Here is a 72,089-nt window from a genome sequence, read left to right as displayed (position 1 = left end):
ACTGTTTGTACAGACTAGCTAAACTAGTCCAAAAGGTGCAATGCAATGACAAAATGATAGAAAGCAATTACTTGTTTGTAAGTACCCCCTGGCTTGGGGACTCAAATCGATATTCAGAATCCGAAGAAGCAATTGGAATTGAAAAGAGGAATTTAGAATAAGGACTGCACAATAAACTTACTGCCATGGCGTTATGGCGAAATACACTAGAAAAGCGCACTCACAGAGGGCTAAAAAGCAAATAATTATATGCCATGCTGATCTAATATGTCCCCTGTATTGAGAACTCAAGCAGATAAAATGAAAATTAATAAATGTCAGAGGATGGCTAGTTACTCACTCGGGTGCCATGGTTCCAAGGTATTCAAGCCTTGTGTTAGCGTCTTTAGATTAAAAATCCATAGTTGTTCTTTATAGGCCAAGTTTTTTAGCATTTGGGTCTGATTTTGAGCATACACTTTTTCTATGCAGAACCATTCTATTTGTTCCGCATTGTGTCCCATCTCTACAAAATGGATGACCATGGGAGCATTAAGATTACGAGTTTTAATTTTGGAACAATGTTCGTTAATGTGGGCACTCACCTCTCTTGTTGTTTTTCCAATATACAGCATCTGACAGGGGCAGCGAATGGCATAAATGACATTTTTGCTCCTGCATGTTGTGAAGGTACGGAGGTCCCAACTTTTATTTAGCATACTGAAAGAGGTGGTTTTCTTTGAAAATTTGCATGCAATACAAGAGATACAAGGATAGTGCCCAACCACTGAATTTAAATTAGTATCTCAAATGGAAGGAGTTTTTAGTAGAGTTCTGCTGGCGCGAGTCATTTTTTGTTTCAAATTTTTACTTTTTTTTAATGCAAACAGGGGTTTAGGAATACTAGTTCCTGATGCATTAAGAATGCACCAATTTTTTAGAATAATGCCTCTGATGGCATTACTATGTTGGCAGAACGTTGAGACACAAACCAGTTCCTCTTTTTTTACAGTGTCCCATTTGGGTAACAATAACAGGTCCCGATTAGCATATCGTGCTCTCTTCCTTGAATGCTTTATACGTTTGTTTGGAACCCGCGGTCCAATAATCTTTTTTCTAGGATTGCTGCACGTTTTATAAAGTTGGAGATGTCCGTACAATTACAGCATAGCCGTAAAAACATGCCATAGGGTAAATTACGAAGTAAGCTGGCAGGATGTTGACTTTCATATTTTAGTGTGCTATTCCTTTCTGTGGTTTTTCTGTGTAGTTCAGAACGAAGGCAGCCTTCTTCGACAAAAATAGACAAATCCAAAAAAGCAATCCTGGAGACTGAATGTTTAAAAGTAAAATGGATATCCAAGTCTACACTATTGAGCCATTCCACAAATAGTAGTCAGGATGCTAAAGTTCCTTCCCAAATCATAAGTATATCATTGATGTATCTACGGTATACCTTGATTTGGTCTCTGAAGGGATTGAAATCACCCAAGATCTTTTCTTCTTCGAGCAGGGCCATAAAAATGATGGCCAAGTTCGGAGCGAAAGTGCATCCCATGGCCGTACCTTTGCATTGTAGGAAGAATTCTTCCTTGGATTTGAAAAAACTGTTGTTTAGAACCAACTCGGCCGCTTTACAAAGAAAATCTGTAGGGACAACGTGTGGTAAAGGTCGTCTATTTGGCATTGTTTGTAGGCTAAGGACCACTCTATCCTGAGGTATATAAGTGTACAGGGCCTCAATGTCAAGAGTTACCAATATTTGTGTGTTGGGGTCAAATGTTCAAAATTCTATAAGATTGATGACATCTCTTGAGTCAAGAAGAAAGGTAGCAGTTGCCATCGCCAATGGTTTAATAAAAAAAATCGAAATACTTCGATAAAGGTTCAAGTAATGAACCACAGCCCAAGACTATGGGACGTCCAGGATGGTTTTCCGTATCTTTATACACTTTGGGCATAATGTAAAAGAGAGGCGGTGCGATCTTCTGAATAATTGATAAATTCCACTTATTTTGGAGAAAGAAAACCTGCATGACTCACTTCCTCCGTGAGTTGAGATATCTTAAGTTTTATTATCTTCTAGGGATCCTTCGCACTTTTAGTATAGTTGCCAGGGATGTGTAGGAGTCTCAATACTTCTTGATCATATTTAGCAGCATCCCAGACCACTATACCCCCACCCTTATCTGCGGTCTTAATCACTATGGAAGGGTCTAAAGCTAGTGTCTGAATGGCCTGAAATTCCAATAGTTTCAAATTCGGTCCTAGCTGGTTTCTAGGATGACGAATCAGTTGTTCAATTTCTTTAAGTACTAGTTTTTCAAAAATAGCCACCTCAATAAAATCATCAACACACCTCAGCTAGTGTAACCCAGAGGGACAGAAGCTACTGCCTCTCAATGCCGCAAACAGTATTAATGATGAGAAGAATATAAAGTAAGTAATGTAGCTGATGCTCAGCATGTGAAGTGACGTCAGCGATCCATTTATTGATTGTATAGGTAATGTAACATAAGATCTTCACTCATGTGTGCTAGCGCAGGTAAACATATGATGTGGCTGTAATTCAATCCTATTTTGTCCATGAACATTGAAATAAATACATCTATTTGTTTATATAAAACGAGGTTTGTTTTAATAATTTCTTTTTAGCTCTCCTAACCTTGTGACAACACTCGTGTGATTCGTAGTTTGTGAAACGTGCCTGCCCCATTGCTGTGAGAACACTCCTTTACTTTTTTAGGAAGGTTTGAAAGTTTTTTTTTTGCGTGAGCTGTGGAAGGAACTCATGTAGGCAACAGTAAAGACAGACACAAGTGATTGCAGTTCATGGGTGTTAATAAAACTGTATAGGTAGGTTGGAAATACGCCTAATCTAAACTTAAATCTAAGATGGGAGCAATCTTCGACCATCAAATAATAATAAGTCAGTCCTAGTGGAGTCTTGTCAAATAAAAAGGCCTATACAAAGAAAAACCTATTGCCAATCCTTACAACTAATTCAAAACGAGTGTGGGATAGTGCTCACAAAATGATAAGTCAGGATGTGGTAGCTGGGTGTCTCCCTTCACAACCCTTCCCTTCCATTGCTCAGATGTCGTAAATTTTCTTTCACTTACAGCAATGTTTACTGTTCCACAATCATTGGTTAACCTGTATGACGTTACCTGTGGTGAATGAAAGCTCATTCAAGGATGGTACTTATTTTAAATTTGTGGAATTTGGCCAGTTGAAACAACCCCCCATTATGCGCATCATAGGCCGTCCACTTGTTTCGCCTGTAGTATATTCCTCCTCTCTTCCTGATTCACCTGATAGGCCATCATCATCTATACAGCCTATGGGCTACATGGAGAGTGTGCCATTAAATCTGCTCGTAGAGCAGTGGATTTCAGGCCTAATCAACATATGGTGTTTTTGGCCTAACACAAAATGGAGTCCTAATGATTGGGTTTGGATGGTGTAAATAAATAGTCTTGCTTATGTTACAGGGCTCTTACACTTATAGTATATGTGGGGGCCTCTTCCTGCAGGGCTGTGGTGACTGATTTGGCAATGTTTAGGGGGGTGGAGTAGGACCATGTCCTTCCCAACATTCCCCCCTTTTGTTACTTCTTCAGTAACAAATACCCTCTCCCAGTATTTCTACGTTCAATTGCCCTTCTCTCTGCTTCTTCCCAGGTGGGGCTACCCTTTATAGGCATCCAAGCTCGACACACATTTCTTAGGCTCTTCCCACGCTGGGCATATTTTCAGGAGTACAGGGCATATATTTACATCTCCTATTCCCATCCAAATCTACCCATACTTCTCTATAGTTTTCAAGGTCCTCGGGCTTCTTGATAGTTGTATGATGATAATTGTCTACCTCATCCCCAGTGTGGTATATTGCTACCATACGATATTTGGGTTCATCACTCTCTTCTGTTTGAATCTGTGCTTCCTGAGTATTTGTAGGTATCTTATTATTATTACTACTGCCAATAGTCACCATCATCATTGCACTACTTGGTACTGTCTTTGCACAACTTCGGAGTCCTAACTGGCACACACAGAAGATCAGCAAAAGGAATGCGATGATAGGGCCATGAAGGTACACAACCAAATGCCATGTTCAACCAGTCTTTCGTGCACTCTGCGTTTCTTCCTCATTCTAGCGGCAAGTCCTTGCACTGCTGCTATCAAGTGTGATAACGTCCCATTGTCAGTATTGGCAGAAGGTACGGATGTGCAACATGAACTTCCGATCTTTTTGCCAACCCTGCCCTCCATTACTGTGAGGAGTTTGAGCACGCAACAATTCTGCGTTCTCATCAGCCGGAGTGCTCTTAATTCTACCTTGATAACGTTGAATCCTTCTTCCGTATCGTTTGCCATTTGGATCACCTCCTGCTGCACAATTTGCAACCATTTGGCATTTGCTCTTGCTTAGATACTGGGCACCAGTGATGAAAAGAATGTCTCTGCTGAGTTGAAAAGCTTATATTCCATCTGGGATCTCTGCGAGCAAATCAGACTAATCCTGGTACAGGTAGCTGGAGGAGCGTTTCTTTCAAAACAGATGATCGTGCCGTTCTTCCTCTGACAGTATTCAAAAGATGGGGGGTGATTCTGTGGTCAATGTCTCTGTATGCCTTAGTGCTGTCTGCCCATCTGCTGTCACTGCTCCCCCCTTTAGATGCTCCTAAGGTATGACCAGCAGTGCAGAATGTAGCTTTGTTAAGGTAAAGTAGCCACTCCATGTTGGTGGGAGGTGCAAGTATGCTTTTCTGACGCACACCCAGTAATAGTCCATTAGTGCTGCAGTACCCTTTCGAAGATCTGCAATGATGATTGTTCTTTTGCAGCATTTGTTAGGCCCCATGAATACCTTTCCTTCACCATAGAAACAAAGTTCATATTTTCTTCTTGTTGTACCTTGATGGGTTTTTCGAGAGCTGTGACCCATGTCAATTTTGTGATATGTTCAGTCCATTTATGAGTATATGTCTTTTCCACAAAGTCCAATTTTTCATCGGAGAGGCCACGGAGCCCCTCAGCCTTGCACATAAATGTTAATTCTTGCCATTTATTTTCTGCGAAGCTTGTGCCATCTATAGCCAGGAATGATTCTTTGAAGCACTTTTGATCCCTTTTTGCAGATTCTCTCATCTGGCGGGAGAAGTTTCATTTGTACTGTGTGTGCCTGAAATGTTCCTTTTATCCTACATAGTGCCTGCAAGGTGGATGAGACATTGTGATTCTATCAGAGGTCGTTCTTGAGGTATTAAAACATTTGGTGCCCCGGATGCATGTAGTAATAAGGAACACACGTAGCAGCTCCCATTGGCCGTTCGCCTTCCTGTTGCACTCATATGGGAGTACCAGCTGTTAGACTGACCAGGATGGCGAAGGTCCTCCACTTTATCTAGCCCTAGGCCATGATAGGCATCATATTTACTGACGGGTTTGCCTCTTTGTTCTACTGTTAGGTAAAAGTGATTGTTGTCTCCCTGCTGAGTTCCTACATAATCTGTCATTGTCACATAATGACCGTTGTACATTAGCTGGTAATAACTGGACCATTAGACTGCTACACAGTGTGGATTGGGAGCCGCCACATGCAACATTTGTAGTTGTAGGCGTTACAGAATGTCTACTATACAATGGGGCAACATCAATATTTACTTGTCGGTACATCATGGTGGGATAAATGGCACCTGGTTCTACAATGGGCACCGAGGCAAGCCAACTATCAAGCATTTCAGCAGAAATTGAGGTAGAAATTACAGTAGGTTGTGAGGTAGTTTGCTGAGCTGTAAACATGGTGGAGTATATCAGCGTGTCATTTAGTGCATTTAATATGCTGTCAGTTGCGTTATGTTCAAGCAAAAACACATTTGGTGTTACTTTTGTTACATTGTTTGTAGGGTTGTTAAGTTTAAGGGGAAGTTGCTATTTCCCTTCCATTTCTCCCCTTCCCCCCTTCTTTTATATGGGAGCCCCAGATAAAAGATGCCCCCCAATAAATTCCTAAAGAAAACATCAAAACAGTAAACAATATGGCTGTAAAGTGCAACCCGCAATCGTAACTGTATTCGCGGGTTGCACTCACTTTATCCCTATTGCTATCTATCTCATTAAATTCATTAATCAGTGATAGTTCCAGTATTGTTGCCCCAATAGAGAAAGGATAAAATGGAGTGGGTGTTAAAAGAGAGAGAGAGGGGGCGTGGCCAAGAGTGCCATCGATGTGGCCGCTCTTTTAACAGCCTCTGTGGGGAGCCCGCTGCTGTGAAGAAGTCAGGCGGTCCCTGCAACCTATAAAGGTCGGAAACTATGGCTACCACACCCGGAACACCCCAGGCACAGTTGGTGCCAAAATGTGCAGCTGTCTCCCCTCCTAAGTCCCCGAAATTGGTGCGGGAAGTATCGGCCCACTGGCATCGGTGATCCCAAGATGGCAGACGGGCACCTCGGCGGAGAGGGGAGGAGCGGAGAAGACACGGAGGACGAATGAGGGCTAACGTCCCCAAGACCCAACAGCATCACAGAGCACTGTGCCAAGCATGACCGGAGTGGAGCTGGTGCTTACAGACAGCAGGCGCGGAGATCGTAGATGCGCTGCCCCCATCCACTGCGCGGTGAGCAGGGCGCCTGCCGATTGCATCGGCTCATCGCGGCGCACTCTGGGGCACGCTGCCCTGCTCCCCGTCTGCCCACCCGCCCCACTTGACATCCTTTGATCCCTGTACCTGGGGCTTGGCGGCTCCCGATCTGTGCACATGGCAAGCCAGATCCATACTGCGGGGCCAGTCCGCCTCCTCCCATAGGTCCGCTCCGATCGGGGGCGGCGGCGGCGGCTCGCAGGCTTCGGGCCTGAACCCAGCATGGCTCATCACCGCGCGCCTCACAGGGCCTGCAGCAGTGAGGGGCATGTAGCCCCAAGTGGAATTCCCCCGCCTGGAACCTGAGGCCGCCTGCATCCTGGGACAGTTGTGGGGTGAACATCCAGAGGAGCCCCGATCCAGAGCCCAGTGGGGGCCAGCTGTCCCCCTACCAATTCCTGGGACGCCCCGGCCCACCTAACAACCCACCACCCCCCCACCAGGGTCCCACTGTAAGACCACGCAACGCTGGACAGGGGAGGCCCTCTCCCCTCATCCTCACCGCCCTTGGGAGAAGAACAAAACCATCAGGAGCCCCGGTGCGGGTGGACGGGTATCTTCTGGGACCCTGCAACACAATACACAGGCAACCCCACAAGAACACTCTGCCCCGGCTGTAAGGCGCCACAGTGCTGACCTGCACCAGACTCTGCAGCCTCATCAAGCCCCAAGGGGTACCCAACACCACTCCTGGGACGCCCCGGCCCACTCGGCGACTCCCCGCCCCCCCGCTGAGGACACTGCCGGACGCCTTGCAATGTCAGGGGAGGAGGCCTTCCCCTCCCACCTTCTTCACCTCCGGGACCCAAACATAATCCTCTGGAATCCCAGCACCTATGAGCGGGGAACCCCGGGATCTCCTGTCTACCCACTACCGCCCACAGCATATGGTGCGCCTCTTCCTTACCTCAAAAGACCGGTGGGGCCCTCGCCTGCTCACACTCCACTACGGCCCATAAACTATTTGGCTTCCAAGGATACCCAGCACTATATCTGGGGCCCCCCGGCCTATTCAGCGACTCCCTGTCCTCCGTTGCCCTGCCCAGGAGAGGGGGCAGCATGTCTAAGCAACCTAAACCCACGAAGAATACAGACATTGCCACAATGCTGCTGGCGGCAGACAAGGGGAAGAAACAAGACCCTCCCAACTCCACGCCACAGACAGACCAGGAGGGCAAAGAGTCCCTCGTAACCAGAATTGATCTACTGGCCTTTATGGCTGACATTAAAGCTGAATTTAGGTCCTGCATGAACAAGCTCTCGACGAAATTAGAGCACACAGACCAGAGAGTAACAGAGGCAGACAAAGATTGGGGGAGGTTGAAGACCAGGCCCAAGATCATACCACGGCTATAGACGGAATCCAATACTCTATCAGAGCCCTATAAAACAGGTGTGAAATCCTGGAATTTAAACAGGAGGACCTTGAAAATCGAGCCCAGCGCAATAACCTATGAATTCGAGGTGTTCCTCAGTTCCGGATCAAAATCTAACTGAATATGTCAGGGATCTCTTCCAGGACCTTCTCCCACATTTGGACAAGACCCAACTCCTATTAGATCTCACCCACAGGTTACGCCCATGCCGCGGAGTGGAGTCAGCCTCTCCTCCCGAAGTCATCACCAGAGTGCACTTTTTCACCACCAAATAGGCCATCTCATCAATCTGTCGCACTCGGGACGAACTAACCTTTCAAGGTTCCCCACTCCAAATCTATCAGGACCTTTCCCTTCTCACTCCACTCACTCTGCAAAAAAGAAGATCTCTCCGACCGTTGGCTCTCTTCCTTCAGGCCCAACAGGTCCGCTACAGGTGGCTCTTCCCAACAGCGTTACAATTTACCTATAAAGGCACTCTACGAAGAATTAGCCACCTAGAGGACGCCGCACAAATAATGTATCCACTCTCACCCGGGACAACCTCCCCAGGGGCCTCCGAAAATGCTACAGGTGGGGACCCTGTGCCCTCGCCAAAAGAAAAGTGAAATACATGGACAAGGGTCCCGAGGGACAGAAGGAAAAAATGACCGAACATTACGAGATGCCGTGTAAACAGGAGGCCGGGATGCTAACACATTGGATATCGATATCCCACAACCCTCACACAACCGGGGTCCGAATTGACGTGACCCCACTTCTCCTTCAGACCCAGTTCTCCTTGACCCTGACGGGACGCCATACATCGAAACACCGCAGAAGTACCATCACACATCCATAGCAGGGCCCCCCCGCCCCCAAGGCTCCTGCCCACTTCCGAGGTATGTTACACCTACAAATCCTTGGAATGCCAGTTATAGTCTGGCCACACGTTCCAGCCATGTTGGCTGACCTCAGTTATCTGGCCCAGTTGGCCTGGGGTGGTGCCGGCCCCACAAAGCCGCCCCCCCCGCTAGTTAACAACCGGCCTCCCTGTTGGAGGCAGGGACTAAAAACCCAAGAGCAGGATAACAACCAATCCTATCCATCCGATCAATGGCTGACTTCAACCCGACCCATACCTCTCACATGAACCCACCAGAGGCTCCTCCCACCCGGGATCATAGCACTTTGAGAGTCATCTCCCTCAATATCAGGGGGCTGAATTCTCCCCCAAACATAAATCTATCCTACAGAAGCTCCAGGACGAGGAAGCAGCTGTGGCCCTGCTCCAGGAAACCCACCTATTGCCAGCAGACTTCGGGCACCTACGCTCACAACAATTCCCTAAACCATTCATTGCCTCAGGTGGCAGCAAGAAAGGGGGCACAGCAGTTCTCTTTAAGAAGGAGCTGAACCCCCACATCCTGGAAACTAAACTCTGCCCGGAGGGAAGATTTGTGGCGGTGAAGTGTCTCCTGCTGGACCAGCTATACACCTTCAACACCGCCCTGGTTCCCTTTACAGAGGGCCAAATCGTGATGGGAGGGGATTTCAATGGAGTGCCAGACCCCTCGAAGGACAAGTCACACCCGGCCTCCTCTGGAGATATCGCCCTGGCCCTCGGTCTGCTACGATTATTCAGGACCCTGGAGGTGGTCGACTCATGGCGGGTGTTGCATTCATCGGAAACGGACTTCACCTTCTACTCCTACATCCACAGAACCTTTTCAAGGATTGACCTCCTCCTGACATCACCACAGGTACACGCCTTCACCAATGAGGTGTCCATTGGATCAAGAATACTGTCTGATCAGGACCCGGTAACCCTGGAAATTCGCATTCATGACCCAACACCCACAGCCCACCACAAATGGTCACTGTATGAACCAATGCTGAACGAAATGTCAATAAGGGACGCCATAGCAACGTCAATCTCGAATTTCTTCCAGGAGAACCCCAACGAGGACACCTCCCAGGCCAATACCTATGACGCCATGAAGGCGGTCATGCGGGGGGAACTGATAGCCAGCGGAGTAGCATACTACAGGAGCAGGAGGCAGAAGCGCATGGCTCTTGAGGAAGACCTTCAGGAAATGGAAGCTATGCATAAGGAAAAAGGATGGTCCCCCAAAATACAACGAGCGCTCCGGAGGGCACAAAGAAAATTGAGGCGCACTATGCCGAACACACGGCACAGCTACTAGCGAAGGCCAAACAATTTTATTATGTCAGGAACAACAAAGCAAACAAGCTAATGGTAGCAAAACTCGCCAAAATCAAGAAGAACACCACCATTATCGGACTGCGAGACCCCCAGGGCACAACCCAATACTCAGAGCCGGAGAAATTGTGGCTAGCGTCCAACCACCTTGTACAAGTAATGTCCGCACAGCCACGAAACCGGCAGGAGCAGACAGAATACCTGCAGAAGGCCACCCTCCCTCAGCTGAAGCCCTCAGCTCGAGACACTCTGGACGTGCCAATCTCAGCAGAAGAGGTAGAAGAGGCTATAAAAACCCTTAAACCCGGACCAGACGGATACACCACTAAATTCTACAAAATCTTCAGGCTATTACCACCATTGGTGAATCACTTTAATTCCTTTCGGAGCACAGGACTATAACCCCCTCCATGCAAGAATCTATCACGGTCCTCTTGCCTAAATCTGGGGGGCACCCAGCGAACCCAGCCTCCTACAGACCTATTGCATTGCTGAAAATGGATGCCAACATCTATTTGAAGGTCCTGGCAACACACCACTCCCGCATTCTGCCTGACATAATCCACCCAGACCAGACCGAATTCATTAGAAACAGAGCAACAAGTGATAACATACGTAGAACGCTGGATCTGGTGGACCTGGCTACCCGAAACTCTCAAGACCTAGCACTCCTAGCCCTTGACGCCACCAAAGTGTTCGATAAAGTGAACTGGACCTTCATGAACCTCACCCTAGAGGCCTTTGGCTTCGAACCAGAGTTCTGAACCATGGTCCTGGCGAATTACAGATCACCAAAGACCCTCCTGATAATTAACGGCACCCTCTCCTCCCCAATCCCTCTAACCAGCGGGACCAGGCAGGGATGCCCGCTATCTCCACTCTTATTCGCCTTAGTTAAGGAACCCTTCCCAAAGAATTAGACTAAATGACTCCATCAGGGGACTCCAGGTCGGATCCTCCCAACACACAGTGGCCTTATACACGGACGACGTCCTATTCACCATCTCACAGTCCTGCCTCTCACTGAAACACGGCATGGCTGAGAAAAAGAACTATGGAAGGGTCACTGGCTTCTCTATCAACTTCAACAAATCTACAGCTCTTGGGATAGGCCTGACCCCGTCGGAAAAGGCAACCCTGACCCCGCTTTGTCCCCTTCAGTGGAAAACCACGGCAATCCCTTACCTGGGGGTCCAAATCCCGGCGAACCCAAAGGAGGTCTATCGCGTAAACTTCCCCCCTCTCTTCAAGGAACTGGCAGATGACTTGAAGTGATGGAAATTACAGGAAATCTCATTAATGGGCCACATCAGTGCCTGTAAAATGAACCTTCTCCCTAGATTTCTATATGCCTGCTCCTCACTCCCGGTGCCTATCCCACCCCCGGCTCTTCGGGATCTCCAAAGGAATATGTTGCGGTTTATTTGGAGGGGGAAAAAACCCTGAATCCCCCTGAGAACAATGCTGGGGAATGCCAGGCTAGGCGGCCTGGGAGTACCCGACCTACAAGGATACCAGTTGGCAGCACAATTGGCGAACACCCAAGCCTGGCGGATACCCTCTGACCGCCCAAGATGGGTGGAACTCGAACAATCTCGCCTTTTTCTCCCCTTACGCTTTCTCCTGAACATTCCACTCCCTATGCGGCAGACAGAGAGACCACTGCTTGCCACCAGGCACACTGTAGACACATGGGATAAAGCACTAAAAAAAAGAGGTCCTTAGAGGACTGAGCCCCTCATTGCCGGTATTTCATAACCCAATTTTTTCTCTGGGTATGAACCCCCGGAACTTTAAGAACTGGATTGCGGGGGGCCTGGAATCGCTGGGGCAACTGTTCGAGGGGGGGGGACCGCGCACATTCTTACAATGCAAGGAGACCTTTCGACTTCACGAGATCGACAGGTTTTCCCACATCCAGCTTCGCCATTGGTGCTCCCACCCGCAATCTTGCCTTTTGCAGTCTGCCCTCCTACAGCTCTGGAACTAACTCTGATGGATCTCCCGGCCCAGGTAAGCTCTCTGCCCTATATAAACGTTTCCAGGGGGACTTCCTCACCTTTAAAACCCGCGCCATGGCACAATGGGGGGCAGACCATCCCATAGAGGACCAGGCCTGGACGGATATATGGTCCCGGGCACACTCATCCTCAGCCTGCATCACCAACAGGGAATGTGCTTATAAAATATTGTTACGCTGGTACTATTCCCCCTGAGGCTCCACCACATGAGCAGTTCCCTGTACCCGGCATGCTGGAGATAATGCAGACACATGGGTCCTTCCTCCACATGTGGTGGACATGCCAACAAGCCCAACAATTTTGGAGACAATGCTTGAATATCATTGAAGATATTACTCAAACGACGCTTCTCCCTAGAGCCTGAACCCATTTTGCTGGGTGCCCCAATCCCGGGAATATATTCGAGGTCGGGGGCCAAAGCCAAGCTCCTGTCCCAATGCCTTCTAGCAGGAATAATAAAAATTGCCCGCTCCTTGAAAGCCAGAGAGGGACCACTCCTGCCCTTCTGGTGGACCAAAATGTGGGATACCCTCATCACAGAAAAGGTGATGGCTGCTAAGGCAGGGGCTCTTCACCGCTTTCAAAACATTTGGGGCCCATTTCTTGACTATGACCAAAAATTCCCGGCTCTCACATACAAACCCCAGCAAGCTAAGCGGATCCTGTATAGTGGGACACACTCAATAAGGGGAGCGGTATAGTGTTTTGGGTGTGGTAGCATAGGAATTACTTTACCTGGACTACTTTCGTGAAGCTATTTAAACCACACCCGACTTGGATAACACACTTTGAGTTACTTTGCAATCCTGCAACGTGACGCTCATCGTGTTCAGCTGCACCTGCGAACCTCGGAAGAACATCATCTGTAAAGAGACAAAAGGACATCGTTAACAGCAACAGCTTATCTGTAATTTCATTGTTAGCTGCCCACAGCTCCTGCGAACAGCATCCTAGGATCAGCGCGTCTTCTGGACCGGCGGATCTGCAAAAAAGGAAGAAACAAGACATTAGACACTTTTACAACATTACAAATTGTGCCAAAAAGCTTACCTCGCAAGTCGCCCCTCGGCCAGCATCTCCTCGGGATTTCACACACCGGGTGAGCACCGCAATCTATGGGAAAGAAAAGACAACAGGCTAGCAAAGGCAAGGGATCATAGCGCTGCGCATAGCGCCTACTTACCTCCTCAAAGCGCTCTTAATACACCATCATTTACCGGCGAGACCCAATTCAACCAATGCATCACATTGGACTTCCGCGCACCTAAGGAAGAGAAAAAGACATTATTTAAACCAAGAAAGGCATGCAAGAATAACAACAATATACAACAGCAATAAGACCTACCTGAAAGACTCAAAACGGGCCGGCATCAGTGAAGTAACTAGATCGCATTCGCCCACTAAGGACAACGCGGCGCTGCCAAGAAGGCAGGACGGAGAGCACACCTGAATTAACAACAAGGTGAGGAGAGGTCCAGAGAGGCTGCGGGCATACTCGGTGGTGTGGGGTTGCTTACCCCAGTTGCCCAGTCTTGAACATTGCCCACCTGTATTCCAGGCAGAACTTCCCCGCTGGTCACACCTGGAAACCGCATAGAAGGATACCAGAGTCTCTATGGCTGGGTGGCGTCCCCGTGGATACCAGGTGAGCGTAACGGAACGCAAAGCCTGCCAAACCAATCCACCTGGGCGCCATGGAGACATCAGAATTAGACCAATTGGCCCAATTGTTAGGAGAACTTCGTGCCGAGGTTCATTCTGCCCGGCAAGAGACTAACGCTCTCTGGAGACACTTACTAGTCACTAAAGAGCGCACTAAAGAAATTAGCAGGCAATACTTGCAATCACAAGCAGGACAGACGCCTCTACCTGGAAACAACCCAACAATGCAAAATCCTACCATGCCATCCACTACCTCTACTCCGGTACAAATCATGTTACCGGGAACAGTTCCTTTGGCTCCACCAGAGACATTTGCAGGTGATCCACGGAAATACGCAGCTTTTATGAATCAGCGTCGCCTTCACTTTCTTTGCAGACCTGGAGCATTCCCAAATGACCAAGCTCAGGTAGCCTTTGTTTTATCATGCCTGAGTGGTAGCGCAGCAGATTGGTCGGTACCATTGGTGACCCATGACAATCCTTTATTACATGACTTTGGGGGATTTCAGAGGGAAATGGAAAAGCTTTTTGCTCGCCATACCCGAGAGCAAGCAGTGGACAATGAACTCCTTTCCCTTCGACAGGGGAATCAAGACTTGTTAACGTACATTGCTACTTTCAACAGATTGGTTGCTGAAGCTAGGTGGCCTGAAAACAAAAGAACCACGTTGTTTCATCAGGGCTTACGAGGCAAATTAAAAGACGTTCTAGCTCAAATGGTTGATCCTCCTAGAGACTGTTCTGAATTAATAGATTTGGTCGTACAACTAGACCACTGGTTGCAAGACCGAAAAGCAGACTGTTCCAAAATGGACCCTCGGGCTGTGTACGTTCGATCTAGAGACAACGTAACTCGAGTACAAGAAAATACTGTGGAACCCATGCAAATCAGAGGGGTACGACCTCCACTAACAAAACAAGAGCAAGATAAAAGGGGACAACAGCAACTATATCTGTATTGTGGAAAACAAGGGTATTTCCTGAAGGACTGCCCAGTGTAACCTCCAAGGAAAATCGTCGGGCCACGGAAAAAGATGAAGAGAAGGAATCTAAGTCGGAAAACTACCCAGCTCGGCAAACATAGAGGAACAGTTTGTCGAGTGAGAGAAAAGAGCCATCGACCTCACACTTTGCAATACCGGTGATCTTAATTAATAACCAACGGTCGTCAAGAATGCATGCCGTTGAAGCATACATCGACAGCAGAGCTGTTGGGAATTATATAGATCAAGACCTGGCTGCAGAGATGGGGCTTCCCCTATGTTCCAAGCTGACTACAGACAAGGTGACTACGGTTGATGGGACAGAAATCGCTTCCGGATCCGTAACCCACTGCACAGCCGAGATAACCCTGCTGTGCCAGGACAGACATCGGGAAATTATTTCGTTCGATCTCATCAAGGCACCTCAATTCTGGCTCATACTAGGGATGCCATGCTTAGTCACTCACAACCCTTTGATTGACTGGCGGGCAAAGAAATTAACCTTCCCCAGCGACTGCTCCCCAGCCTTTTATTATCAAGAACAGAAACCTGCTTTCAGTATCTCTACGACTCCCGGAGCGACAGCATGAACCCTGGCAGTAACTAATACCTTGCCTGAGGAATACCATGATTTCCAGGATGTATTCCAGAAGGACCAAGCAAACACGCTGCAGCCGCACAGGCCCTATGACTGTCAGATCGACCTTGTTCCAGGTGTTCAAGTCCCTTGCGGTAGAATCTATGCTCTTACGGAACATGAAAACCTTCATCTGAAGTATTATTTAGACCAGTTCCTTGCAACGGAAAAAGAAGGGGACTTAAGAACCTGTATTGACTACCGCGCATTAAACCAGATCACCGTGAAGAACTATTACCCCTTGCCACTTATCCCTGAAATGCTGGACCAGGTCAAAGATGCCCAGATTTATATCAAATTGGACCTTCGAGGAGCATACCACCTGGTCCGGGTCAGAAGCAGAGACGAATGGAAAACTGCTTTCCGTACCAAATACGGTTTGTATGAATATCAAGTCATGCCCTCTGGGTTATGCAACGCTCCCGCAGCATTTCAATATTTCATGAATGACGTCTTGAGAGAGTTAATTGATGCCTGCGCCCTAGTGTACATAGATGATATCCTAGTGTGCTCAACCTCAAACAGGATCATATCAAGCACGTCCGTTCAGTCCTCACCAAGCTCCGTGAACATCGTTTATATGCAAAACTTAAAGTGTTTTTTTCACGTCACCAAGCTTTTCAGGAACTGAAGAAAAGGTTCACCTCTGCGCCAATCCTGCGACATCCTCGCCCAGATATGCCTTACATCGTGGAAACGGACGCTTCCAGTATAGCAATGGGAGCTGTCCTCTCACAAAGAGATCCAGAAACCGGCCAGCTACATCCAGTGACCTTCGGTCAAATAAATTCTCACCCCCAGAGATTAATTACGCCATCACGGACAAAGAACTCTTGGTGATGAAATCCGCCTTTAAAGCCTGGCAGCATTACCTTCTGGGGGCCAGACACACCATTACAGTTATCACGGACCACGGAAACCTGCAATATCTTAAAACAGCTAAAGCCCAGTCTTCATGCCAATTGCACTCTCTCATACAGGCACTGATGACATAGTATATGTGACCCCAGACCCAGTCCCCATCATACCAGTAGACAAACTCTTAGGCCTCACTATGGCCTTAACCCAAGTAGAACTGAGAAACGAGATTCAACGAACCATGAATCCAGATACTTTCCTTGCATGGCAAGCTCAGGGGGAACAATATTCCATCAAAGACCACTTACCCTTTTTTAAGGATCGCCTGTACGTACCCACCAAGGACTTACAACAATAAATCATTTTTTTTAAAAATGTTTATTTATTGTTACAGTTGATAAATCAACTTTTCAATATAAAATAAAAAATATACAAAATTGAAACATTACAGATCAAATACATTCCGCCTTCACAGCATGACAACATAGAATACAATTTATAAAATGAAGAACAACCCTAACCAATGCCAAGGCCGACTACTAAAATCGTCCCCTAAATCATGAACAATCAAAAACAATAATCCTTAATAACAATAACTTCTAAAAATGTGACTCTCTAAGTGCAATAAAATAACCAACAAAAAGAAATGGAGAAAAGAGAAAAAAGGAAAAAAGAAAAGAAAATCTGAATTATTAATTCCGTCCTCCTTTCCCCTCCCCTATATTCAATTTATTCTTCATTGCTTCAGCAGCCGACGCCCTTATCTGGCAGCAAGGTTAAAAACCCTCAACAAGACCGAGGCATTGGTTTATCACAATGTTGCTTGTGGATCATACTCCGATATCAACATCATACATTGAATCAATTGTTGTCATTAGTTCATTTCAAGGCCAATAGATAATTGATTATAGCAATTCTGACTTTGGTCAATCTGGTATTATATAAATACCACCACAGTGATTCCTTCGACAGTAAAGTGTAATCTTCAAAGGGAGGTCTAAAGAACACAGTTCTTTTCTCAATTAGAGAGGGGCAAATAACTAATAGATGGTATAATGATTCCCTCACTCCAGTGATTTTGCTAAATCTACAATAGCTCAGCTTTCCAGGGATTACCTTCCATTTGGCTAATACCTCCCTTGTGTGCCAGATATTAAGTCTAAATCTCAAGAACATATGTCTGTTTTGCACCAGAGAATTTGATTACATATGATTCAGGTGTTCTTAACTTTTTTATCTCCACCTTATACACACTTCCATGTTTACTATTTATGCATTGATCATAGGTGTTACACCAATCCCATAACACATTTTTTTCTTTGCCTTCACTGGAGTATTAATCAACATATTATCAGACACAGTTTTTATCAAAAGTTCTCGCACCATTCGCCTCCACAACTCCATTGCATGATGCTCTGTAGTTAGAATATATGTTGACAAGATGTACATAATTGAGTTCTCTGCAATTGAGATAAGACATTTGCGATAAATGCAGCACAGTTTCCACATATACATTGTGAAAAGAGATGTCAGCCCAAACTCATATCGAATTAAATATATTGACACCGATTTAGGATGTTTCAACAGCGCTTTCCAATAGATACCCTCTAACACTGACCAGAACCTATCATCTCTCCAAGATCTAGTTTCAGCACCATAGATCACTGTAGGTACAGCTTTCTGGCAGTAAAATATGATTACAGGTTTCCATGAAAACATTCCATATTTATAATTCAGCAAAGAAGCCTGGGCAGTAGCGGTTTTCATTTTCAGTCTGATTTCCTTGTAATAGGGTGTGTCAGCCTCAGTTGTATTCACATTGAGGCCCAGATATTTATATTCCTCGACATCTTCTAACCGCTGAGCATGCAAAAGCCAGGACAAATGAGTGGTCTTTCTTTTGTGGTTATTTTCAATCCTCATAGTCTTTGACTTTGCTAAATTTATACTAAATTCATTCTGCTTGATAAATGTTCCTACTACATCCAACAGCCTCTGTAATCCCCTGGCTGTTTTTGCCAGCAGAACCAAATCATCTGCATAAAACAGCCAGGGGATTACCCCTACAGCCAGCCTTGGAGAGCCTGACACCACATTCTTAAATTACTCCGCCATGTCTGCTATGTAGAAATTGAACAAGGAGGAAGTTATACGGCACCCCTGCTTTAAACTTCTAAAGGTAAGGATGCAACGTGTTAGAGTGCCATCAAGTGAAATTCTCACTTGAATCGAGGTATTCGTGTGAAACTCCTGAATCCAATGTTTCATATGTTCTGAACACCTCCTAAGTTCTAACTTCCTAAATAGGAGAGGCCTAGACACAGAGTCAAAGGCAGTTTCAAAATCTATGAACGCCATGTATAAGTTTTGATTCATCTGCAATTCGTGTTTTTTGATGGCATGAATGACCTGTAGATTAACTGCTGTTCCTAGCCCTGGACGAAAGCCCGTCTGAAATGGGTCGTTAATTCCAGCTTTGATGGTCCATTGGTTAAATTCTTCCAACACAAAACGAGCAAATAACTTCCCAGGAGCATCCAATAATGCCACCGGCCTATAATCTCTGGGGTTAGTTCTATCCCCTTTTTTATAAATAGGGATTAGTATCGATTTCTGACATGAGGCTGGTAATTTGTTTGTGTATATTACTTGGTCAAATATTACAAGCAGAATAGAAGCCCATGCTTCAGGATGGTCTTTTAGCATGGAATTTGAGAGCCCATCCGGGCCAATAGCTCTTGAAGAGCTCAATTTCTTTATGTAATATATCTTCCTCCAAGATTTTTAGTTGTACTATTCCCTTAGGTGACTGGCCTTGTGGATGTTTTGCCCAAACACTACTCGCATATAGTGATGAATAATACTCAGTCCAAACTTCCTCTGGCACCGCATTGACTTGGCTAATAGATTGGACAGGAACATATACACTTTTTATCAATCCCCAAATCATAGCAGAGCTTTTAGATGTCAGTGAACAACAACAAATCATTTCAGGTTATCATGATTCTCTGATCGAAGGGCACCCTGGAATCACCAAGACTCTAGCCAAGGTAAAACAGAACTGGTGGCCTGCCTGGCGTAAAGATGTCATCCAATATATTCAATCCTGCGGAGTCTGTGCACAAAATAAGTCACAAAAACAAAAACCATCTGGTCTTCTGCAACCTTTGGACATTCCTCCCACTCCATGGCACACTCTTTCCCTCGACTTTATCACTGACCTACCTCCCATTCAAGGGTTTAACACCATTCTTGTAGTCGTGGACTTATTCTCAAAGATGGCACACTTTATTCCGCTCAAAGGCCTCCCTGACGCATCCACTTTAGCCAAAGAGTTCCTGGATGGTATTATTAAACTACATGGCTTCCCATCAGTCCTGATCTCCGTTTGAGGCAGCCAGTTCGTCTACAACTTCTGGAGAAAGTGTCGTGCAATAGCGCAAATTGATGTCCGACTATCCACTAGCCATCATCCCCAAACGGATGGTCAGACCGAGAGGACCAATCAGACCCTTGAGCAATACCTACGGTGCATGTTGCACCATGAACTAAGAGACTGGAAACAATGGGCGCGGCTGTAGGAGGCTGATATTTTATAAAATACTGCTGATTGTAACGGACTTGAAGGACTGGAATATAGTAGCGTGTACATATATTCAAATTGTATAGCAATGTGTAGTCAATCTGATGTGACATAGGAGCGGCAGGGCGAAAGCACCCTACCCCCCGAAGTATAGTTGTAGTAGTAGGTTGGCCACTAAGACGGCCTCACCCTGCGGAGCTTCGAGTACAGGCGAGAGCCAGAAAGAGCTAGATGCGGGAGAGCCTGAGATCCAGAGATGGAACTGGGCAACAATTGGGGGGGTGATGTTGGGGAAAGGACGGGAGGCGTGACGGAGGGGGAACGGGAAGTTTGGTGTGTTTTTCGTTAAAGGGAATTTAGAATGGGATGCAAGCCTAAACAGATTGGATTGGAATTCAAAGTCAGACTGCACCTGCGGGAGGGGGAACGGAACTGATACAGGCCATGGGCGACCTTAAAATACTTAAATGGAACGTGCGGGGGCTCAACAGCTACTTAAAAAGGAACAAAGTTATGTTGTACCTGCGCAGACAGAAAATAGATATTGCATTGCTGCAGGAAACCCACCTTACACGAGAGAGGATGGACACGATCACTGGGAAGTGGAAAGGGGTGTTGGTGGGCTCATCGTACTCTGCTTATTCAAGAGGAGTGCTTATTTGGGTGGCACTACATGTCCTTTTTCAGCGATTGCAAGTGGTGGCTGAGACAGACGGGAGGATGGTTATGCTGAGGGGACTGGTGGAGAACAGGGAAATACGCATTGTTAACACGTATGCCCCGAACCAGAACACAGCGGCGTACATTAGAACATTGAGTGCGAATTTGAGCGTATGCGTAGGAAGCGCGATGATCTGGGGAGGGGACTTCAACTGCGTATTGAACCCGAGGGTGGACAGGTCGGATGGGAAGATGGATAGACCGGCCCCTGCAGCCAGGGCGTTACAGACATTGCTGGATGACTTTGGGTTGGAGGATGCATGGAGAGTGAGGCATATATTTGGCCTTTGCCCAGCAAAGGCAATATTCACATTATTCTGCCCCACAGCAGTTATCAACGAACACTATGGGAGGCCTTTAAAGTTGTCATGTGGGGGGTAACCATAACGAAATCCAAGGGCCTACAAGGTGGGGTTTTAGCTGAACTGCAGGAGACGGAAGAAAAATTAGAAGAGGCCTTAAGGGGCGGAGACGATACAGTAGAGAAGCTAGAATTGACACTTAGGCTACAGCAAAAATGTGCAGAATTTTGGGAGAGATTGTGTAACCTTAATTATAAAGAGACTTTTGGCATGGCTATATAAGAGTGAGACCCCCAGAGTCACAATCAGGACTATAGAGAGAGAAGACGGTAGCGTAGAGGACACACAGGAAGGAGTTAATCAAGTGTTTGTGGATTATTATAAGGTATTATACGAAGATGACGGGCAAAGTAGTCGCGCTATGATGGAAGAAACGCTTGAGGATATGGGGTTGCCCAAGATAAGCGAGGAGGAGAAAGAGGAACTAGATACCCCGATCACCTTGGAAGAATTAGGGGAGGTGGTGAGGCAGCTGCCTACTAGTAAAACCCCAGGGACAGATGGACTCCCAAGTGAGTTCTACAAAGTATAGAAGAGGTCCTCCCCCCACTGTTAGAGATGTTAAACGAAGCGTTCGAGACAGGACGCTTACCGGAGTCACTGAGAGAGGCTGTCATAATACCTCTCCCCAAACCTAATAAGCCTGGGCACAGCTGTGGTTCCTATAGACCCTTGTCAATGCTGAATCAAGACGGCAAGATATTAACTGCTGTCTTAGCAAATAGACTGAAGAAGGTTATTGGCAAATTAATACACCCGGATCAAACAGGCTATGTCCCTCATAGAAATATTACCAATAATCATAGGTGACTCCAGAGAATCATTGAGTTTGGCAGAGAAAGAGATGAGGAAATGGCAATTGTGTCTTTGGATGCGATCAAGGCCTTTGACTCCGTTAAATGGCCATGGCTGCTTGCGGTCCTGAAGCACTACGGATTAGGGCCTGGATATGTAAGGTGGGCGAAAATTTTATATAGCAAACCGCTGGCTAGAGTTAGGACAGGATCTGTGATATCGGAAAGGTGGCAGCTCAGCAGGGATACTAGACAGGGATGCCCGTGGTCTCCAATGCTCTACATACTGGCCCTGGAACCTCTAGCAATATATCTGAGGCAGCAATATGACACCATATGCGTGAAAGGGGAGCGGCATCTGATCTCCCTATATGCAGATGACATGCTGCTGTACTTGCGATTCCCAGAAGAAAATCTCCAGTACATCATAGAAGTGCTGGAGAGAGACGCTGTGCTGTCCGGTATAGCAGTGAACCCCCAGAAGTCCAGCTTGTTCCCATAGTAGGGTACATGGGGATTCCAGTGGAGCGGTTACCTGTATTGCAAGTGCCATGGGCGGTTAGCACATTTCGGTACCTGGGGATAGATATATACCACACCGTGGAGGAAGAGTATAGGTGCAATACAGAAGTAGCCACTATAAAAATTGAGAAGTGCATGCAGTTTTGGGCAAAGCTGCCCTTGGCGATGATGGGGCGGGGAGCAATGCTAAAGATGGTGGTCCTGCCAAGGCTCCTGCACTACTTCGGGAACATACCGTACCTGATTCCTAAGAAGTTCAAATTAAATACCATGTGTAGGGACTTTTTGTAGCATGGCACGCGAAATAGAGTGGCATTATGGAAGCTACAGAACTTCCATGACAAAGGAGAGATAAAGCTGCCCAACTATGAGGCGTATTATGTGGCAAGCCAGTTACAGTATGTTGCCAAATGGCTCTTTGACGAAGAGACCTCGGAATTTAGGCTGTTTGGGCGTGATTGTGCACCTTTTTATTTGAAAGAGATGATGTGGGTACCCAGGGCGGAAATGGTGGGGCACCCTAAAATGATGCTATTGGGGTGGAAGGTGTGACGCAGGGCATGTCAAATGATGGAGGACCCGTCCCCATGCTCACCGCAGATACCACTGGTTGTATTGACGGGGCAGACGCGCAGCTACGAATGATACTCAGGAACCGCTGGGAACCGGCTGGGGTGGCAACAATGGGTTATATTTGGCGGGAGGGCTCTAGTATTACTTTTGAGGGGCTGCGGGAAGAAACTGGGTTGCACGAGGGCCAGTATATTACGTATCATAGAGTGGTACAGAGGATTAAGAGAACATGGCCTGAAACTGTGTTGGAGGAAGAATCAGATGCCTCCATAGACGTGATATATGACATAGCTGAGGGGGGTCATGAGATCTCCAGATTGTATGAAATGCTGATGTCTAAAGTGGGGAAGGAGGTCACGCAGTTGAGACTTGACTGGGAAATAGAGGTTGGAGCCCCGATGGGAGACGGGATGTGGGAACGGGTGCAGGGGTATCATAAGAAGGTGTCTAGAAACGCGAGGCTGAAACTGATTCAGCTGTACATAACTCACAGGGCATACATGACGCCTTGGAGGATATCGAGGTTTGAAAATGCAGGGTGGCAAGCATTCCCCAAGTGTGATGAGGAGAACACGGGCATGGTGCATATGTCCTGGTCATGCCCGATCATAGAGCGATTCTGGAGGGGAGTGAAGGAGAAACTGGAAGAAAAAGGGGTCAAGATGGTAGTGGATACAGTGTGGGCCTGTCTGCTGGGGGGGTTCCCCAGACCACAGAAGCTCAGGCACATAAGTAAGCTGAGGCATCTGGCTTATGTGCTTGAAAAAAGGAGGATTGCCATGGGATGGAAGTCATGCCACGTGCCAAAGGTAGAGGTGTGGTGGAGAGATTTGCAAAAATGGGCAGAAGCCGAAACCATCGCATGGCAAGAAGTGAGTAGCACAGGGGGGGAGGAGGACAATGAGGCCCTGATGGCCTGGAAATCACTGATAGCCGAACTGTTTGGGTCATTAGCTGACCCGGCGGAGCCTGTAGAAGAGGAGACTGAACCACAGGTTGCGGAAACTGAAGGTTTAATGCAATAGACTCGTAAAGGGGGGTGGGTTAAGGGAAGTAGTGGTTTAAGTTAGAAAGTGTAATGAAACTGTTGGAACATGCACTGTTTGTTCGGTTTGTATTGTTTGGTTGTTTGTATAACTCAATAAAATGTTTTTATTAAAACAAACTAAGAGACTGGAAGACTTACTAAGGATAGCCGAGTACGCATATAATAATTCCCTGCATTCCAGTACCGGACAAACACCCTTTTATACCCTTTATGGTAGACACACATGTACCTCAGAACTGGATCTCCCAACCAGTTTGGAAATGCCAGCAGTAAAAACCCTTTACACCAACATCACTCAAGCTTTCGAAATGGCCAAAGAACATCTTATTCTTGCCAAAGAGAAGCAAAAGCAATTTGCTGACCAACATCGGAAAAAAGCCCCTGACTATCAGGTAGGAGACCTGGAGTCATGATCTCTGCTTCCAAAAGATCAGGACTTGCCCGACTCCCTTGGAAGCAGACCCATAACCCCGGTTCCGAGTGCCAGACAGTCCCAATTGGGACCTTTTGGACCCTGTCCTGGCGCCAGTGGCACCAGGCTCATAAAGATGCCCAGTCCCAGCGCTGGAAGCGCCGGGCTCATAATGCTTGGGTGGACTTACCTGCAGCAGACCATGCTGCTTACTTACCTGCCAGTTGAACCCCTGATCCTCTTCTGTTTGGGACTACTTTTCCTGTTGGGTGGGGCAGGAGCCACTCCCTAGGTTCAGAACACTGGAACTCTTCTGGAAAGCAGGAACTCTTTTCTTACCTAGGCGTGGCTGTGGAAGGAGACACCTAAGCACTACAGGAGGCTATTTAAACCACACCCGATAGATGAATCTTGCTTTGCGTTATTCTGCATTCTCTGCAGCAGAACGCTCATCGTGTCTTCTGCTTCTGATCCTGGGCCTAAGGGAACAAAGGCTTACCATCCTGGAATCCAGTCTTCAGCAGCACCTGTAAAGACAAAGAAAGAACAGGTTAGCACTACGGTCTTCAGTGGCAGCGCATCTCTTACCTGGTCCATCGGCTGTCACCAACGCCTCGCGCTGCATTCCGGCATCTGAAAGACAAAGGCTTACCTACTCTTCGCATGCTCCGGAGGTCTTCGCACTGCATTCCGGCATCTGAAAGACAAAAGCTTACCAGCTCTTCGCACGCTCCGGAGGCCTTGGCGCTGCATCTCGCATCTGAAAGACAAAAGAAGGTGCGTTTAAAGACATTGGGCAACTTTATTACTCACGTGCCATTACTCCTTCCCACGCCGAATCCAGTGGGTATTCCAGCACCCTTCAGCTTCTCTAAAGCTCCGAAGTTATACCTGCAAGATAAAAGGGACAGTTAGTGCTCATCGTGGAGCAGGCTACAAGCGCTTACTTACGTGCTTCCAGGCGCTTCTATTCCTCACGCGGGTTCGATCCTCAACTCTCATCAGCCCGCCATCCGCCATCGCCGGAACCCTGCAAAACAAGAGATATCATTACAAAAGACTTTTAAGATATTTGAAGTGCCCAGAACTTACCGTTCGTGCAATTAACGACGGACAGCGGTCCTCTGAGGTCAAGAGGCCTGCACCCTTATCCAGTGAAGAAACTGGTTACGGCACCCTGCCCCGAGGCAGATGGAGAGCTCGGCGTTCACTTACCTAAGGTGAGGGTGTTAACCTTTGGGGTTCTACAGGAGAAGAGAAAGGGAAGAGGAGAGAGGCACCCAATAACCCCAGTTCATTAATCCCATATTTTCTATCTGCAGATATCTTACTCTTCGAGTCAGACATACAGTGCACAGAGGTCCAGCCCAAAGAGCCAACCGTGTGTTACACATCACCTTTGAAGATACGGCATTCACCCAGTCAAGACCGGCGCCTCTGCGGGAATCAGGTGAGCGTTACAGAACGCAAAGCCTATCGCAAAACTCCCACCCAGGCGCTATGGAAACCTCGGATACCGACCAGCTAGCCCAGTTACTTGGGGAACTAAGAGCAGAAGTGCATGCAGCCCGTCAGGAAACGAATGCTCTAAGAAGGGAACTGATTATTTCCAAGGAGCGAACAGACGATCTCGCTAGACAATTGCTACAGTCACAAGCCGGACAAACTCCGTTACCCGCATCAGGGGCAAATCTTCCTTCAACATCCTCTACGAACCCAGTGCAGATCAACCTACCTGGGAATGTACCTCTGGCTCCACCCGAACAATTTTCTGGTGACCCAAAGAGGTTTGCAGTATTTATTAATCAGTGCCGGTTGCACTTCTTATGCCGGCCAGCAGCCTTTCCAACTGATCAAGCTAAGGTAGCTTTCGTGCTTTCGTACCTTAGTGGCAATGCGGCAGACTGGTCGATCCCTCTAGTTAATCAAGATGATCCGGTTCTCCATGATTTTCAAGCTTTTCAGATCAGTATGGAAAAACTGTTTGCAAGACTTTCACAGGGGCAGGCCTTGGACAATGATCTCCTTTCATTGCGACAGGGTAATCAAGACCTTTTGGCTTATATTGCGTCTTTCAACAGACTGATAGTGGAAACTCGATGGCCTGAGGACAAAAGGATTACGCTGTTTTATAGAGGTCTACGTGGAGAGCTCAAAGATGTGTTAGCCCAAGTAGTGAATCCCCCGCAAGATTGTTCGGACTATATTGACTTAGTCGTTCAAATTGACCACAGACTGCAGAACAGGAAGGCCGATCGTTCCAAGTTTGATGCTCGAGTATTTTCCAAACCACCAACTCCTACCAAAGGAGTAGACTCCGGGGAACCCATGCAAATAGGGGGCCTGAAAGGACCACTAACACAAAAGGAGCGGGAAAGGAGAAAACAGCTGCAATTATGCCTCTATTGCGGAAACTAGGGGCACTTTCTTCGAGACTGTCCGGTGAAACCAGCCAAGAAGGCAGTAGGATGTGCAGTTACCAGGGTCACAAACTCTGAGCAGGGAAACAACCTCGCCCGACAAGAATAGAGGTCCTCTTGCCGAGCGTTAAAACCAGTTCCGTGACCTCACATTTCGTGATACCTATGGTCCTCATTAGCCCTGAACATCCGGATCGATTACATGCGATTGAAGCTTACGTCGACAGCGGTGCCATCGGCAATTATGTGGATCATGAAATGGTTTTGAGGATGAATCTGACTCTTTGTCCAAAGGCTGTAAAGGACGTCATTACTACGGTGGATGGTACGGAGATAGCCTCCGGACCAGTAACGCATACCACCCAAGAAGTGACGCTAGTAAGTCAAGATGGACACCATGAGAAGATCGTGTTCGATGTGATCAAGGCCCCTCAGTTCCAGATTATTCTAGGAATTCCTTGGTTAGAGAAGCACAATCCTCAGATCGATTGGCGAGCAAGAACGGTTCAGTTTCCAGAATGTGTCTCTACTTGTCACCCTCGACCTAGTGTTGCACTGGCAGCAATTTCCTCGGAGGCTCCTCAGTTACCTCCTGAATACCTAGAATTCCAAGATGTTTTCCGGAAGGATCAGGCTAACTCTCTACCTCCTCATAGGTCTTATGACTGCCAGATAGACCTGATACCTGGATCTACTCCTCCTTGTAGTAGAATTTATGCCCTCACCGAGCCTGAGAATCTTCACCTCCGACAATACCTGGATCAATACCTAGCGAATGGGTTTATTCGTCCTTCCAAGTCCCCTGCTTCCTCAGCTTTGTTCTTCGTTCCAAAAAAAGAAGGGGACCTTAGAACTTGTATAGATTATCGCGCCCTGAACCAGATCACCGTTAAAAATAGATATCCGTTACCTTTGATCCCTGAACTCCTGGACCAAGTCAGAAAAGCATGCATATATACAAAGCCATATCTTAGAGGAGCTTACCACTTGGTACGAGTAAAAGAGGGCGATGAATGGAAGACGGCCTTCCGCACCAAGTATGGGCTATTTGAATATCAGGTCATGCCCTTCGGACTTTGCAATGCCCCGGCCGCCTTTCAAGATTTTATGAACGATGTCCTCAGAGAGCTCATAGATGTGTGTGTTGTTGTTTACATTGACGACATCCTCGTTTATTCTTCATCGGAAACTGAACATCGGAAACACGTGAAAATGGTCCTCGAGAGATTGCGTCAACACAAACTTTTCGCTAAGTTGGAAAAATGTGTTTTCAACGTGACTGAAGTTGAATTCTTGGGATTCATATTATCACCTAGCGGAGTGCGTATGGATTCAAAGAAGGTCGATGCAATTCTCAAATGGCCATCACCATCCTCCGTAAAAGGTGTTCAAAGCATGTTAGGCTTCGCTAACTTTTACCGCAGGTTTATCCCCAAATTCTCTCGAATAGTCCAGCCCATCACCGCCTTGTTAAAGAAAAACAAACGATTTGAATGGTCTACCTAGGCGGAACAAGCTTTCCAGAATTTGAAGACTAGATTTATCTCTGCACCGATCTTAAAACATCCTCGCCCAGAACTCCCCTACATCGTTGAAACTGATGCTTCGAGCCTTGCCATGGGGGCAGTTCTATCACAAAAGGACCCAGTAACCAATCAGTTGCATCCCGTAGCATTTTGGTCCCGCAAATTCTCGCCTCCTGAAATCAATTACACTATTACTGATAAGGAACTTCTAGCTATCAAGTCCGCCTTTAAGGCTTGGCGGCATTATCTTCTGGGGGCCCGACACACCGTTACTGTGATTACAGATCACCGAAACCTGCAATATTTGAAAACCGCAAAAGCTCAATCCTCTAGGCAACTCCGTTGGGCACTATTCTTTGCCAAGTTTGACTTCATAATTACCTATCGACCTGGTACAAAAAACGGTAAAGCTGATGCCCTTTCTCGGATGGGAGTGGAAGAACATTTGATCAATCCTAAACCTGTACCTATCATTCCCGAACAAAGAATTCTAGGTGTAATCGCCACACAATCCATAGAGGAAGTTAAGGATAAAGCCAGGCTACTGGTAACTCCAGCAGACATACAGAATTGGCATCTGTAGGGAAAGGACTTTACGGTGAAGGACAACCTATTATATTTCTAAGAACGGTTATACCTGCCCAGCACAGATTTACAGAAAAAGGTAATCTCTTGTTATCACGATTCTTTAATGGAAGGACATCCCAATATGACCAAGACCTCGGAAAAGATCAAGCGCTACTCTGGTGGCCGTCTTGGAAAAAAGATATCAGAGACTTTATAATGTCCTGTGGAGTATGCACCCAAAACAAGAGTCGAAAGGAAAAACCAGCCGGCCTCTTACACCCTATTGACATCCTGCCTCGCCCTTGGCATACGCTTTCTATGGATTTCATCACCGATCTACCTCCATGCTCCGGATACAATACAATCCTAGTAATCGTGGACCTATTCTCCAAGATGGCGCATTTCATTCCACTCAAAGGCTTACCAACAGCAGCAACTCTGGCCCGAGAATTTCTCGAAAACATCGTCCGACTGCACGGTTTTCCTTCAGTTCTAATTTCGGATCGAGGTAGTCAATTTATTTCTCATTTTTGGCGAAGTTGCTGTCGGTCGGCTCAAATTGATGTGAGACTTTCGACCAGCCACCACCCTCAAACCGACGGACAAACCGAGAGGACCAATCAAACTCTGGAACAGTATTTGCGCTGCATGCTACAACAAACTGAAAAAACTTGGAAAGATATCCTTTGGATAGCCGAATATGCCTACAATAACTCTGTCCACTCGGGAACTGGGAAGACCCTGTTTTTTCTTTTATACGGTAGTCACCCTCGAACCTCAGAGTTGGATCCACTCCAAGATCTTGGAACACCAGCAGTAGACCACCTGCATTCTACAATCACCCAAGCCTTTAAGGAAGCCGTTTCTCACCTTAAAAGGGCTAAAGAACAATACAAGAAAGGAGCAGACCAACATCGGAAGGAAGCCCCCCAATATCAAGCAGGAGATCAAGTCTGGTTATCCACCAAATATCTACCTCTAAAAGGACCACGCACATTCAACCCAAGATACCTTGGTCCCTATTCCATCACTACCATAGTAAATCCAGTAGCGGTCAAGTTGGACTTGCCCCCTCACATGAAGATACATCCGGTCTTCCACGTCTCTCTACTAAAACCCGTGCAACCTCAAACCCGACTAACTACATCTCCAAAACCTAATCTAGTTGATGGAGAACTCGAGTTTGAAGTCAAAAGCATCCTGGATTCCAAGATCTCCAAATCTAAACTATTTTACCTGATTGACTAGAAAGGCTACGGTCCCCAAGAAACATCCTGGGAACCTGCAGAATATGTCCACGCTCCTCGTCTAATCAAAAGATTTCATCGAACATTTCCTAACAAGCCCAAACCCCCAGAGAAGCCCGGTTTGGGAGGGGCCTTGAGGGGGGGTGCTGTCATGATCTCTGCTTCCAAAAGATCAGGACTTGCCCGACTCCCTTGGAAGCAGACCCATAACCCCGGTTCCGAGTGCCAGCCAGTCCCAATTGGGACCTTTTGGACCCTGTCCTGGCGCCAGTGGCACCAGGCTCATAAAGATGCCCAGTCCCAGCGCTGGAAGCGCCGGGCTCATAATGCTTGGGTGGACTTACCTGCAGCAGACCATGCTGCTTACTTACCTGCCAGTTGAACCCCTGATCCTCTTCTGTTTGGGACTACTTTTCCTGTTGGGTGGGGCAGGAGCCACTCCCTAGGTTCAGAACACTGGAACTCTTCTGGAAAGCAGGAACTCTTTTCTTACCTAGGCGTGGCTGTGGAAGGAGACACCTAAGCACTACAGGAGGCTATTTAAACCACACCCCATGGATGAATCTTGCTTTGCGTTATTCTGCATTCTCTGCAGCAGAACGCTCATCGTGTCTTCTGCTTCTGATCCTGGGCCTAAGGGAACAAAGGCTTACCATCCTGGAATCCAGTCTTCAGCAGCACCTGTAAAGACAAAGAAAGAACAGGTTAGCACTACGGTCTTCAGTGGCAGCGCATCTCTTACCTGGTCCATCGGCTGTCACCAACGCCTCGCGCTGCATTCCGGCATCTGAAAGACAAAGGCTTACCTACTCTTCGCATGCTCTGGAGGTCTTCGCACTGCATTCCGGCATCTGAAAGACAAAAGCTTACCAGCTCTTCGCACGCTCCGGAGGCCTTCGGCGCTGCATCTCGCATCTGAAAGACAAAAGAAGGTGCGTTTAAAGACATTGGGCAACTTTATTACTCACGTGCCATTACTCCTTCCTACGCCGAATCCAGTGGGTATTCCAGCACCCTTCAGCTTCTCTAAAGCTCCAAAGTTGTACCTGCAAGATAAAAAGGACAGTTAGTGCGCATCGTGAAGCAGGCTACAAGCGCTTACTTACGTGCTTCCAGGCGCTTCTATTCCTCACGCGGGTTCGATCCTCAACTCTCATCAGCCCGCCATCCGCCATCGCCGGAACCCTGCAAAACAAGAGATATCATTACAAAAGACTTTTAAGACATTTGAAGTGCCCAGAACTTACCGTTCGTGCAGTTAACGACGGACAGCAGTCCTCTGAGGTCAAGAGGCCTGCACCCTTATCCAGTGAAGAAACTGGTTACGGCACCCTGCCCCGAGGCAGATGGAGAGCTCGGCGTTCACTTACCTAAGGTGAGGGTGTTAACCTTTGGGGTTCTACAGGAGAAGAGAAAGGGAAGAGGAGAGAGGCACCCAATAACCCCAGTTCATTAATCCCATATTTTCTATCTGCAGACATCTTACTCTTCGAGTCAGACATACAGTGCACAGAGGTCCAGCCCAAAGAGCCAACCGTGTGTTACACATCACCTTTGAAGATACGGCATTCACCCAGTCAAGACCGGCGCCTCTGCGGGAATCAGGTGAGCGTTACACCTGGTTTGGCTGGCCGCCAGATTTGTACCCATCAAGGGAACCCGGACCTTTCAACCCAGGTACACCATCAAGGCAATTATTAATCCAGCGGCCGCCAAACTAGATTTACCACCTAACCTACAAATCCATCCGGTATTTCATGTGTACCTTTTAAGACCAATGCAGCCCGGTACACGGATTGGGACACCACCAAAACCCATACTTATTGACAGAGAACCAGAATTCGAAGTCAGAAGCATCCTGGATTCCAAGTATTCAAGAGGCAAGCTATACTATCTAGTTGATTGGAAAGGATTTGGACCCCAAGATTGATCCTGGGAACCCTGTGAAAACATTCATGCATCACGTCTGATAAAAAAATATCATCAAACCTTTCCAACTAAACCTGGGCCGGATGGAAGGAACACCTTGAGAGGGGCCTTGGGGGGGAGTGCTGTCACGACCCACATCCAGAAACCCCCCTGGCAAGCCCATGGGCCAGGAAGGGTCTTGGCTCAGGTCTCCAACAAACTTAGGTATCCTTTGCCTAGGCCCTCTTGGGGCCATTCCTGGCGCCCTTGGCGCCAGACTCATACTTAATAAAGACTTGTGTTTAGGGAACTACTTTATTTTAAGTGCCAGCCAACATGGAGGCATCCACATAGCTTGGCTCCTTGGAACCAAACTATGCAGTATAGTGTTTTGGGTGTGGTAGCCTAGGAACTACTTTACCTGGACTACTTTCTTGAAGCTATTTAAACCACACCCGACTTGGATAACACGCTTTGCGTTACTTTGCAATCCTGCAATGTGACGCTCATCGTGTTCAGCTGTACCCGCAAACCTCGGAAGAACAGCATCTGTAAAGAGACAAAAGGACATTGTTAACAGCAGCAGCTTACCTGTAATTTCATCGTTAGCTACCCACAGCTCCAGTGAACAGCATCCTAGGATCAGCGCGTCTCCCGGAACGGCGGATCTGCAAAAAAGGAAGAAACAAGACATTACACACTTTTACAACATGACGAATTGTGCCGAAAAGCTTACCTCGCAAGTCGCACCTCGACCAGCATCGCCTCGGGATTTCATACAACAGGTGAGCACTGCAATCTATGGGAAAGAAAAGACAACAGGTTAGCAAAGGCAAGGCATCATGGTGCTGCGCATAGCGCCTACTTACCGCCTCAAGGCGCTCTTAATACGGCATAATTTACCGGCGAGGCCCAATTCAGCCAATGCATCACATTGGACTTCTGTGCACCTAAGGAAGAGAAAAAGACATTATTTAAACCAAGAAAGGCATGCAAGAATAACAATACACAACAGCAATAAGACCTACCTGAAAGACTCAAAACGGGCCGGCATCAGTGAAGTAACTAGATCGCATTCGCCCACAAAGGACAATGTGCCCCTGCCAAGAAGGCAGGACGGAGAGCACACCTGAATTAATAACAAGGTGAGGAGAGGTCCAGAGGGGCTGCGGGCATACGGGGTGGTGGGGGTTGCTTACCTCAGTTGCCCAGTCTTGAACATTGCCCACCTGTATTCCAGGCAGAACTTCCCCGCTGGTTACACCTGGGAACTGCAGAGAAGGATACCAGAGTCCCTACGGCTGGGTGGCATCCCCGTGGATATACATCACTGTGTTTTTCTGCTTAATATCTACCACAGTTACCTTTGAAGGCAGTGTGACATTATGTTGTGTTCTGTTTTCAATTTCTGGTGCTACACTATTGTGCGCTTTTCTGACATCTGAGAGGTGAATCCAATACTGCAACCCTTTCACTTTTACAACGAGCGGGGTGCAATAGATTACCTCATAGGGACCGTGGAATCTCTGAGAGTTCAATTCTCTGACAAAGCACCACACATACACTAATTCACCTGGCATTAGGGGTTGTGTCAGGCTGTCTTGAGCTGCAGTTGTGTCTGTTTGGGTTTCTGCTGTGAATGGGGGAGCTATTTGCTTTGCTATCCTCTGTACTGCTCGTGTGAGATGCTCCTTGAACTCCTCCGCCAATAATGTACCTGTCCTGTTTGCATCAGAAGCCCTTCTCACTGGTGATAGGCATTTGTATGCATCTACCAGTTACTATTTCATGGGGTGACAGGTGGTGGTCCTTGCTGCGTTGTGAGCGCAGCTGAAATAATGCTAGTGGCAAGCAGTAAACACAGTTTTTCTTTAAGGAATGACACAGTTGGATAACCTATTTTTAAGGAGGCCATTTATTTTCTCTACCATTCCGTTTGCTTGCAGGTGGTAAATCAAGAACATTTTGTGTTTTATTCCCAGTAGTGACGTGTCTTCTTTGAATAGGTCATTAACAAAATGGGTCCCATTAACGGACCGTATTACTTTGCATGTTTCCCATCAGGAGAATACTTCTCTCACCAAAAATGTCACCACACACTTTGCGTCTGGGTGTGCACATGGCCCTGCTTCCAACCATTGATAGAAAGGACACACCACCACAATGAGATACCTGGCACCACTGCATCATTCTCCCATGTATGCTTAGTCTACATGCAGCTCACGGAAGGGGCCTGCTGGGTGTGGCAAAGTGCCTTGCAGGGTTCTTAAAGTCATCCCTGAGTTGTACACCAGGCATGTGGTGCATTCAACCATTAGTTTGCTTAGATATTCCTGAAGGTTCAGGATACACCAATTTTCCTGGAGATCGGCTGCTATGCGTTGTTTTGAGCTGTGCGCAGGAAAGATTAATTGTTTGAATGCAATGTATAGTAATTCTACTGGCATAACTACTTTCCCTGTAGTGTCCTGTCTCCATAGTAGATCTGTAGGCGACTGTGTGTATCCTTGCTTTGTCCATAATTCTTGTTCTGCTGCTGGAGCTCTATCACTTGTGCTTTGGGTAGTGGGCTGTTACCCTCTGCTTTCTGTTCCTCTCACTTGTTTTTTAGTACACATTATGTGGTCCTGGACATTGAGAGGTAGGCTGCCTCTTTGGCTGCCGCATCTGCAGCTGCATTTCCCAAGGATATTTCATCTTCATTATGAGTGTGTATCTGGCATTTTACTATGGCTACTACAGAAGGTTCTCCAAGGGCATCAATTAATTTATTTAGCAGTTCAGTATGTTGTACTGGGGACCTATCTGCTCTCATAAATCCCCTCCTTCTCCATCTTGATAGTCCAGCATGTACCTTTGTGGTTACATATGAGTCTGAATATATTATATCTATTAAGCCACAGAAAACTATGAAACAGAACACCACTAACCTGATCAGATGACAGAAGCTTAATGGCAATGAAAGATCCCCCTGAAAGTCCTGCAGCCCACCGCCTGAATGTTGATGGAGCGGAGGAAAGCACAATTCCCAGGGAAACCCTCTGGGGAAGAAAACCCTGCAGCAGGAATAGGGTGCAGTGATTCTTAGTGACTCGTATCCCTCGAGATCCTGTCAGACGGGTCTTGATATGGAATCTTGGATACGAATAATCCTTAACAGAAGAACAGAGAGAAAAAGGCAAATAGGTGTTAGGCAGAATCCTGTTCAGTGCCCTTAGGGACCACTAGACACAATTAAGACTACAGGTGGTGATACAAGTTTTACCTTTGGCACAAGCCTGTACTACTATGTCATAGTGGTAGCAGTGGCGGAGCAGCCAGGCTTATTTTAAGAGTATATGAGCAGTAGCAGAGATTACACAAAGGGACCACAATTACTGTGACTCAAGCAAACACTGGCTCAAGGTTTCTGGTAGAAAAATATAAGAACATTTATTTTTAAACCATTTGTTATAAACACAACACTTCTATTAAACTTCAAAGAAAACCACACATTAAATATACTACAACTAAGCAATTCACTTTGTACAGTAAGTCTCAAGGTAAGCACCCTGTGTTGGAATGACCCGGTGTTAGGCACAAAAACACATTACCGCGGATATGAATGCGATCACTTTTTGACAGTTCGGTCTACTAAACAAACACGTATTCGTGACATGAAATGTTACCGGGGCAAAAACACACTTAGCATCTGAGATAGCCAGAGGGAGTTGGAGGCAACAATCAAAGGTAATATTTTGATTGGGCAGGCAGAATCAAGAAACACTCAGAGACAGGAGTTCAAAAGTCAAAGGGCCGGAGCCAGGGTCGAAAGACAACAGGGCCAGTTGCCGAAGATCACACGGTCTAACAGTTCACGATTCAAAGGAGCCAAAGTTACTTCGATATTGTTAATGTTCGGAAGCAAAAGTTATAAGAAGAAGGGAAGACAAGGTTAAGCCTTGGAAATGAAGAAAAAGGGATTCACCCAGTTTCCTCAATAGAACACAGTACCTTGTTCCAATGGTGCAGCTGGTGCCCTGGCAGTTGTTCCTGTTGGTTTCCCACAGTCCCACGATTCCTGGAGCTTCGTCGAGAAGGAGGATATCTGAAGGGGGTTTGCATCACACAGGGATGAGGCCGGCAGCAGCGACATGGAATAAAAGGTGCACTCCTTAAAAACAGGAGAGGCTCTTCAGGTGGCTATCCGGACCACTACAGCAGTGTGCAGCGATTTCGACCACGGAAGAGGATCCTCTGGCTGTAGAAGATGAGCTGGTTATCCCCACCAAGCTCAAGGGAAGAAGACTCAGACTGGATCTTCTCTGAGTCGTTGAAGGGCAGATAGCTCTGGACTGCAGCAGGGCTTCACCGGGACGGGGTAGTTGCAGCAGCCGGCGTTCTCTCAGCTTCTCTTCGGTTCCTTGTAGTTCCAGTGGTGACTCTCTGACTTCTAGCCCAAAAAAGCCATTCACGCAGCCTGGCTGTCAATCACCCAGCAGGGGGGTTGTCCAGCCCGGACAACTACCCTGGCCAATCATGAGAAAGTGTGACTTGGGTTTCCTAGGATACCCTGTGCAGGGGGTGACTACACCCCTCCCTCACATTCAGCCCACCTAGACACCCAGGCGCCTTGAGGAGGGCTTCTGGGCAGAAGCCCGCCAAAAGACAGTGAACAAAGAAGGCAAACCTAGTTTTCCACGCAAAGTAAAACACAAGAAGGACTTTAACAAAAAGAAATGGCGAATAAACCCAACCAGAGCCAAAAGAAAGATGATTTGGTCAAGCGGGTTTATGTTCGAGGCTAATATAATAGCCAAGAACAGTATCACGTTTATCTAACATAATCGCGGTAGAAAAGTTAGGGTAGATACCACTGCCACCAGCCAAGTCTAAATGTTAAAAGATAGAAACAATGCTCTAGGAGGTACAGATAAAAAGTGATACAAGTTAACCCTTTCCAGTACTCCATGGAAAATGGGGTGCACTGGATCTGTGGTAGATTGAGTAAGTAAAGTTAATGGTAACTTTACCCTTTTCTGGGGGGACAGTAGTCGTCTCAGAAATGGAGTCGAGGAAAGTCTCAAAGACAACCCTGTGCCACGGCACTGAAGGTGCTGTGTGACACACACAAAGAAGGGGGCTACTGAAGTGGTGTACTTCAGAGTCCACAATCACAAAAACAGATGGAAACACATAGGAAAACACAGGTTAAGAGTGGGGGAAAAGCTCTCACTCTTACCAGCTGGAAAAAAATAAACTCCAGAAGTCCAGCAAAGCTGCTGGGGGACCCACTAGGTGAGGGAAATTAGCCATAAATGAGAACTCTCCCTAACACTCACCCCCCCAGACTAAGGGACAGGCGGATTTAATCCACAGCTGGATGGACCTCAAACCTCTAGTCGGTTACAAACATCCTAGAAAGACCATCAGCATTTTGGTGGTGACTTCCTGCTCTGTGCTCAATGGAAAAATCAAATCCTTGCAGGCAGATTGACCATCTGAGTAACTTTGGGTTTTCCCCTTTCATTTGCATCAGCCATCTTAAGGGTTGGTGGTCAGTCTGAATAGTGAAGGTAGATCCATACAAGTATGGTCTAAACCTCTTCAGTGCCCACACAATAGCAAAGCATTCTCTTCCTTTTGTTGCCCACCTTGTCTCAGAATCCTTTGACTTCCTGCTGATGAAACAAATGGGGTGTTCCTAACCGTTCTCATCCAGTTGACTAAGGACTGCACCTATACCTACATTAGAAGCATCAGTTTGTACAATGAAGGGTTAGTGACAGTCAGAAGCCCTTAGGACTGGAGCTTGACAAAGGGCTTTGTTTAGGCCTTCAAAGGCTTGATTGCACTCCTCATTCCACCTGACCTTTTTAGGAAACTTGGGAGAGGAGATGACATTCAAGGGAGAAGCTATGGTCGCATAGTTCTCTATGAAGTTCCTATAATACCCAGTGAGACCTAGGAAGGCTCTCACTTGGGTTTGAGTAGTAGGCGTGGCCCAGTTTTGTACAGCTTGCTCTTTGCTAGGCAGTGGCCTTATTTCACCTCCTCCCACCTGATGTCCAAGGCAGACCACTGAACTCTGACCAATTTGACATTTGCTTGCCTTTATGGTCAGATAGGCCTGTTCAAGAGCATGCAATTCATAACCTAGGTGTTCAACATGTTCTTTCCATGTAGGGCTGAACACTGCAATGTCATCCAAGTATGCCATGCAGAAGTCCTCCATCTCATTCAGAACTTGATTGACCATCCTCTGAAATGTAGCAGGTGCATTCTTTAATCCAAAAGGCATTACCTTGAATTGGTAGCGACCAACAGGGTGGCGAATGCAGTTTTCGCCTTGGCATGGTCTGTCAGGACTATTTGCCAATAGCCTGATGTTAGGTCAAATGTGCTGAGGTACTTGAATGCACCAGGTTTGTCTACCAGCTCATCTGTCCTAAGCAAAGGATGGGCATCAGTCGTGGTGACTGCATTTAGAGCTCTATAGTCCACGCAGAATCTCAACTCCTTGGTACAAGCACAACTGGGCTAGACCATGGGCTAGTAGAGGGTTCTATTACCCCGAGTTCAAGCATCTTGGTGACCTAATTCCTTACGTGGGATCTGACATTGTCTGACATTCTGTACTCCCTGCTTTTGACAGGCAAACAGTCACCAGTGTGTATATCATGCTGGCCCCAAGGGGTCAAGCCTGGTGAAATTGAGAACAGGTAGGCAAACTGACTTAACAGTAACTTGCACTCATCCTGCTGGTCAGATGTGAGACTGGAAGAGAGATTAACTCCTTCCACTTGCTCATCTAAAGGTAGGCCTCTGAGGAGGTCAGGCAGAGGTTCACTCTCCTCCTCCTGAGCTGAAGCTAGAAGCAAAGCTCCTATGTCAGGTCTGGAGACATAAGCCTTAAACGGTTGGTGTGAAAGACTCTGGGAGCCTCCTTAGGATTGCCTAAGTCCACCAGATAGTTCACCTCTCCAAGTTTATCCACAACCTTGAAGGGTCCTATCCATTTGTCCTGCAAGGCCCTCTGCCTTGTGGGGACCATACCAAGAACAAGCTGGTCTTGAGTAAACTCAACCATGTTAGCCTTCTGGTCATGCCAATGTTTGACCAGAGCTTGACCAGCCTTCAAGTTATCACTTGCCTCTGCCATCATGTGTGACATTCTCCTCCGGAGACCTATCACATAGTCAGTCACTCTGACTGGTATGGGGGAAGGAGCACTCTCCAACCCCTCCTTAATCAGGGCCAATGGACCTCTGACTGGATGGCCATAAAGAAGTTCGAAGGGACTAAATCCTACTCCCTCCTGAGGGACTTCTCTATATGCAAAGAGAAGGCATGGCAGTAGAAGGTCCCACTTTCTTCTAAGGGGTTCTTCTAAAGCACCTATCATGCTCTTCATAGTTCTGTTAAACCTCTCTACCAGCCCATTGGTTTGCGGGTGTTAGGCAGTTGAGAACTTGTAGGTAACTCCACAGGTTTTCCACATGGTTTGCATGTAGTGGGACATAAAATTTGATCCCCTGTCAGATATCGCCTCCTTAGGAAAACCTACTCTGGTAAAAATACCAAGTAGGGCCTTAGCTACAGCCGGAACGTAACAGTCCTCATAGGTATAGCTTCAGGAAATCTAGTGGCATGGTCCACTACAACCCGGATACACCTGTTGCCTGAAGTTGTGGGAGGGTCAAGAGGACCAACAATGTCAATCCCAACTCTCTCAAAAGGAATTCCCACCACTGGGAGAGGCACTAAGGGTGCCACATTCTTAGATCCACTCTTGCCAGAGGTTTGGCAAGTGTGGCAGCTCCTGCGGAACTTGTCTACTTCTGTACCCATCTTAGGCCAGTAGAAGTGCAGAAATAGCCTTTCTTTGGTCTTTTTAAAACTTAAGTGACGGGAATCCAAGATGGTGGCGGTGTGGGAAGGACGACTGTGAAGTGAGCTCCGTTCTCCCACCCACAGGCCGCAACAATTAAGCACACCAAGTAAGCAGGATTGGGTCCGTGCCCCCCTCCAAGGGAGTGCGGTACTCGGAGCCAGCCGCTCCGAAAGCAGTGAACGCAGCAGGAGGCATCGCTACGCCGGAGAGGAGGGGAGTCATAATAACGACAGAGGCTCGGGGGCCGTAGCATCGCCAGGTCAGCAAATACAATAGAATACTGAGGTGAAGCAAAGGAGCCCAGGCTCCGAGTGAAAGAAGAATCACACCACTCAGCTGCACAGAGGTACAGTGCTGAAAAAAATTGGGAGGACCTAGGCCAGCATTGGAAGGAGGGGCTTATTTAAGTGGAGAAAAGCACAATCTAAAAATAAAATTAAAAAAAAGCGGGGAGAGTTTCAGTCCCCAGAGCACCTCATACAGGCATTGTGGGACAATCAGTGCGCTATAACAAGGAAAGGGGGGAGCTCTGTTGGTCCCAATTCTCCATGCAGAAGCAAGTTGTACTGGAGGTGCAAGTACATAAAGAGTAGGGGGTGTAGTCAACAAGCACGGACTACCCCATATAGGAAATGAGGTCCACCGGAGAAGGGCAACGACATAAGAGCATCTGGGAAGCGGAGAGGGAGTCACCCCACAAGGACACCATCCCCTCCGCTCCCTGTGGGGCGGACAACATAACTGCACCCAGATTTAAAGAGAGAGGGGCTCCGTCAAGGGACCCAACCAATGAACGGTCCACAAACCTCATCCACGCAGGTCTCGAGGTCCGAAGAAAGAGCTCCTGGAAGCTTATATGTGGACAAAAAGCCCAGTATCAGGGAGGCATCCAAGAACCAAATAATCGAGCAGCATCTATGTCAAAATCGAGGGGCAAACAAGCACATTCCTCCCAATCACCGCCGAGGGGGGAGCAGGATCACCGCATTCCACAATTGTGGGGCACAGACACAGGCACCCCGGCGAGCTCAACAAGAAGGAAGAATCAAGAAGGGCAGATTGCTAAAGCTGGAACAGGATCTGACCCCGAAGACATGGCTACAAGGGAAGACATGAAGAAATGGTTTGCAGAATTTCAGGATCATTTCATGTCAAATATGCAATCCCAATTCGAGACCGTAAAATCAGACATGAAAACAATGGTGCAGGATCTAAAGAAGGAAATCGACTCTGTGGGGGAGAGAACGGACACTTTAGAAAAGATCACACAAAACCTGGATGAAGAAGCGAAACAGCAAGCGGAAATCCAAGAACAACTATTGACACAAACTCACAATTTACAGTTGCAATGCAAGGATTTAGAGAACCGCTCAAGGAGATGGAATATAAGGATTAAAAATGTGCCGGAGACGGTAGAAGGAAAGGACCTGAAGGAAGCGGTACAACAAGTATTCAAAGTCATTCTAGGTGGGGGGGGGGGTAGGAAATAGCAATAGACAGAATTCACTGAGTGGGGCCAAGGAGGCAGCAGGAATCAGATGCAAGACCCCATGATGTGTTGGCAGCATTAACCTCCTATGCGCAAAAGGAAATATTCTTCAGCGAGCCAGGACAATGGAACATATTTGCATGAACGGTCAGGATGTACAATTATATCAAGACCTGGCACAAACCACTTTGCAAATAACGGAGGGAAATGGCCCCAGTGACAAAGGAGCTAACGGCAAGACAAATCAGATATAAGTGGACCATCCCTTTTGGCTTGTTATTCACGTGGGAAGGGAAGCAACGGAGGGTGACGTCCTGCGATGAAGGGAAACAAATACTAGGAATGTACGATCGGGATGAACCCACCCAAAGAGGATGGAGAGGGAAGAACTCCCAAAAAGGACCAGTATGGGAGTGGAAAACAAATGACAGTAAATCGAAAAGGGCCCAATCTAATGCTTGAATACCAAATAAGAATATGATCTGCACAGATTTCGTGTACCCAGCAGCACTCTGACTGGCTGGGGGGGATAAATGATGGCAGTCGGGGGGGGGCAGAACCCACACCATTTCAGGTGAGGCTGGGGGGGAGGGGAGGGCCGCCAACTGGGATCCAAAGGGGCTTTAGGACACCCCGCAGGTTATCCCTGAGTCTTAGTGGGCATGGCGCGGATGGCGCAATGCCGATGCGGTCATAGGAACCAGAGTCCACCTCAGGGCAGTTTAAGGGGGGAGGGGGAAAATGGTTTGAGCAGGTTGGGGGTTGCTCATGTTGGGGGGTTTTACACAAACGGGGATGTACGTATGAAACACGGTCCAATCCTAGGTCAAAGGAAGCGTAAATTCAAAATAAAAATATGGGGATAAAAATATTAACATATAATGTTCGGGGCCTAAACTCTCCAATTAAAAGGAAGGAAATAGAATCTTTCCTAAAACTAGGAAAACACGATATAGTGATGTTCCAAGAAACACACATACGGGGACAGGATAAAAATAAAATCAAACTGAAAGGATACAACGTGCTCCAGCAGGCTAATGCCCCAGAGAAAAGGGCAGGGGTCATGATAGCTATTAAGGACTCCCTTAATCCTCAGGTAATCCAAACAGAAGGGGATAAACAGGGGAGATATCTATTTCTTAATACAAAACTAGATGGAATCCCCATCACCTTAGCAAACTTATACGTTCCAAACTCGGGCCAAGACGGTTTCCTTAGAGACACACTGGCCAGACTGGAAAACTTTGCAAGGGGGAAAATCATATTGGGTGGAGATCTGAATATAGCGTGGGACCCATCTCAAGATAGATCAGGGCCCAGACAACAAGGAAAGTGCTCCCCGTCAAAGGAATTAAAACAGAGAATAACCAACTAATCCCGGGAAGATGTATGGAGGCATACCGACCCCACGCAGCAGGGATACACTTACTTTTCTCACGTACATGGGACTATGTCTAGGATAGACTACCTTTGGGTCACAACGGGTCTATTAGGCAAAATAAGGGGATCGGAAATTGTGTCTATCTCGTTATCGGACCATGCCCCCTCTGGGTAGATTTAGTGTTGCTCCACAGGGCACCGGGCCTGTGGAACTGGCGGCTCCCTGAGGAGATAATTAGAGATCCAGTGTTAGGTAACACCCTGCGGGAACATATTACGGAATACTTAGAACTAAACAATCTCCCAGAAATCTCTATAGAAACACAATGGGAGGCTCTGAAAGCAGTCGCCCGGGGACACATAATAGCCCTAAAGAGTCAAAGGGAGAAACAGAACGCCCAATGGGAAAGAGAATTAGAAGACAATATAGCAAAGATCCAGGCGGAACTCTCACAGAAATCTTCCCTGAAATTACATAAAGCACTTAGACATGTCCAGGGCCAACTGGACTCCCTCCGCACGAAGAGAGCAGAAAGATACCTGTTAAGATTGAAACACTAGTATCACGTCAAAGCCAATAAGGCAGACACATATCTGGTCAGACAACTAAAGGGGCAAAAACAAGATCGGACGGTAAGGGCTCTGAGGGATGCGGGAGGGGAAAGAAAGACGCAAACGGAAGAGATAGCACAATTTCATCAACAATTATACACTTCGGACCACCCTGAGGAAAGAGAACAAGCCACATATTTAGAAGACATAGAGCTCCCAACAGTATGGGAATCGGAAAAGCAAATGCTAGGCGAGGAAATATCACAGGAAGAAGTCCTGGAAGCGATCAAGGCCCTTCCAAGGAACAAGGGCCCAGATGGGTTCACCGCACAGTTCTATAAGACATATAAGGATCTGTTAGCCCCTACACTAGCAAACTTATTTAACTCATTTAAGGACAAGGGGGATATCACCAGATCAATGAATGAAGCGAAGATGTTGGTTCTCCATAAACCAGGGAAAGATCCCCAGCTCCCGGGTTCAAACCGCCCTGTAGCCCTAATAAATCAAGATGCAAAATTGTACACGAAGATATTGGCCGACAGACTTAAACAAGTACTCCCGAAACGAATCCACCAGGACCAAGTGGGGTTTGTCCCAGGTAGACAAACGCATGATAACATTAGGAGGGTTATCCACCTGGCGGAAAAGACGTGAGTAACACAAACTCCAGCGGTAGTGCTTGCTCTGGACGCAGAGAAAGCATTCAACCGAGTAGAATGGTCCCTCCTCTTGCAATGGTAGAATGGTCCTCCTGCAATGGCACTATACGCCGGAAAGACTTAACCAAATGTTCCGGAACACCTCAAATATGTGTTGGAGGGGCTGTGGGAAGGAGGGAACTTGGAAACATATATGGTGGGATTGCCCACACTTGCAACAATTCTGGGGAGAAATCAAAGCACATATGAACTCAATGTTCCGACAATGGGTATTATAGGGGAAGAGGTCTGGTTGTGTGGGATGTGGGACCCCAAGGACAGACAATTCAGCAAGAGACAAAAACGTAATTTTATGGGACTCTTAATAGCTGCTTGGTTGGAATTAGCTCACAAATGGAAACAGAGGGATCCTCCATTGACCATAGACTGGATAAGGAGCGTCTGGACACATATAGCAATGGAGAGGCTAACATATAATATACAGGGGGCCCATCAGAAATTTAGAGAGGACTGGGGTGAAACCCTGGAGTACCTCCAGAGTGACCATATGGAGCAATGGTTCCCACAAAGGATACGGATTTTGGACATGTTTAACTAAGACCATACGCAAAATACCTCGAAACAGAAAGAAAGAAGCGAATATTCCCGGGGGCGGGGGGTGGAGGGGAATGTTGAAATGTTACTGGTATTATGTAGTAAAACTAATAACTAAAAAAAACAACAAAAAAAAATAAGTGACCAGCCAAAGGTACCTCATGGGCTAACTACAGAAACTGGAGTCGGTTCACTAGAGGTACTACAAGTTTTATGTAGTCTCCAAGGGTTGACTCAGTTGGTTCACTGTAGAAGAGGCCATCTTCCCAGTGCAACCTATACTTCCTAGGCTCAGTCCCATTGAGCAAAGACCTTCCAAGGAAGGACACTCTCTTTGTCCCTTACCGAAAATCTACTCTATTGGGTCCACCTTATGCCAGTAAAGACTGCAGCTCAGGATGGTCAACAGGGTCAAGATCTCCTACCAAGGTAAGATCTTCTTCTAGATCTGATTCCTCAGTATCTAGTTTGACCATACAGGGTTGAACCTCACACTCAGCCTCAGCTGGTGTGAAAGTCACAGGTGTGACTTTGGGCAGTCTCGGAGATGTCCTTCTGGGCACAGTATTACTTGCTGGTTTCTTGCTGGCAGACCTAGGTTTCCCCTTTGTCTGTTCTTGTCCTGCAATGGCAGTAAGTAAGTCTTGTGGACTTGGGGTGATAGCTTCCTCTATCATGTCCCCAGGAGAGCCTCTTAAGGTTCTCTCCCTTGCAGACCTTGTGAGCTCCTGCTTCCTTCTGCTGGGGGGCCTGGGGTTGCTAGACACAACTCCAAGAGTTTTAAGGTCATTACCCAACATGACCCTCCCAGGTACGTTATTTTGCACACTTACAGGTATTCTGACAGTCATGTCATTACACTGGATGAGAGCTGGTAACTGGGGAACCTTTTGCACAGGGCCTCCAGCTAACTTGGTTAAGTGTTTGGGTGCCTTAGCAACATCCCCCACTTTGAAAAAACATTCATCAACCACAGTTATGCTGGCTCCAGTGTCTCTGATGGCAGGGGTCTCCTGACCATTCACAAGAACACTATCTTTATAATACTCTTTAGTATTATCTGGGATTGAGTTATAGACATCTACGTTCTGTTGTTCCCAAAGACCCAAGGACAATAAAGAAACACTAGCTGAGACTCTCATGGTGATAGGTACTTCATCCACCTGGTAGAAGGCTAAGGAGACAGTGTTGATCCCTGAAGGTATACCCTTACTCTTGGGATCTCCTTTCACATGGCCAGGCAACCCACAAACAAGCATTTTCCAAATGCTCTCTGGAATGGGGGTTTCCCTGGCCTCCATCTGGTGTGGAACCAGGTGGTACACTAGCCTGATTTGGTTTACCTTGTGGCTTACCCTGGTTATGTTTGGGGCCCTCTTTTGCATTGGAATTATTGGAATTCTCTTTGCTGTCTTTCTTTGGCTGCTTCCCCTCATCCTTCTTCTGAGTAGCCCCAGAATCCTTGTGAGTAGCCGTGTTGGCAACCCACAAGTCATCAGCCTTGGCTAGTTTCTTAGGATCTATCTCCTTTGAATCAACCAAGTGCTGTCTAAGCTCAGGAGAGCAGACATCAAAAATAGACTCCAACATTACAAGATTCCTCAAAACCTTCATAAGTGTTCACTTTGTAACCCTTAACCCAACCATCTAGGTTTTTCAAACATTCACACACCCAGGTAGCCCAAGGGGTACCATCATGGTTTTTGAGGGTTCTAAACCTGTTAAGATATAGGGAAGGGGTCTTCCCAAACCTAGCTATCAATGCTAGTTTCACACCCTCATAATCCTGCTTATCCTCCTCCCCCAACTCCATTACAGCATCACTTGCAACAGGGGGGAGCCTAGAGAAAAGCCAAGGAATCAACTGATTCCCTGAGATACCGTGAATCCCATGATTGTACTCAAACATTGCTAACCAATCCAAAATATCAAGTTTAGTCTCATACATACCAATCATTTCCTTTGGCATACGGGGTCTCTTAGGGCTTGAAGACCTAGAGGACTCTGGGAGAGAAGCATTTTCTAGAGACCGTTTCTTCATTTATAGGTCATGGTTCAGCTCCATTTCTCTGAGCCTTAACTTTCACTTCTAATTCAAGTCTCATTTTCTCAAGTGCAATAAGCTCAGGAATAAGTTTAGGACCTGTGGGGGTCCTGTGGACAGAGGTTATGCATTCTGAGCAGGCAAGGGAGTTGCAGGGTTTCCTAGCAAGGACTCATCTACTTCTTCACAATTAACACTCTCTGAATCAGAAACATCAAAATCCACATTTGCTGCAGTGGTAGGTCCTTCTGACCCCCCTCTCCAGACTTTTTCCCATTAACTTTGCAACCAGTTCAGATTTCTTTCCTTTACCAGAGATATTCTAATCCCTACACATGGTTCTCAGAACCTTAGCAGTATAGAGTAAAAGACTCTCTTCAGTGTAGTTTTCCATATTTGACATGATTTCTTAGCTAAATAGAATTAGTGGTGTTAGCCTTGTGGTTAGTTGAACCCAAGCAATAGCAGCACTCTTAAGTGGAATCACTCTACTTCCAAATCCTCACCGCTGTACACCAGTGTTAGGCAGAATCCTGTGCAGTGCCCTTAGGGACCACTACACACAATCAAGACTACAGGTGGTGATACAAGTTTTACCTTTGTTACAAGCCTGTACTACTATGTCATAGTGGTAGCAGTGGCGAAGCAGCCAGGCTTATCTCAAGAGTATATGAGCAGTAGCAGAGATTACACAAAGGGACCACAATTACTGTGACTCAAGCAAACACTGGGCCTCATTACGACCCTGGCGGTAAGGGGTTTACGCCAGCGTTAGCTGCGCCGACCCCTTACCGCCAATTACGAGGTCCCCTAGCGCCATGGCGCTTTTAACACCTGCTTTTAGCAGGTGTTAAAATCCATGGCGCTAAGGGACCATGGAGTTAATTACGCCACCGTCATTTACGGTGGCGTAATTAACGCCTTCCCCACTCCCATTATGCCCTATGGGGCAAAAATGGGAATGGGGAAGGGTAAATGGGGATTGGGGACTTACCGCCCCGCCAAGGTCGGAATGGGGCGGTAAGTCCGCCAACCACCATGGCTTAAACGTAGTTTACGCCATGGTGGTAAAGTCACGGCCCAGGCGGTAACTTACCGCCTGGGTCGTAATGAGGCCCACTGACTCAAGGTTTCAGGTAGAAAAATATAAGAACATTTATTTTAAAACCATTTGTTATAAACACAACACTTCTATTAAACTTCAATGAAAACCACAGGTTAAATATACTACAACTAACCAATTCACTTTGTACATTAAGTCTCAAGATAAGTACCCTGTGTTGGAATGAACCGGTGTTAGGCACAAAAACACGTTACCGCGGATATGAATGCGATCACTTTTTGACAGTTCGGTCTACTAAACAAATGCGTATCCGTGACATGAAATGCTACCGGGGTAAAAACACACTTGAGCACCTGAGATACCCAGAGGGAGTTGGAGGCAAAAAGCACAGGCAATATTTTGGTTAGGCAGGCAGAATCAAGAAACACTCAGAGACAGGAGTTCAAAAGTCAAAGGGCCGGAGCCAGGGTCGAAAGACACCGGGGCCAGTTGCCGAAGAGCACACGGTCTAACAGTTCACGATTCAACGGAGCCAAAAGTACTTCGATATTGTCAATGTTCGGAAGCAAAAGTTATAAGAAGGAGGGAAGACAAGGACAAGCCTTGGAAATGAAGAAAAAGGGATTCACCCAGTTTCATCAACAGAACACAGTACCTTGTTCAAATGGTGCAGCTGGTGCCCTGGCAGTTGTTCCTGTTGGTTTCCCGCAGACCCATGATTCCTGGAGCTTCGTCGAGAAGGAGGACGTCTGAAGGGGGTCTGCACCACACAGCGATGAGGCCGGCAGCAGCGACATGGAATAAAAGGTGCACTCCTTAAAAACAGGAGAGGCTCTTCAGGTGGCTATCCGGACCACTACAGCAGTGTGCAGCGATTTCCACCATGGAAGAGGATCCTCTGGCTGTAGAAGATGAGCTGGTTATCCCCACCAAGCTCAAGGGAAGAAGACTCCATATTGGATGTTCTCTGAGTCGTTGAAGGACAGATAGCTCAGGACTGCAGCAGGGCTTCACCGGGACGGGGTAGTTGCAGCAGCCGTCGTTCTCTCTGCTTCTCTTTGGTTCCTTGTAGTTCCAGTGGCGACTCTCTGACTTATAGCCCAAGAGACCTGCCTTTTATGCGAAAAACCCCCATTCACGCAGCCTGGCTGTCAATCCCCCAGCAGGGGGGTTGTCCAGCCCGGACAACTACCCTGGCCAATCATGACAAAGTGCGACTTGGGTTTCCTTGGATACCCTGTGCAGGGGGTGACTACACCCCTCCCTCACATTTGACCCACCTAGACACCCGCCAAAAGACAGTGAACAAAGAAGGTAAACCTAGTTTGCCACGCAAAGTAAAACACAAGAAGGACTTTAACAAAAAGAAATGGCGAATAAACCCAACCGGAGCAAAAAGAAAGACGATTTGGTCAAGCGGGTTTATGTTCGAGGCTAATATAATAGCCAAGAACAGTATCACGTTTATCTAATATAATCGCGGTAGAAAAGTTAGGGTAGATACCACTGCCACCAGCCCAGTCTAAATGTTAAAAGAGCGAAACAATGCTCTAGGAGGTACAGATAAAAAGGGATACAAGTTAACCCTTTCCAGTACTCCATGGAAGATGGGGTGTTCTGGATCTGTGGTAGATTGAGTAAGTAAAGTGAATGGTAACTTTACCCTTTTCTTGGGGGGAAGTAGTCACCTCAGAAATGGAGTCGAGGGAACTCTCAAAGACAACCCTGTGCCACGGCACTGAAGGTGCTGTATGACACACACAAAGAAGGGGGCTACTGAAGTGGTGTACTTCAGAGTCCACAATCACAAAAACAGATGGAAACACATAGCAAAACACAGGTAAGAGTGGGGGAAACGCTCTGATTCTTACCAGGTGGGAAAAAATAAACTCCAGAAGTCCAGCAAAGCTGCTGGGGGACTCACTAGGTAAGGGAAATTAGCCATAAATGAGAATTCTCCCTAACATTAGGTAAGTGGACAGAAACTAGATGTAAATGTAATCCGGAGAAAGAATGATATCTTACTTAAAACAGAAGAGCTACTGGTTCAGGTGAGAAGTCTTGGACGCCTTGCAAAGTTCTGTGGTGAGAAAAAGGGATGGTAAGTATGAAATGGAAGCAGAGGGGAAAGGAAGTTGAAACTGAAAGTATTCTAAACACTTACATGAGGCGTCATCGTGAAGTCCTGGAAATACCAGAGGCGATGTATCAGCACCAAACACTGGAAAATCTATAATGAACAGCGTGCGATAAGAATGGATCCTCAGATACAGGTTTCAAAAATACTATTTGAAATGAGAAAGAGGTTTGTTTAGTGTCTGTAATTGCAATTCCCTACCTGAAATGTTAGAGGGATTGGATAACAAGCCAAATAGGAAGAAAGGTCCGAGAGGCGATGAAAAATTGGAGATCGAGCAGACGGCTCGGATTGAATGTACCGCGGTAGACAGTGGGAGGAGCCTAACAACACTGTTCTGAATTCGATCTGAAGATGGCAGCGCGGGAGGCTTGGCTGTAGAAAAAGGTGTAGCGTCTCTCAGAAGAGTAGCGATGCGCAGAGTTACCCAGGTCCGGCTTTTAAATATCATCACGTGACCGCATGAACGCGGAAGTTCAGAGCTGGCAGAGTCTGACAAATCAGCCACACTAGAACAGGCTCGTTCGGTGGCCATTTTAGGACAGGTAAGAAAATGAGCACAGCAAGATCTACTACAGTGCCACAGAGACCAGCGCCTGCAGTGAGTCATTGTAAAACCAGATATTATGGAGAAGCATTGTAGTGTTATCATTAGAAATCCATTACTAATCTAGTTACTCATTGTAGTGAATCATTAGTAAACAGTGACCCATTTAGGGATCTAGTTATCCATCATTGGTTCTGATTAGTAGTGACATGAAGTAGTGACATTAGACTATCCACATATATGTAGCCATTTCCATTTTCTATAGAAAGAGGCCTGTTATATGAAGTGCCATGTAGAGATATGTTATATGTATTATGTATGCATTGTAGAGACACGCATGAGTTTGCACTTAGAGTATGCATTGAGTCTGCATTATAGATAGCGCTTGCCCTTGGGAGAGAGAGAGAGTATACGCTAGAAAGCATGAGGCCTATGGCATTTTGAAGCCATCCTGAATGAGACAGACAGAAAAGAAGTGCTGCGGCAGTGCAAAGTTGTTATGGTACACTGTGAAAGATTGGCATGCGTAAACAGTTTGGTTGTTCAGACACGGCCTGCCTGGCTGGTGTTCGCAGTCAGAGATGGCGGGGGCAGCATGGAGTGAGTTGTTTGCTTCACACAGAGACAGAAGAGAGTGATTTCAGTGGAGTGAATGGAGGACTATGGAGAGAGATGGATGGTAAGGTAACACATAACACAGATAGCATGTAAAAGATATGATGTACAAATATCACGATGACAGAACATGCTTGCAAAGAGAAAGAGAGTGCATTTTAGCTTAGAGAGACATGTAACCATGGAGATGTATGTACGTCATTGAATAGTATAACCAGAGGTGAGGCTTTGGGAGTTTCTAGATGTAGATGGAGCTGACTCTGAGATCGAGGGAGTTTTGGATGGAGCTGCTCTCTGAGAGAGGAAGCATTGGGGAAGTATTCTGATGAGAGTTGATGCAGATCGATATGGCAGGGAGACTGGCAGAGAGAGTTGGCAGGAAGACCAGAAAACTGAGAGGCCAAGGAGAGGCCCTGACTGACTGGCTGGTTGCAGAGTTATCAGGAGAGGAGCGACATGGCAAGAGGGGAGCATTGCTGAATAAGACACGTGCCAATGGGGAATTAGGACAGACACTCACACAGAGCTTTGGCTGACATGATAGATGGGGAAATCAGACAGGGATTGTCTTAGAGAAAGAGTGTGAAGTGGGGTGTGGATCAGAGAGGAATGGTGAGGATTGGAGAGGAATGCTGAATTCTGACGCTTGCATTAGGCTACATTAGCATTATAGATCCAGCTATTGAGAGACTTGCATTAGAAGCATGTAAAGCTTACAGTTATTGCATTGCATTGTAGATTTGTACCAAAAGCATAAAAGGTGCAAATTCGAGATTTGCATTATAGTAGTGTTTGCATCATGCCTTGCTGTGCATGAATACATGTATTCTATTGTTATAATTTAAACTGACTTGTGTGTTTTCATATTGTGTCCATTGTGCTTTTTCTTTTCTTGTGTCTATTCTTATGGTTATGGTAATAGCTCATGTTTGTGTGTCCATAGTATAGTAATTTAGGAGTAACTTAGGAGTAACTTAGGAGTAGCACAGTGCACAATCACCCTGAGATACAAGAGCGGGGGCGGGCATAATGATCCACACCCCTTGAGGTAGATTTGGAGAACTAACAGAATATATTGTTACTGCACACCCTTTTGCCGCATGGAGCGCCTCGATTAATGCTATTAGCTCTGCTGCTTGTGCGGAGTAGTGCATGGGCAGGCGTTTTTTGATCAGTATCTCATACTCTCCATCCTCCATGCTCACCTCTGTGGCCCCTACATGTTTTTCACCAGTTTCTTGGTCAATGGACGCTGACCCATCAACTAAGAACATTTCCTCTTTGGGTAGGGCATATTCACTTGGTTTGGGAATGTCATCCCCTTCCCCCTCATATGTTGCACAGTCATGTTCTTGCATGTCTTGCACAGTGCATGGTTCCATGAGGAACGTGGCTGGGTTCACACTTTTGCATTTTACTAGAGGCTCGAGAGGATGATCTCGTATGCTGACGCCCTTTGCGTGGTCAGAGTTGATTTTGATCTTTCTAGTATTGCAAACAGGGACTGCTCTAGGTACAGGGTGACGGAGCACCCCATAGCAATTTTCAAACTTTTTTCTATTGTAAAGGTGGCTGCAGCAAGAGCCTGTTCATAAGCAAAATTACCTTGCATTACTGAATCAAGGGTGCCACTGTAGTACTCCAGAGGCTTGTGGCCCATCAAGCTTTTTTGTGTCAGTACCGCTGTCATTAGGGTGCCATTAGAATGCTAGAACAAGTAAAATTTGTGGTCATATACAGGGGTTGCTAGCACTGGGGTGGTACAGATTAGTTCTTTTAGGCTGTCAAATGCTTTGTGAATTTCTGCTGTCCACATGAAGTTAGTATTTTCTTTCTGTGCCTCTTTCAGACCTTGCAGAAGGGGTCTAGTATATGCTCCATAATCTAGAATCCAAGCCCTGCAGTAGTTGCATATCCCGAGGAACGTTTGCATGTCCTTCACGATATTTGGTCTGGCAGAGGCACACACTGTTGCCACCCTGTCTGGTGTTATTCTTTTGCCATATTTTGAGATCAATTAGCCCAAGGACCGATCCTTCGTCAGACAGTATTGCAACTTTTTCTTGTGTACCTTGTACCCCTTTTGGGCGATTAGTTGGAGAAGAACAATGGAGTCTCTCTGATAGCTTTTTTTGTTCTCACTGCAGAGGTTGTCTACGTATTAGATGATGGTACTCAGAACTTGAATATTGCTGAGATCTTTGTGCAATATCCTGTTGAATATAGGTGGGCTCTCACAATACACCTGGGGCAAGCGACGGTGTTCGTACCTCCTCCCCCCTAGGGCAAATGCTGTGAGACACTGTGATTCTGGGTCAAGGGGCACTGAGAAGTACGCATTCTTCAAATCTACTATAGTGAAGGGGGTGGCCTTGTTTGTAATGCTGCACAAAATAGCAACCTTCTATTAAACACATACAAAATAAAATACTAAAGTTTAAAAGTACCTCAGCTGAAGTACCAAACCATGAGTGCATGTGTTGCCGGAGGACTTCTTATAAAAGTACCACAAAAACTATAGACATAACGTATGAAATAGAAGACAATGAAGATTTGAAATGGTTCCAATTAGCTCTCTACCTTATACCAGAAAACGAATACGACATTACTGACTCCTTAATACTTTGCAATTACTACACTGCAAAACTTGACAACAACCCAATGCCTTCACGTGCTATCACAAATAACTTGGAATTCTTCCCACTACCAAAACCCCTGCAACAAGTACATTTATATGAGAGCATCATAATTCAAACAGTGCACCCATTTCAAGCAATAATACGCCTCCAACCGAAAACAGCAAAGTTACCTCCCTCTGAATTAGTCAAAGGCATTTGTGGCAAAGTAGTTTATTTACCATTAGATCAAACAGAAAATGTACACACTCTAGGAGTGCAACGGCCAATAGATCAAACTTTAATTGTCTTAGTAAATGGCGTACCCACAAAAGACAAAAAAAATTGGCAACAACTCGTGGACTTACATAAAATCAGACAAGCCGTGCAATATCTAAAAAACAACAGTGAATACTACAAAGAAATTAATATTGAAGAAAACCTGAGAGAAACCATTGAAATAATTCAAGAGTCACCAGAAACTGGTCAATTTGAACTTCTAAATCCTACTACAGAATCCAATATTTTAGACCATTGTACAATTCATCGTTTACACTCTAAAGACGCTATAGATGATGCACCTGCAACGTACCAAATGCAACAAGCCAAAGCATCTCCAATCAGCATATGGGAAAAAAGTATAGAAACACAGGCCTTTCCGCAACTCATTCCTACTGGAAAAGGAGGAGGGTATGATGATAGACCCACACAGATAACAGCATCAGGATATCGCTCTCTACAGATGTATTCTGACGACTGCAGATTCAGACAAAACGTGCAATACATATTCCACCTTCTTTTTTCAAGTGACCTAGCAACTCTATGCTGCGTAGTTGAACACACATTAAAATCAGGTACCTATTTTCAAAATATGTCAGCTACACAATTATTACAAAAAGTGCAAGAAAAAGATGAGGTTTTACAGTCAAGTATTACAAATCTTTTAGCAAATATGCGTGGTATAAAAGAATACTGGTTCCGATGTCACAGAGATGTACGCTGTATGATAAGAAACCTTGGCCCACCCACTTGGTTTGTAACATTAAGTTGTGTAGAATATGCATGGGAAGATTTACACGATATTACAACACATAGCAAACACAAATAAAACAAACATACATATACAAACATGAGGAGAACTCTGCTCTCTAGATCCTGTAAATGTATCAAGATATTTCCATCACCGCTTCATTGCTATGCTACACTTTATTTGTAATAAGACTGTTCCTCCCCTCTGAGAAGTTCAACACTTCTTTTGGAGGAAAGAATACCAAGCCAGAGGAGCACCACACATCCACATGCTATTATGGTTTAAAGATGCTCCTAAATTTGGTCAGGACAGTGATGCCACTGTTTTGCAGTTCATCCAAAAATATGCCACCTGTGAAATCCCTTCACAAACAACACATAGTGACCTTCATGCACACATTTTACAATTTCAAAGCCACAAATGTGGGAAATATTGCCGTCGCAAATATTAAAGAAAAGGGAAATAATCCACCAAATGCCACTTTGGTTTCCCTAGACCAGTTTCAGCAACAGGTCAAGTAAACAACTTCAAGTCTTCAGTCAGACATCGGGCCTCAGTCCCTTACCGCCCAATTCCGAGGTACCTTAGCGGGAACCGCAAGGGATGTGTGGTTGGAACACAAGTCCTTTACGGGTCCCGTTAGAGGACCAGGGCGCGAACTACGGGCCTGCTAGCATTGAGCTCAAATGGGAAGGGGGAATGGCATTTGGAATGTCCCGGTAAGTCCCCACTCCACCAGATCGGACCCAGACACGATTTAGGAGGCAGCCATGGCGCTAACAGCGGTTGCTATGAAGCTGCAGACCGTTTAACCGGTACTGCCTTGTATGGAAAATCTGACAATATAGTATGGCTAAGTCTTGGTCCTGCTAAATCTAGAAAGAGTTCTCAAATCATATGAGGACATAGAAACAATAGCCAAAAATGATCTCAACAGCCAAGACATTTTTTAGAAAAATGTACTAGACACATACTACCCAAACAGGAGTACCACTTTGGAAACCATGTGTCTGTACCACGTAGCCCAAAACCTCACAAAAAATAATGTTAAACCAGATGAAAAGAAAGGTAAAATGAGAGTGGTAAATTGTGAAGGCAGTTTAGTGAAACTTACCAAACGCAGCTTAATTAATCATATCAAATTGTCATTAAAAACTCCTCAACATAAAGAACTGTATTACATGTCCCTTCTACAACTTTTTAAACCATGGAGGAAAGAAGAAGAGTTACTGGATACATATGACTCCTATGAAGATGCTTTCAAAGCAAATGAAAGCACTATAACAGACGTAAACTTTACACAGTACCAAACAATGTTGCACAATGAACAGCAACACACAGAAGAACTCCAGACCCAACTACAAGGGGACACTCCTGACAGTTGTCAACCTTCTGTAACAGGAAGCCAAGAACCACTCGGACAGTCACTAATAGCAAATAAGGCAGAATTACCCATGACAGAAGTAGAAAACACCATGGGGGTCATTCCGAGGTTGCAGGTAATGGAAAAACAATGCTGGTAAAGGCTTAATGGCATTGCATACTGCTCTGGGCTATTCCAACCTAAGACCCCGCTATTAGAGGTGCCTCTAATAGCGGCATGGGTGCGGGCATGCGGCCCATCATACCGGCAATGCCGCTAATGGGAGGAAATCACAAGTTAGGAAGACAACCAAATACCGGCATCATGACGGCGCTAATAGTGGATACCGGCATGCCGGTAATACCGGCATCGCGAACCAACTGTAAAATGCTATATGCAGTGTTCCCAACTGCCACAGGTGCACACAATCAGCACCGGTGGAGGCAATGGAGTCTGGGCCAGCACAAAAGGAGCACACCCACACACAGCACCCCTTCCCACACCAAGATGATTCCAATGGTATTAGCAATACTGGGGATAGAGGATACGCTTGCATTGCTACACCAGGAACAGCAACAGCAACAACAGCAACAGCAGGCATCACAGAGGAGATGCAGGAGGAGAAGGAGGGTGAGACAGGCCCGGCATGCACCACCAGTGCAACCAGTGATACCACGCAGGCAGCCCCCTATCCCTCGTATCAGAGGCAGTCTATTCAACCTAACCCCTGAGCTGATCCACACTCTGTACCGTCTGGACCGGGACACCATCACCACCATCGTGGACACGATACATGATGACATTGTCAGCCTCATTGAAATATGCACCGCCATCCCCCCTCTACTGAAGGTAGTGTCGGTGCTCCACTTCCTTGCCACAGGGACCTACCAGCACACAGTGGGGCATATGCATGCATATCACAACCCTTATATTCTCGCATTCTGAACCAAGTGCTGGATGCCTTCCTCAAGCCCACAAGGGACTACATATCCCTACCACAGACTCCCCAGGAGATATTTGACACAAAAGCTGGCTTCCATGCACTGGCAGGCATGCCAAATTTTATAGGTGCCCTCGACTGCACCCACGTGGAGTTTGTGGTCCTGCATGCCATGGAGGTGGTGTACCGCAACCGCAAGCAATACCACTCCATCAATGTACAGATGGTATGTGACACAAGCAAGATCATCACACATTGTTGTGCCCGATATCCCGGATCAACTCATGACTCAATGGTCCTGCGGAACTCCACGCTACCACGCTACATGAGGCGGCATGCAGGAGGACGTGCCTGGCTGCTTGGTAAATTGCATGACAGTCACATGCCAGTGAAATGGGGGGAGAGATGAACACACCACCATGGTGTCAATGTTGATGTGACAGCACGATGGGCACATCACTAAACACTGTGCCCCAAAGCATCCCAAGCAGACCATGACAACCAAATCCCATAGGACTGAAGTAAGGTGGACACCTATCACAACATGCCAAACAGTAAACCATCCAACAACACGTGCACCACTCATCAGCGGACCTCGCCCTCCGTAACACCATCCAGCAACATGCAGTGAATATGCACTATGTTGCTGTCTCCAGCAAATCACCACACAGGACAAGCATCCATGGGAGTGCATTGAACAAATCCACCAAGGGAACCCACTGTCTGCTACATTGCCACCACAACCACAGGAGTGCAGCATGTCACTATGGTAAAAATCTGCGTTGAATGCCTAATATTACAGAGCCTACTGCCAACGCACCCAGTCAGAAAATCATACAGAACACAACACATCACAAATTAGACACGAACACAGCTGTATGCGTACACAATGCATGAGCAAAAAGACGGCAGTGCACACCGTGTATCATCTTGAAGATGCAACCTACACCATTATTCCATGGCACAGGACACATTGAGGGCCTAAAAATGGCGTGCATACAACCAGGGACATGTGCATGTGACCAACGATAAACTGCAGGCATGTGTGACTAGTACAGCTGTCCATCATGAATCAACTGACATATACCTTACCTTTTTTTGCCGCCCATGCAGGTGATGGTGGCTATTCCTTGAAGCCATTGCTCCTCACCCCTGTCTGAAACCCACAGAACAGGCACGAGGAGGACTACAATCGTTCCCACACCCGTACCTTTGGCCTGTTGAAGGCACGGTTTCACTGCCTTAGCCGGTTGGGTGGGGGACTCCTCTACAGGCATGAGAACATGGCCAAGATCATCATGGTATATGTCATGCTGCACAGCATGTGTATCTGACGGAACGTGCCCCTGCCCCTGACATTGAACTGCTACCACCTGGTGATGATGAAGGGGATGAAGAAGATGTGGCTGCACATCATCGCGGCGTCGATGCACAGGAGGGACGTGCTGTGCGTCAGTTAGTGATTGAACAATATTTCTGACACACATGGCAGCAGAGGGTGACATGATAGTTGGACAGAGGGCACTGGGTGTTGGGGTACCTCAAGTTATTTTTTTCACACAACGGGTGTATTGAAATGTCCAATGAAGGTGAAAGTGCACTAACCCTCCAACACCCTCCCACCCTCCCCTTCCCCCCACAACTCCCCCAGACACCCTCACCCCCCTCTGACTCCCCCACAACTACCCCACACACCCTCACCCCCCTCCCATTCCCCCCCAACTCCCCCACACATGTCCAAATGAGTGTCTGTTGCCTTCATCAGGCTGGCCAGTCTACTTCCTGCCACTCCCTGCACCTGGTGGCGGCATGTCCGGGCGGCGCAGGGTGTGTGACGACCTGCGTAGCGGGCTAGTCTGTGTGGAGCTCAAGGACAATGGGGTGGCCGCCTGCTCCATTTGAGGGGCCGGACGCTCAGCCTCCATTGCATCAGCAATGCGGCCGAGGACCTGCCGCAGGGCTGATACCTCCTTGCTAAGTTTACTTGTGCTATCGGCAATGATCTTGCCCAGAGAGGCGGTGTTTTTGCACCACTCCTGCCTTGCTTGGGCATTGTCAGTTACAAATTGTCTCACATGGGAAGTTAGCTCCTCCTGCCACTGCACCCCCGCCGGTACACCTGTGGAGGTGGAGGGTGCTTCAGTGTCATGCACAATTTCTATTGGGTCCCCTATGGGACTCATGGCCCCTTTGTTGTACTCCCCCCTCCAGACTGCTCCGGGGTGGTGCCATGGTCGGAGTCTACCGATGTGAGCTTGGGGAATGGTGCTGGACTTGGTGTGCCAGGCAGGTTGGAGGAGTCGTCCTCCACGGGCACCTATACCTGTTCCTGTGCCTCGTCCTCAGCCAGGGGTGCTGTCGCGGCCACCTCCCCGACAAAACTGTTCTCTGCTGAGAGGGCAGCTTCAAGTGTGTCCTGTGCCAGTGTGACTGGAGTAGTGGGTTCTGTGTCGACGGCCCTTGGCGCGACCAGTGCCATGGCATCCCGAGGTGGTTTCCTCTGCGGTGCATGGCGAGGCTTGTGTTGGACTTTGGAGGTTGAAGGCCTGTTGCCCTCATCCCAGGCCCTCTTCCGGGGTGTGGTCGGCTGCGGGGGTGAGTCCCGGGCCTCGCTGTCATCATCTGAGCCTGTGGGGGTCAAAGAAAGGGACAGCATGAATGATGGTTTGAGAAGCATCATGCATACATTTGTATAATTGCTCATCTACACAATAGAGTGTAATGGGCAGTGGAGTTTGGATGATCACGTTGCTTGCTATATGGGTGGGTAATGCAGGCATTCGTCAGGGTCACTCATGTTGGGGCAGACGTATGCTATGTGACATGCATATTTGTTGTGGCCTGCATGCAGTGTGACTTATGCCATTAAAATCTTAGTGTGGTTTGTGTAAGGTATGGCATTGCCTTGCTGCAGGCATATGCATGTGTCTCTGCTGCATACGACAACTAGGCTGGGAATGTGAGTGTATTTTGCCATGGCTTGCCTCTTTAGACAGATATATTGGTGGTCTATCATCAGACTCTGCATTACAGTGTTTTCTTAGGACACTCACCTCCTTCAGCCAATGAGGTGGCACCACACTCCATGTCTCCCACGCCTTCAATAGCCTTCATGCCGATCAGCCTTGCACATATGCCCTCCCACCGGGACAGCTTCGTGGGAGAGCTTGCTCCTCCGCCAGTTGCCATGCCTTGGCTCCTGTTTGCCGAGAGCATGTCGCGGACTCGCAGGCGCAAGTCATCCCAACTCTTCCTGCAGTCCTTAGTTGTGCGGGTGGTGTTGCCAACCATGCTTTTTCTGCCACTGGTGCTCAGATCTCCTTCTTTCTGATTACAGCCTCCCTCTTGAGGCTCTGGACAAACACGACATCGGCATTCTCTGCCAGGGTCTCTGCAAGCATGGTTAACTCATCTTCATTAAAGCGCTCCTTGCACTGGCGGGAGGTGCCCTTTTTCACAGACTTGGGCATTGTAGTGTTGTGGATTGGATTTGGCACACAGCAATAGCCTACAGGTCCTGGCTGCTGAGGATAGCAATGGATTGTGTTTTTAAAGATGGCCACTGTGCTCTTTCCCGTTCCTCTGCGATGACGCTACTTCCGGTTCTGCTTATTTACGGTGACCGTTATTAGCGGTGACCGCTGATAGTTGCCACCGCTAATAGCGGTGACCGATAATGCCGTCTTGATTCATGCCGGTAGTGCAATCTGCGCTTTACTTGATGCCGCTAAGGGCCATTTTCGGGACATTAGCAGCATACCGCTAATGTCCATACTGGCATGGCTATTAGCAGGCTCTTACCTGCACGGACACAGTATTTGCTCCATGCCGTAAGGAAAGTTACTTACCTCCAACCTCCGAATGACCCCCCATGTGTCAGTATGAACAAGCTACAGACGACTTTGTTGTACTGAAATCACAACTGAACAATGAGCAGCATAGCATTTTCCAAGAAATAACAAAACAAATTGAACATGGTGTTGAACATAAAAATAAAAACTGTACCTGCCAAGACTACAAACCTATACTGCTATATGTGAGTGGTGAAGCTGGTTCAGGCAAAATATTCTTAATCAAAATCATCAGCAAGTTTCTTCAACAATTGACAAACAACAAACTGTCAGCTGTTGTAACTGCCCCCACAGATTTAGCTGCCTACAACATAGGTGGTGTCACTTTACACTGATTACTACTGCTTCCAGTAGAACACCAAAACAAATTAGACTATTACAAACTTTCCACAGAAGCTGCAATGGAACCGCACAGAGTTTTTAAACAAATGGAAATGCTGCTAATAGATGAGGTGAGCATGGTCTCCAACCCAATGTTGGCTTTGATTCACCTCAGATTACAAGAGGTCCTCAAAACAGACTACGACCAGCTCTTTGGAGGAAAACACATTATTGTTTTCGGAGATTTTCTTCAATTGACAACAGTGAAAGCTGAATCTATTTTTAAAACCTTAGGGCACAAACTCTGCCGTAAAACTCTTGGCAGCATAGGAAATGTCAACCTTTGGCAATATTTCCAATAAAGAGAATTAACTGAAAACATGCACCAGTCTGCAGACCTCACATATGCCAACATTTTAAAAAGTATTAGATTTGGTGTACTATCTCAAGAAGCACAAACAATATTAAAAACCAGGCACATCGATACACTCTATGGCCATAACTAATGTGCTACTGATGTTATGAAACAATTAGCACACAAAAATGTCAATTGTATGTCATTGATGTCCACTCTTGCAAGCTGTTCCAAATTCAATGAAATAATGTTGAAAAAAGAAATGCAACCAATAATTGAAATTTGCTCCACAGATAAACTGGACGTACATGGTATGACACTACCCATGTGTCAACAAGCCACAACAAGACTAAATACCCTAGAAACACAGCTGGTTTGGTGAAAGTATTAAAATTATCTTTAAACTGTAGAGTAATGCTTAAACGTAACCTTGACGTGGAGCAAGGACTAGTTAATGGAGCACTTGGTACAGTTCTTGGCTTTCAAACATACCCACGTGACAACAGCATTCAATTTGTCAATATTCTCTTTGACAAACTATCAGAAGTTAAAAGGATAGGATGCTCAACAGCCCGCTTCCTTCTTTTCAAAGATATGCATGTACGCAGAGAACAATTTTCACTAACTCTAGCATAAGCAGTGACCATTCACAAATCACAAGGTCTTACCCTAGATAAAGCATTAGTAGATATTGGTAGCACAGTTTTTAAAGAAGGCATGAGCTACGTAGCACTATCACGCTTATGTACACTTGATGGGCCATTTCTAATCAACTTTGTGTCACAAGTCTAGTCGGAGAGTACAGGGCAGAGGCTATCTCTCACTGTATGCAAGTAGATTTAGGGAGATTCCAGAGACAATGCTAGAATATAACAGATTAAAGGTACATACCAAGCTAGAAGTTGAAAGAGGTATTGACAGGAACTGCAGGAGCAGGCTGTAAACAAAGAGACAGAGAAAAGGCAAAGACAAGCAAGTACACTGGGCAACTTGGATTGATCAGAAATAAGGGTGTACTGGAATATGATAAGGGGTCTCCAGGGATTAAGGAAAGCCCTTGGGATAGGTACCAGCAGATTACTCTTAACAGTCATACAGCAGCGTCATGACTTAGGCGTGCCGAGGAAACTGTTGTACTCAGTGCAAGGGTAAAACTGAAAGACCATATACTGAGGAAGTTACGACTTTAACAGACTAGGTGAAGGCAACAGAAGTCTTCCCTTATCTGATCTGAACGGAGACCAACCCAGGGTCACACTGTAAAACGGATTCAAGTGGAGACACCACAGTGGACCAAGATGTAAACAAGTAGAAAGCAATGTTGAAAGAAATAACCAGCTACAGGACAGGATAGGATATCAGAAGTTGGAACAGCAGGAAGCAAGGCGAGGAGCCCAGAGGAACAGGGCAGAAGGCAGAGGAGTGTGGCAAGGCTGTCAGGCAGGGAAGCCCAGAGGAGAAGGGCAGAAGGCAGCAGAGTGAGGCAAAGCTGTCAGATGGGAGCCCAGAGGAACAGGGCAGAAGGTAGCGGAGTGCGGCAGAGCCGCCAGGCGGGAGCCCAAAGGAGCACGGTGGAAGGCAACGGAGTGCAGCAGCGCCGTCAGGTGAGAGCCCACAGGAGCAGGGCAGAAGGTACAGGTGGGAGCCCAAAGGAGCAGGGCGTAAGGCACCAGAGTGTGGCAGAGCCGCCAGGTGGGAGCCCAGAGGAGCAGGGCGGAAGGCAGCGGAGTGTGGCAGAGCCATCAGGCGGGAGCCCAGAAGAGCAGGGCGGAAGGCAGCAGAATGTGGCAGAGCCGCCAGATGGGAGCCCAGAGGAGCAGGGCGGAAGACAGCAGAGTGCGGCAGAGCCGTCAGGTGGGAGCCTAGAGGAGCAGGGCGGAAAGCAGCAGAGTGTGGCAGAGCCGCCAGGTGGAAGCCCAGAGGAGCAGGGCAGAAGGCTGCAGCAGACTGGGAAGGAGTTGCAAGCATCAACAGCTACAGGAATCAAAAGGCTAAAAGAGGATTTCCAGGAAAGGTGAAAAACTGGTAACAGGAGCACCAGCACGAACTCCCAGTGGAAGCAGTTGACTGACAATTGCTTCTGTTCAAAGTGAGTTCATAAAGGCCCTCCCGGCCAGCAGGGTGGAGCTGATTGCAGACTCTGGTAGCTGTGTTCAATTAAGCCCAGTCCTGACTTCAGTAGCCTGCAGCAGTAGCAGCAGTGGTTTCTAATCAAGTGCTCTCCAGCTCTCTGCAGCCTAGCCTACAGTATCTTGGAACAGGTGAATGCAATCAGGCCCTCTGCAGCTCTTAGTAGCTTGCTGAAAACAAATGTATTTAGTATGCCTCCTCCAGCCCTATGCCTTTTGGACAGCATACATGTCCCAAAATGCATCTGCTGGTTTAACCCAAAAGCCGGAATGGAACATGCAATTAGATTAGTCCAAAACTGCAGCGGTAAAGCAAGGAAATAAAGGCACAGGTGCATATAGCGGTGCTGGGTGACAGGGGAGCAGGATCGTGACACTTTGATGCAAGTAAAGTAAATGCTGATATTCCTTGCATTCTAGAATACAATAGGCTGCGTTCACTCCACACCCCCCATCTGAAAACCTATCCTGTTCCACAGCAAGCAAAACGTTGTAAAAGAAAACTACTTCAAACTGAAACGATACAGGATATCACTACAATTCCTCCAAAGAAAAAAAAAGAAACTAATACTTCATCAAGTACCACAATCAAACAAGAATCTAGTGGTCAACTACTTCTTCAAAGAAGCAACACACACTCCAAACAAATGACTTCCACACAGAACTACCAGGTCCATTCACATTTTCAAATGTAACTGCAGTAAATTGGTACGCAAATGTAGCAATAAATATTCTATTCCAATTGCAACAAATTATAGAGAACATTTACTTACACGGTACAGACGAATTATGTTTGCAAATGTTAGTCCTTCATAGAAATGCAACCAACAATCCTGACAACACTTAAAGTGTTCATGGAATAAGACAAGAATTGGACTACTGTGCTGGAATTGTCAAATTCACTATAAACTCACAAGATACACAAGAATTTCTAATGTACTTACTACACATACCGGAAAACAAAAACATACCTTTAAATGAAATCTTTCAGATTTCATACATGTGGAAACATACATGCACTCTCTGCAACCATGTGGCACAGGAAGAAGTCCCTAATGAACGCTTTGTGTATGTATCCATACCTATCTGTGAATCCATTCCATTTCAGCAATTTGTACAAAATGCAAACCATGGCAGATTATGTACTACATGCAATTCAGATAATCGCTCCACCTTACAAATACAGACACATAGTAAATATGTAATAGTAATGCTTTTACTTTACAATGCAAATTGACTGGATTCACACATGGTCAAGTATCCCTTGGTAAGAAAGCCTTCACAACAATAGGTATAATGTACCACGCAGGAGCCACAACCAATGGAGGTGACTACACTGCATATATAAAAAAGAATTGTGGATGGTTCGAATGTAATGATAGTACCATTACTCTAAAGCTGAGATTGCCAGCAAATCTTGTAAACGCTTACTTAATATTCTTAAAACCAACATTTTATACGTAATCTGTGTATGAACATAAGCAAAACTTCAACTTCAAAACTGTGCAGAGTTAGAGTACGCCAACATTACGCCAACATGTATCTAACTGCCCCAATATTCTGCAACAAGCAAACATATAAATACATACCACTAAAATGTAACAAGAAATACACAGTTAGAATATGCCAACAGGTATCTAACTGCCCCAAGACTCTGCAACAAGCAAACAGATAAATAAATACCACTAAAATTAAACAAGGAATATACAGTTAGAATACGCCAACAGGTACCTAACTGCCCCAAAACATCTGCAACAACCCAACAGATAGATGAATAGCATAAATGTAAAAATAAATAATTCAAATACGCCAACAGGTATCTAATTGCCCCGAATTTCTGCCCCAAACAAGAAATAAACAGTAAAACAATGAAAGAAATATATTGTACCACAACATAGGGTTTTTTTAAATCCAGCATGGATTTTTTTTCCAACAGACCCAATGATTTAGAAAACAAACACAGAAACTGAGCAAATTGCGCAGTACACTGGTTTGAACTACAGTACTTGCAGAGTACTAAATATGAGGTTAAAAAAAACCCAGAAATGTCTATTATGCAATGCAATAACTGATCATGAACTACCTGCTCTAACATATGATCTTTTCATTTATCACAGAGATCGAAAAAGTATGTCTGGTCCAGTTATCCATGTCATGAAAAAACTGCATACAACCACAAAAAACTCACCCAGTAAGTATCCAATAAATAAACTCAGAAATGCAGCACTCCTTGTTACAAACTCTACAATCTTAACTGCATAACCTAGCCAAAACTTCACATACAAACTCTTAAAATGAAACAGTACACAAACTTTTGAGTTGTGCATATTTGATGGGTGTTTGATTCTATGGGTGTGTTATGCTGCGGTGGTTGTGGCCAGGGGCTAGAGTCTTGGATGCATGGCGTACGGCCTACGGCCTTCAGCCATGCACCCAAGACTCTAGGCCCTGGCCACAACCACCTCAGCACAACACACCTATACAACCAAACATTTTGACGGTAGTATGTGGGCTGCTTATATATCATATTAATAATAATCAATGCTGTACTAACAACTCAAAACCAACAACATACTAAAGTAAATTAGCTAGTAGCGCATTCATTATGTCTGTGGACAGCCGCTACGACCGTGGGCATGGTGAACAAATCAAGGGCACCTGCCACCTAAACAAATACCGTATTTGACCCATTTCTCACTCTTCAACCCTCCCCAATCACTCCTACACACCAACACAGTCCCCAAAATTGCATTTTGCCTCTATTCGCCGCCGCGCTGTTGGCGAATCCAAGATGGCGGGCGCATGTAAACAATGTGACGCGCCTCACGCCTCACCCCAGCCAATCAGCAAACATGTTTCATGTCCGCTGGGCAAGCTCCTGGAGAAACTGGCCATCTCCCAGCTTAATCTCCATGCTGAATCTGTTGGCAGTCTTCATGACCATCAGTCTGGCTTCAGAGCTCCCAGAAGCACGATAACTGCTCTCCTGAACATCCGTGAGGACCTGCTCTCGAACCTTGATTCTAACATTCCTTGTGTTCTCATTTTGCTTGATCTCTCTTCTGCCTTTGATACTGTCAACCATACCATCCTGCTCAACCGTCTCCGTGATAACCTGGGTATCACTGATCAGGCTCTGGCGTGGCTGACCTCTTTCATCTCCAATCGACCCTCCCAGGTCCAACTTGGGTCTTTCCTTTCTGACATCTTTTTCTCTATCTGTGGTGTCTCCCGGGCTTCTAACCTCTCCCCCTGGCTTTTCAACCAGTATCTGGCACTTCTCGCCCACCGCATCGCCGCTCTCTGCCCCTACTTTCAGTGCTATGCGGATGATACCCAGCTCATTTTCAGGCTACCCTCGGCCTCTTCTTCTCCTTCCCTCATCTCTGACTGTCTTTCTGCTATCCAGGACTGGTGCGCCGCCAATGACCTCTGCCTTAATGCCAGTAAGACTGAGATTCTACTCATCGGCACACCCACTCCCTCCTTCCTTGCAGCTCTCTGGCCGGCCTCTCTTGGCCCTCTTCCTGATCCTACCTGCAAGGCAAAAAACCTTGGGGTCATCTTCAACTCCACACTCTCCTTCTCTCCTCACATATCTGACGTCTCTAAGAAGTCACGCTACCAGCTACACCTCCTCAGAGGTATCCTTCCTTTCCTCTCCTTCCCCCAGAAGCTCACTGTCTCTAGAGCCCTGGTTCTCTCGAAGTTTGACTACTGTAACAGCCTCTATCTAAATCTGCCTGCCTCTACTCTCCGCCCTTTGCAACTCATCCAGAACAGGACTGCAAGCCTTGTCCTTGGCCTCAAGCACAGGGACCGTATCTCTCTAGGACTGAAATCGCTACACTGGCTCCCAGTGACTGCAAGGATCAAGTTCAAAACCCTCTGCATTGTCCACAAGGCCTTTTGGGGCCTTGGGCCAAAATACCTTCAACTCTCTCTTCCTAAATATCTTCCTTCTCGAGCTCTTCGCTCATCCGCCTCCAACTCCCTCAGGGTCAGCCGCTTCTCCAAACAACGAGTTGGTGGCAGATCTCTCTCCGTTGAAGGGACCTCCCTCTGGAACAGCCTTCCTGTCTCCCTGAAACTTGAGGAGAACCATCTTCGGTTCCGGAAGCACCTCAAAACCTTCCTATTCGCCTCTGCTTTCTCTCCTCCTCTCCCCTGCTAATGTTATTGAAACTGCACTGAATCTGCAACGGGGCCACTCGCCGTTCTCGGTCCTTGGCCCAGCCACTTTCCCCTGCACTGCCTCCCTGGCACCCCTTGCACTACGGGACTGTGTCTGTATCCCACAGCCCCCCCATTCCAGCACTTATCTGCACTTACTTGCACTGCCACTAGTTGGCCCTTGTTTTTTTTTTCTTCCTGTATGCTATTAACCCTGTAATGCACTTTCCCCTCTCCCTCCCCCCCTGCACTTCTCCCTTTCCCCTCTACCCTTGCACTTGCGCGATCTGAATGACACCTGGCCTAGTAGGATCGTCGTCTGTCTCCCCTTGTTTCCCCCCCTTGCCTCGTCGCGCCTTGAAACACTTGTGTATAGGCGCGTTACAAATGCCATATCATATCATTATCCGTGGACATGACGTAAGCCGATTATCCAATCGATGTCCTGTCCACGGAGCGAACAGGGAAGTGTGTCCGCGGAGCGGATATAGATATCACACATTTTTTTGCCTTATGTTTCGGCCATTTAAAAAAAAAAAACTACTGTACGGATTTACACCAAATTAACAAAAGCACTCTTTCGGGACTGAGCCGCCGCAAATTTGGTGGAAATCCGTCCAGCGGTTTGAGCTGTAGGTGTGCGCAAAGTTTTTCCCATTATGTCTATGAGAGAAAAGAAATTTTGGGACCCCCCCCTATAACGTTGCCACCCCAAACCTCACTAAAATTCAGAGTGGGCTATATACTTTTTTTGCAAAATTTGGTGAGGATTCGTCCAGGGGGAGCAAAGTTATAAGACGCCCAAAAAGTGCTCTTCCTATGGGATTAGCAATTTAACCATAACTACACAGCCACACATGTGGCTGTGTTATATGTGTTTATGTACATGTTTTTATAAGTATAACGCTCCAATCGGATTGGACAAAGGATCTGTTTGTAATAAAAACATGTGTTTATGTATATGTTTTTATAAGTATAACCATACAACCTGTATAAACAAAGTCTCTGTTTGTAATAAAATACACAGATTATTTATACCAATCAAACGTTTTGCATCTAATCCTTTAATTCATGTCTAGTGCGGCTTTTTTAAAAAAAAAATATTAATTAAAAATTACACAAGTAAGAAAGAGGTAGTTGTTTAAAATCACAATATGTTTTTTATTTAGACATGTATGCATCTCTACTGTTTAGTAACAAGAGCACATTTCTGACAAAAGCTAAATACATTTACAGGGAGTCTGTGATATTTGCTCTTGTTCGCAAAATCTGCCACCATCCGATCATTTTGTCTGAGATCAAGAGAATAGGTGACTGTTTCTCAGATATTTTAGATACAAAGTAAAAAGCATGTTGCACACATGTCACGGCTTCAGAATGCTGCACCTGAGCTCTATTATAATGTAATATGGATGCTATATGTTTAACATCGTCCAATAGAGCGCTGCTGTATATAGGGTGGTTTTGAAAGTACCCCAGACTATCAAAGACAGTTATTACACCCTTGTCCATAAGCATAGCTATCCAATGTGTGCCTTCTTGATGTTGGTGGTCTGTGTTCATCACAAGACTGACAGGCTGCACACCGGGAATATATCTTTGAATGTTATCACACGAATACACGCCCCGGAATATTTTTCTAGCATGTTTGTCTTTACGCAGGAAACGCATGATCTGGTAGGTATCCATTACATATCGTACAACACCTGACGCTGATTGTTGAGTTCTATGACCAAGTAAAATAGAGCCATAATAATAAGATTCACAGTGTTTGGAAAATTTGCAGCAAACCGGACCTCGATGCGTAAATCACCATCCGTAATCAGATTATAATGGCCTGATAATGCATTATCGGGTCTCAATCAAAAGCCAACAAGGTGTAACCAGCGTCGCAGTCGTCACGAGGTACCACAAAGCCTTTATCACGTATGTGCTTCCCGCTGATGGAGACTAGCCCCAGATACTCCCTAATCGTATTTTTGTGTTGAAAACCGGGGCTGTAGGCTTGGCAGGTATGAAGACCCCTTTCCTTAAAAAGAGCAGCATAGTTAATGTTGTAATGTTTAAAATTGAAAGGATTGCTGGCATAATCCAATGAAAAAGTGGTGCTATCCACAAAACCAATAATGATTATTTTTGGTAGTTATCCCAAGAATAAGTAATACTGACTGGCGACATGACTGCCCGCTAGTACACTGAAGATTTTCAAGGATGTCCTCTCCACGGGGTATTTCAAATTAGATACTTGTAGAGCGTCATCATGAGCGAGTCCGACCGTAGGTGACACATTGACCCTTTTAATAAATAAACTTGCTGATACTATTACCAACTTATAGGCTTCTGCATCATCACTGTTAAGGCAGATTTTATTTCGAGATAATTTAATTTTCAGATCAACACCATTCACCATAAGTTTCTCCTGGAAAAATAGATCTGTGTGTAGACACCCTCGTAATTCAAAATGTCTGCTACCTGCCGCATACAATGCTCTCTTTAGAAAGCCTGTGTTGGCCCCACCTAGAGCATAATCCTCCATATGTCCTGCCGTGTCCTTATATAAAAAAAAAACGCAGTGAGCTCTGTGTCCAAAGCACCATTGCTGTAGTTCAGAATGCTTTCTACGTATGCTCTATAGGCGTACACGTTGTCACTCTGCATGATCAGATGATCGCCTAGTGTAATGTCCACTTGGTTGAAAAGGGTGGCCACGGGATAAGCAATCGTGGCGACCTTAGCGGCTGCTGCAATAGCTGTCCCATCCTCTTTTGTTATTTTACAGGATAGGTAGAGTAAGGTATCAATCAGAGCCAGGTACTTCTCTGTTGAGCCCGATATGTAAAACTATGGGCGCTAAAGGAGATAGTGCCGCTGGGGGTGCAACTTCCATGAAAAAACTGTTTTAGATGCTCGTCTGTGTTGGAGGTACGACAAACGGGTCTAGTTCTGATTTCACACATTCCCCCGAGGCACAATGGATAAAGGCCATCTTTTAGAAAATATTGATATTGCGTCTGTTTTTATTTTGCTTACCCCACCTGTTCTTTGTCGTGCGTTTTCTCTTCTGAGCGGCTCTTGTTGTTGATCTTTGTTTTTTATGTGGCTTTGGAGGCCCCCGTCTGTTTGATGCTCTCCTTTTTCTTTTTGCCAGGCTTTTACCCACGTAAACCAGACCAGAACCCTCTTGCGTTCGTTGGTTGAAACGATTTGCGATGGACACTGTTGCAGTAGACACCACATTGTTAGCAATATTTGTATCAGCGGTTTTTATATGCCGCTTGGCTAATTCAAACCCTTTGAGCAGGAAAGGCATGGCTCTCCGAAAAAGACTTCTGAAAATACTTTCTAGACCTTACCATACATAACCAGAGTACCTTGAAAATAGGGCTGATCTACATAACCGGCCTGTCTGTGCTAATAATCCCTATAAATGTGCGGCTCCCCGTAAATCTTCATGATTACCATGTTCCAGATGTCTTTCGCCCATCTAGGGCACATATGTAGTTTCAATAGAACCTTCCCATATTTAAATGAGTTCACCGCGATCGTCCCTTATCTGTATATTGATGGTGTCAAAATGACACTTAGAAACGGGGATATAATCAGGCTTAATGTGTTGTATATCAACAGTACCGTTATTTTCACCCTTGACTTGGGTGGTTCTCATCAGGGGGGCATATGAGTCACCAACCCTTTTGTGTTCTACTATATCTCTGTAGATCATGAGACTGTAAAAACCACCATCAATATCAGCACATGTTCTGTCTAGAGTTTTATTATTTTTTACATGTTGAACGCTCCCCAACACCATAGAAAGTTTCCCGCTACATATAAACTCCACGGTAAGATCGGGCGATCTTACAAATACTTTACGTTGTAAGCTATTCACAAACAGGTGTATATCTGCATGGCACTTGACGCTTGCGATCGATTTGTTGATAGTATCTAGCAGCTCTTGCATTGTGGGGTAAAAGCCGTGAGGAAATCCCACATGTGACAATTCAGCAGGATATCCACGTTTGATCGTATACCAGGAATCTTTGTTGTCCAAGGTGTCCCACGCATGAGGGTACTGAATCTCCATCAGCCCCGCTTCCCACAGTCCTTGTGAATTAACAGGCCTAGCCAGCTTAACAGAATAATTCGAAATGTTGTTGTTGGGGAATGTATCTAAATAGGCGTTACTGAGTAAGGTGATATAGAAAACAGTGTTTTCCACCATCATCTTCTTCTTAGGGAGCTCCTCTGCTTTTTAGATCCTCTAGAGATGCCGCGTTGACCCAACTGTTAAATTTCTCTGGCCAGCGC

The sequence above is a fragment of the Ambystoma mexicanum genome, chromosome 2p, assembly GCF_040938575.1.
Source record: "Ambystoma mexicanum isolate Mex_15411 chromosome 2p, UKY_AmexF1_1, whole genome shotgun sequence".
Lineage (NCBI taxonomy): Eukaryota > Metazoa > Chordata > Amphibia > Caudata > Ambystomatidae > Ambystoma > Ambystoma mexicanum.
Note: the sequence above shows the minus strand (reverse complement) of the source record.